Consider the following 72,089-nt stretch of genomic DNA (forward strand, 5'->3'; position numbering starts at 1 on the left):
TTTCGAAACAAGATCAGTACTCGTTACCGAAGGCTGATAACTTGTTTGCAACGCTAGCTGGAGGGAAGTCGTTCATAAAACTGGACTTGACGTCGACCTATATGACACAGGAGTTGGTCGAGACATCGAAGAGACTTACGTGCATTAACACGCACAAAGGATTGTTTATTTACCACAGGTGCCCTTTCGGAATTCGCTCAGCTGCAGCAATATTCCAGAGTAATATGGAAAGTCTACTGAAGTCCGTCCCCAGAACCGTCGTGTTCCAAGATGACATCCTGATCACCGGTTGTGACTCCAAGGAACAACTGAACAACCTGGAAGAGGTTCTACTGCGCTTGGATAGAGTGGGACTCAGATTGAAACGCTCGAAGTGAGTCTTCATGGCACCGGAGGTCGAATTCCTCGGGAAGAAAATCGCCGCTGATGGCATCAGACCTACTGATGTGCAAACTGTTGTGCGTCTGTAAAGCATGCACTGCCATGTTCCGCCACCAGGGAGCTCATCCCCTGAAGTCCCAAGGGATCCCAGCATCCCTTGGGAGCACTGTATATAAGCCAGCCCCTAAGGCCTGTTCCTCACTCTGGAGTGTCTTATTAAAGACAGAGATCACTGTTACTTTAACCTCCCTGTGTGCAGTCTCATCTGTGTTAGGAACACAATAACTGGCGACGAGAATACGAATCCAATGCAAAGATGCAGCAAACTGTGGGCATCCTGGAGAAGTTCTTGGAGGGTGAGGACTGGGAAGCCTATGTCGAATGGCTAGACCAGTACTTTGTAGCCAACGAGCTGGACGGAGAAGGAAGCGCTGCAAATAGCAGAGCGGTGCTCCTCACGGTCTGCGGGGCACCAACCTACAGCCTCATGAAGAATCTTCTGGCTCCGGTGAAACCCACAGATAAGTCATATGAGGAGCTGTGTACACTGGTTCGGGAGCATCTTAACCCGAGGGAGAGTGTGCTGATGGCGAGGTATCAGTTCTACACGTGCCAGCGATCTGAAGGTCAGGAAGTGGCGAGCTACATCGCCGAGCTAAGGAATTTCGAGCCTCAGAGAGAGGAGGCAGATGCTGAAGTACACGGGGTGCACACATTTTCGACAAAATGTCTACCTATAATGCTAAACATAAAATTGAATGGCTTACCCGTAGCCATGGAACTAGACACTGGCGCTAGCCAATCCATCATGAGTAAAAAGATGTTTGAGAGACTCTAGTGCAACAAGGCATTCAGACCAGTCCTGAGCCCCATCCACACGAAACTGAGAACGTACACCAAAGAGCTTATCACTGTCCTGGGCAGCGCCATGGTCAAGGTCACCTTCGAGGGCACGGTGCACGAACTGCTACTCTGGATTGTCCCGGGCGATGGCCCCACACTGCTTGGAAGGAGCAGGCTGGGCAAAATCCACCGGAAACTTTTCCGGGGCAAAGGTGCGAATCCACTTGGTCCCAGAGGCACGACCCATTCACCACAAGGCGCGAGTAGTACCTCACATGATGAGGGAGAGAGTGGAAATCGAGCTGGACAGGCTGCAACGCAAGGGCATCATCTCCCCAGTGGAATTCAGCGAGTGGGCCAGCCCGATTGTTCCAGTACTCAAAAGTGATGGCACGGTCAGGATTTGCGGTGATTATAAAGTAACTATTAATCGTTTCTTGCTATAGGACCAATACCCACTACCTAAGGCAGACGACCTATTTGCAACGCTGGCAGGAGCAAGACGTTCACAAAGCTCAACCTGACTTCGGCCTACATGACGCAGGAGCTGGAGGAGTCTTCGAAGGGCCTCACCTGCATCAACATGAACAAGGGACTGTTCATCTACAACAGATGCCCGTTTGGAATTCGGTCGGCTGCAGCGCTCTTCCAGAGAAACATGGAGAGCCTACTCAAGTCGGTACCACACACGGTGGTCTTTCAGGACGACAAATTGATCACGGGTTGGGACACCGCCGAGCACCTACAAAATCTGGAGGAGGTCCTCCAGCGGCTGAAGAGGTCGAAATGCGTCTTCATGGCAACAGAAGTGGAGTTTTTGGGGAGAAAGATTGCGGCGGACGGCATTCGGCCCACAGACGCCAAGACAGAGGCTATCAGGAACGCGCCCATGCCACAGAACGTCACGGAGCTGTGGTCTTTCCTGGGACTCCTCGACTATTTTGGTAACTTCCTACTGGGGATAAGCACCCTTTCAGAGCCCCTATATGTGTTGTTGCGCAAAGGTGAGAACTGGGTATGGGGAAAAAAAACAAGTAATCGCTTTTGAGAAAGCCAGATACATTTTATGCTCCAACAAGCTGCTTGTATTGTATAACCCGTGTAAAAGACTTGTGCTAGCATGTGAGGCATCGCCGTATGGAGTCGGGTGTGTATTACAACAAGCTTACGTTGCGGGGAAGTTGCAACCTGTCGCCTATGCTTCCAGGAGCTTGTCTAAGGCCGAGAGGGCCTACAGCATGATTGAGAAAGAGGCATTAGTGTGTGTGTTCGGGGTAAAGAAAATGCATCAGTACCTATTTGACCTCAAATTTGAGTTGGAAACCGATCACAAGCCCCTCACATCCCTGTTCGCTGAAAACAAGGGGATAAATACTAATGCCTCAGCCCACATACAAAGGTGGGCACTCGTGCTATCAGCGTATAACTATACCATCTGCCACAGGCCAGGCACCGAGAACTGTGCGGATGCTCTCAGTCGGCTACCATTGCCCACCATGGGGGTGGAAATGGCGCAGCCTGCAAACTTGTTGATGGTGGCGCAGCCCGCAGACTTGTTGATGGTCTTGGAAGTGTTTGAAAATGATAAATCACCTGTCACGGCCCGCCAGATTAGGACTTGGACCAGCCAAGATCCTCTGCTGTCCCAAGTAAAAAACTGTGTACTGCATGGGAGCTGGGCCAGCATCCCCGTTGAAATGCAAGAGCCAATCAAGCCGTTCCAGCGGCGAAAGGACGAGCTGTCCATTCAGACAGACTGCCTGTTGTGGGGTAACCGCGTAGTGCTACCAAAAAAGGGCAGGAAGACATTAATCTCGGATCTCCACAGCACACACCCGGGTATAGTAATGATGAAAGCGATAGCCAGATCCCACGGGTGGTGGCCCGGTATCGCCTCTGACTTAGAGTCCTATGTCTGGCAATGCAGCGTGTGTGCTCAGTTGAGCAACGCGCCCAGAGAGACACCACTAAGTTTGTGGTCCTGGCCCTCCAGACCATGGTCGAGGATCCATATCGACTATGCGGGCCCGTTTCTCGGTAAAATGTTCCTGGTGGTGGTGGATGCTTTTTCAAAATGGATTTGAATTTGAAATAATGTCAGGAAGCACCGCCACCGCCACCATTGAAAGCCTGAGGGCCATGTTTGCCACCCACGGCCTGCCTGACATACTGGTCAGTGACAACAGGCCATGTTTCACCAGTGCCGAATTTAAAGAATTCATGATCCGCAATGGGATCAAACATGTCACCTCGGCCCCGTTTAAACCAGCCTCCAATGGGCAGGCAGAGCGGGCAGTACAAACAATCAAACAGAGCCTTAAACGAGTCACAGAAGGCTCACTCCAAACCCGCCTGTCCGGAGTACTGCTCAGCTATAGCACGAGATCCCACTCACTCACAGGGGTGCCCCCGGCTGAGCTACTCATGAAAAGGACACTTAAACCAGACTCTCGCTGGTTCACCGCAACCTGCATGATCAGGTAGAGAGCAGGCGGCAGCAACAAAATGTAAACGATGGTCGCGCCACTGTGTCACGGGAAATTGATCTGAATATGTGCTAAACTATGGACATGGTCCCAAGTGGATCGCAGGCACGATGATAGCTAAAGAAGGGAATAGGGTGTTTGTAGTCAAACTAGACAATGGACAAATTTGTAGCAAGCACCTGGACCAAATGAGGCTGCGGTTTACAGACTGCCCTGAACAACCCACAGCAGACACCACCTTTTTCGAGCCCATAACACACACCCAAAGGATCAATGACACCACGCCGGACCAGGAAATCAAACCCATCACGCCCAACAGCCCAGCAAGGCCAGGCTCACCTAGCAGCCCTGCAGGGCCAACAACACGCCAGCCCAGCGAGGGCACAGCCAAAACACCAGAACAGACATTTGTACCGAGGCGGTCCACCAGGGAAAGAAAGGCTCCCGATCGCCTCACCTTGTAAATAGTTTTCACTTTGATTTTGCCGGGGGAGTGATGTTGTGTATCTGTAAAGCATGCACTCCCATGTTCCGCCACCAGGGAGTTCATCCCCTGAAGTCCCAAGGGATCCCAGCATCCCTTGGGAGCACTGTATATAAGCCGGCCCCTAAGGCCTGTTCCTCACTCTGGAGTGTCTTATTAAAGACTGAGGTCACTGTTACTTTAACCTCCCTGTGTGCAGCCTCATCTGTGTTAGGAAGACAATAAAAACCAAAGCCATCAAGAATGCACCCAAGCCGCAGAATGTGACGGAGCTGTGTTCATTCCTGGGTCTACTCAACTACTTTGGTAACTTCCTACCTAAATTGAGCACCTTACTAGAACCACTGCACATGCTATTGAGAAAAGGTGACACCTGAGTGTGGGGCCCATCGCAAAACAGAGCTTTCGAGAAAGCCACCAATCTGCTTTTCTTGAACAAGCTACTGGTACATTATAACCCATGTAAACGTTTAGTTTTGGCCTCTGACGCACTGTCATATGGAATTGGTTGCATACTCCAACAAGCCAATGAGTCGGGGAAACTTCAACCTGTCGCGTATGGATCCAAAAGTTTGTCTAAAACGGAAAGAGCCTACAGCTGGTAGAAAAAGAAGCTTTAGCGTGTGTGTATGGTGTTAAAAAGATGCATCAATACCTGTTTGGTCTGAGGTTCAAGCCGCTCATTCATTGATTTCCGAGAGCAAAGGTATCAATACCAACACTTCATCCCGCTTCCAAAGGTGGGCACTGACATTATCTGTCGATGATTATGTCATCCGCCACAGACCTGGCACAGAGAATTGTGCCGATGCTTTGAGCCAGTTGCCATTGCCCACACCGGAGGTGGAAACGCCACAACCAGTGGATCTAATGTTAACCATGGATGCTTTTGAGAATGAAGGAACCCCTGTAACGGCTCAACAAGTTAAGACCTGGACCAGTCAGGACCCAATTTTATTGGTGGTAAAGGGTTGGATCCTCAAAGGGGATTGGTCTGCTATACCTAAGCAAATGTGTGAGGAGGCTAAACTGTACATTTGTCGCAAGGACGAACTGTCTATTCGAGCAGATTGCTTATTGTGGGGCAATCGCTTTGTAATGTCCAAGAAGGGGAGAGTTACACAGCACATATCCAGGTATAGTGATGATGAAGGCTATTGCCAGGTCCCATGTATGGTGGCCAGGAATTGATTCTGAGCTGGAAGCATGCGTGTATCAGTGCAACACCTACATGCAGCTCAGCAAAGCACTAGCGGAATCGCCGCTGAGTCTGTGGTCGTGGCCATCCAAACCTTGGTCCAGGATCCATGTAGATTTTGCAGCTCCCTTCCTGGGCAAGATGTGTTTAGTGGTGGTGGACACTTATTCGAAGTGGATAGAATGCATAATCATGTCATCCAGCACGTAGACGGCAACCATAGAGAATCTCAATGTCATTTTCGCGACACATGGTCTGCCTGACATGGTGGTGAGCGACAATGGGTCGTGCTTCACCAGTCAGGAGTTTCAGGAGTTTCTGAAACTTAATAGCATAAAACATGTAAGGTCAGCACCATTCAAGCCTGCGTCCAACGGGCAAGCTGAACGTGCAGTAAAAATTATTAAGCAAAGCATGAGGAGAGTAACCCAAGGGTCACTGCAGACCCACTTGTCCTGCATACTGCTGAGTTACAGGACAAGACCCCACACACTCACAGGGGTCTCGCCTGCTGAACTCATGATGAAAAGAGGTCTTAAGACCAAACTATCTCTGGTACACCCGGATTTAAATAATCATGTTGAATAAGAAGAAGACAAAGTCAACAAGGGTACCACGATCACGCAACTGTGTCATGCGAGATTTCTGTTAATGATCCTGTATATGTGTTGAAGTATGGTCAGGGTCCCAAATGGATTGCTGGTATGACCATGGCCAAGGAGGGCAACAGAGTATTCGTTATTAAGCTCAAGAATGGGCAAACTTTCAGGAAATGCTGGACAAAGCTGAAGCACACAGATGAGCCAGAGCAGTAGGACGAAGAAACCATCGACGACCAACCAACCTACCAGCAGTCTTCAGAGGATTCAAGGGTCATCAGTGAACCTGGAATCTCCATCATGGACCTGTTCAATAAAAATGGACTTGCAATTCCTGACATGGCCCCTGCCACCCCCAACAAGTCAGTCATCCAACCATCAGCCACAACAGACCCCGCACACTCACCTACAGGTGGAATTGAACTGAGACGGTCAACCTGGGAGCGCAAAGCACCGGACCGTCTCAACCTGTGAAAGACTATGATAAGATCTCAGAGTGGGGTATTGTCATGTATGGATCTGTCTTCTCTAAGGAAGACACAAATAACCTTCCAGAAATACTTGGGGTTCGAGGATCTAGCAAAAAGGAGGAACTAAAGGAAATCCTTATTAGTCAGGAAATTGTATTAGGGAAATTGAGGGGATTGATGGCCGATAAATCCCCAGGGCCTAATAGGCTGCATCCCAGAGTACTTAGGAAGTGGCCCTAGAAATAGTGGATGCATCAGTGATCATTTTCCAACATTCCATTGACTCTGGATCAGTTCCTATGGACTGGAGGGTAGCTAATGTAATACCATTTTTAAAAAAAGGAGAGAGAAAACAGGGAATTATAGACTGGTTAGCCTAACATCAGTGGTGGGGAAAATGTTGGAATCAATAATTAATGATGAAATAGCAGCGCTTTTGGAAAGCAGTGACAGGATCGGTCCAAGTCAGCATGGGTTTATGAAAGGGAAATCATGCTTGACAAATCTCCTAGAATTTTTTGAGGATGTAACTAGTAGAGTGGACAAGGGAGAACCAGTGGATGTGGTGTATTTGGACTTTCAAAAGGTTTTTGACAAGGTCCCACACAAGAGATTAGTGTGCAAAATTAAAGCACATGGTATTGGAGGTAATGTACTGACGTGGATAGAGAACTGGTTGGCAGACAGGAAACAGAGAGTCGGAATAAATGGGTCCTTTTCAGAATGGTAGGCAGTGGCCAGTGAGGTGCCGCAGAGTTCAGTGCTGGGACCCCAGCTATTTACAATATACATCAATGATTTAGATGAAGGAATTGAATGTAATATCTCCAAGTTTGCAGATGACACTAAGCTGGGTGGTGGTGTGAGCTGTGAGGAGGCTGCTAAGAGGCTGCAGGGTGACTTGGACAGGTTAGGTGAGTGGGCAAATGCATGGCAGATGCAGTATAATGTGGATAAATGTGAGGTTATCCACTTTGGTGGCAAAAACAGGAAGACAGAATATTATTTGAATGGTGATAGATTAGGAAAAGGGGAGGTGCAACGAGACCTGGGTGTCATGGTTCATCAGTCATTGAAGTTTGACATGCAGCTACAGCAGGCGGTGAAGAAGGCAAATGGTATGTTGACCTTCATAACTAGAGGATTTGAGTATAGGAGCAGGGAGGTCTTAGTACAGTTGTACAGAGCCTTGGTGAGGCCACATCTGGAATATTGTGTTCAATTTTGGTCTCCTAATCTGAGGAAGGACGTTCTCACTATTGAGGGAGTACAGCGAAGGTTCACCAGGTTGATTCCCGGGATGGCAGGATTGACATATGAGGAGAGACTGGATCAACTGGGCTTGTATCCACTGGAGTTTCGAAGAATGAGAGGGGATCTCATAGAAACATATAAAATTCTGACGGGATTGGACAGGATAGAGGCAGGAAGAATGTTCCCATTGCTGAGGAGTTCAGAACCAGAGGTCACAGTCTAAGAATAAGAGGTAAGCCATTTAGGACCGAGATGAGGAGAAACTTCTTCACTCAGAGAGTGGTTAATGTTATATATGTGGACTTGTATTTACTCTGTACAACCACCAGAGGGCTCATTCCCTGGAGTCCCAAGGGTCCCATAATCCCTTGGGAGCACAGGTATTTAAGAAGGCTTCACAGGTTGGAGAGGCACTCTGGAGACCTACAATAAAAGACTACGGTCACACTTTACTTTGAGCTCACAGTGTTCAATCTGACTCTTTCTCCATACACAACTGGCAATGAGATACAGATAGCGAACCCAAAGATGCAGAGAACAGTGGGCATCCTGGAGAACTTTTTGGAGGGAGATCATTGGGAAGCTTTTGTGGAGCGACTCGACCAATACTTCGTGGCCAACGAGCTAGATGGGGAAGACAGCGCTGCCAAACGAAGGGCGATCCTCCTCACCGTCTGTGGGGCACCAACGTATGGCCTCATGAAGAATCTGCTCACTCCAGCGAAACCCACGGAGAAATCAAATGACGATTTGTGCACACTGGTCCGAGAGCATTTGAACAAAAAGGAAAGTGTTCTGATGGCGAGGTACCGGTTCTACACCTACAAAAGGTCTGAAGGCCAGGAAGTGGCGAGTTATGTCGCCAAGCTAAGACGCATTGCAGGACATTGCGAATTTGAAGGACATTTGGAGCACATGTTCAGAGACTTTTTCGTACTTGGCATTGGCCACGAAACCATAATTTGCAAGCTTTTGACTGTAGAGACCCCAACCTTGAGTAAGGCCATAGCGATAGCCCAGGTGTTCATTGCCGCCAGTGACAATGCTAAGCAAATCTCTCAGCACACAAGTGCTGCTACAAGTACTGTGAACACGTCCGCAGATGTCTCAGAGTCCACCATCAAGGGTGATGAATGCAAGGCCATTAACATCTTGTTGGCGCTGCGGGGGTGATCATTGTTTCCATTCATGCCGATTCAAAGGATACGTTTGCAACGGTTGTGGAACAATGGGACACCTCCAATGAGTGTGCAGGCGAACTGCTAAGCCTGTTAAACCTGCAAACCACCACGTTGGAAAGGAAGACAGATCCACGGAGAATCACTACGAACCAGAGCCTCAGATAGAGGAGGCAGAGGTACATGGTGTAGTGTATGGAGAAAGAGTCAGACTGAACACTGTGAGCTCGAAGTAATGTGTGACCTTAGTCTTTTATTGCAGGTCGCCAGAGTGCCCCTCCAACCTGTGAAGCCTCCTTAAATACCTGTGCTCCCAAGGGATTATGAGATCCATTGGGACTCCAGGGAATAAGCCCTCTGGTGGCTGTACAGAGTATATACAAGTCCAGATACATAACAACATTCCCCCCTAATGTCAATAGTGTAACTATTTACAATGTGAGCCGATCTGGGGCCCTTCTTGCCCTGGTTGATCATCTCGGTGTGAAGGCTGGTATTATTGAATCATTTGTTGAGCCCTCGTTGAGCTGCTGTACAGCTGGCCTTGCCTGGCTGCCTGGTGTGTTGGGCCCTGCTGGGCTGCTGTACAGCTGGCCTTGCTGGGCTGCCTGGTGTGTTGGGCCCTGCGGGGCTGCTGTGGATGATGGGTTCTGCTTCGTCGTCAACCGTGGTGCCGGTTGCCACTGTGTGTGTGTGTTGGGGGATCAAAAAAGGTAGGGGCCAAGGTGGGTTGCTCAGGGTAGTCCGTGAATCTGAGTTTGATTTGGTCCAAGTGTTTCCGGTGAATGAGTCCATTTGAAAGTTTGACCCGAAACACTTTGCTCCCCTCTTTGGCCACAATAGTGCCGGAAAACCTTTGTTACCTCTAGACTTGACTATTCCAATGCACTCCTGCCTGGCCTCCCACATTCTACCCAACATAAACTAGAGGTGATCCAAAACTCGGCAGCCCGTGTCCTAACTCACACCAAGTCCCGTTCACCCATCACCCCCTGTGCTCGCTGACCTACATTGGCTCCCTGTTAAGCAACACCTCAATTTCAAAATTTTCATCTTGTTTTCAAATCATAGAAACATAGAAAATAGGTGCAGGAGTAGGCCATTCGGTCCTTCGAGCCTGCACCACCATTCAATAAGATCAAGGCTGATCATTCACCTCAGTACCCCTTTCCTGCTTTCTCTCCATACCTCTTGATCCCTTTAGACATAAGGATCACATCTAACTCTCTCTTGAATATATCTAATGAACTGGCCTCAACAACTCACTGTGGTAGAGAATTCCACAGGTTAACAACTCTCTGAAGTGAAGAAGTTTCTCTTCATCTCAGTCCTAAATGGCTTACCCCTTATCCTTAGACTGTGTCCCCTGGTTCTGGACTTCCCCAACATTGGGAACATTCTTCCTGCATCTAGTTTGTCCAGTCCCGTCAGAATCTTGTAAATTTCTATGAGATGCCTCTCATCCTTCTAAACTCCAGTCTATAAAGGCCCAGTTGATCCAGTCTCTCCTCATATGTCAGTCCCGTCATCCCGGGAATCAGTCTGGTGAACCTTCGCTGCACTCCCTCAATAGCAAGAACGTCCTTCCTCAGATTAGGAGACCAAAACTGAACACAATATTCCAGGTGAGGCCTCACCAAGGCCCTGCACAACTGCAGCAAGACCTCCTTGCTCCTATACTCAAATCCCCTAGCTATGAAGGCCAACATACCATTTGCCTTCTTCGCCGCCTGCTGTACCTGCATGCCAACTTTCAATGACTGATGAACCATGACACCCAGGGCTCGTTGTACCTCCCCTTTTCCTAATCAGCCGCCATTCAGATAATATTCTGCCTTTGTGTTTTTACCCCCAAAGTGGATAACCTCACATTTATCCACATTATATACTGCATCCACATAATAATCACTCCATGGCCTCAACCCTCCCTATCTCTGTAATCTCCTCCAGCCCCACAACCTCCCGAGATGTCTGCGCTCCTCCAATTCTGGCCTCCTGAGCATCCCTGATTATAACTGCTCAACCATCGGTGGCCGTGCCTTCTGCTGCCTGGACCCCAAGCTCTGGAATTCCCTGCCAAAACCTCTCCGCCTCTCTACCTCTCTTTCCTCCTTCAAGACACTTCTTAAAACCTCCCTCTTTGACCAAGCTTTTGGTTACCTGCCCTAATTTCTCCTTATGCGGCTCAATGTCAATTTTTTTTTAGTCTCATAATGCGCCTGTGAAGCGCCTTGGGACGTTTCACTACGTTAAAGGCGCTATATAAATACAAGTTGTTGTTGTTGTAAACTCCAGGGAATATCAGCCAGACTGGGCAAGGACAGCAGATTTCCTTCCCCAAAGGTCATTAGTGAACCAGGTGGGTTTTGACGGCAATCCGATAGTTTCACGGTCACCATTACTGATACTAGCTTTTTAATTCCAGCTTTATTTCTAATTAACTGAATTTAAATTCTCCCAGCGGCCATGGATCTTGTCTCTGGGTCATTGGTCCGCGCCTCTGGGATTACTGGTCATGTAACGTTACTGCAATACTACCGCATCCCCCTGTTTAAATTGGAGTAACTATATGTACTAAGTCTCCCTTTTGTGCATGCATCTCCCAACTCCGCTTACCCCGCGACTCCGCCTCCCCCCCAACTGACGCCTGTACCAAAACTGGCTGGAACTAACTCCACACGTTGCCTCCATCGGCCAGGACCAGTTCGAGCGGCAGGTTAAATGAAGAGTGCAGTCGTGGGGGGAGAACGAGAGCGGGCGGAGGGGAGAGCGAGAGCAGGCGGCGAGAAGAGCGAGAAACGGGGAGAGTGGGCAGCGGTGGATGCAGAGAGGATATTTCCACTCATAGGGGAAACTAAAACGAGGGGACATAGTCTCAGAATAAGGGACAGCCCATTTAAGACTGAGATGAGGAGAAATTTCTTCTCTGAGGGTTGTAAATCTATGGAATTCTCTGCCCCAGAGAGCTGTGGAGGCTGGGTCATTGAATATATTTAAGGCGGAGATAGACAGAATTTTGAGTGATAAGAGAGTAAAGGGTTATGGGGAGTGGGCAGGGAAGTGGAGCTGAGTCCACGACCAGATCAGCCATGATCTTATTAAATGGTGCAGTCTCGAGGGGCCAAATGGGCTACTCCTGCTCCTATTTCTTATGTTCTTGTGAGGCAGCACATGTGCTGAGGTAAGAGTCTTCAGCTGGGGGAGGGATGCACTTACGCTAGGGTAAGGGGCTTCAGTTGGAACTTGGTGGCTTTTGGGGAGATCTATCCTCTGTGGCTTCTGAAGTCAAAATGGATTGAATTACAAATTGGAAAGTCACTTAGAACTTGGGCTGGGCGGTTCCAGTTACACATTCTAGAGGAACTTCAGGGTGTGGCTTATTCTCCAAGGCGACCAATCAGCAATAGGCTGGAGTGCCAATCAGAAAAATGGCTGCATTTCGGTTAGTACAAATAGACGCATCCTATTTAAAAGGTTGGCTTTTTTCTCAACCACTGCTTTCAAACCAATGTTTCTATATTGGATATATTCAAGAGGGAGTTAGATATGGCCCTTATGGCCAAAGGGATCAAGGGGTATGGAGAGAAAGCAGGAATGGGGTACTGAGGGAATGATCAGCCATGATCTTATTGAATGGTGGTGCAAGCTCGAAGGGCCGAATGGCCTACTCCTGCACCCATTTTCTATGTTTCTATATTAATTTACTATTTATTCCTCAATCAACATAACAAGGAAACAGATTATCTGGTCATTATCACATTGCTGTTTGTGGAATCTTGCAGTGCACATTATGGCTGCCATGTTTCCCACATTACAACAGTAACTACACTCCAAAAGTATTTCATTGCCCATAATGCGCTTTGAGACGTCCAGTGGTCGTGAAAGGCGCTATATAAATGCAAGTCTTTCTTTTATTGGTTCCATAGCAACCACAACTCTCAGAAAAAACTCAACCAAAATATAGCCCAACTACCAGAATGCATTGCGAAGGCAGGTCAACCGGCCTGACGTCATTGAAGCCCACGTGTGCTGCGAGGCCGCCTGTTGATTGGCCAGTATCCCCTTACCCCGCCACACGTGTGTTGATTGGCCAGTTTCCTCAGCCAGTCTATCGCATGTTTTCTATTGGTTAGAAATTCCCCTCAAAGGTTAGACGGCAAGTTATTGGACGGCAAAGAAATGAAATTAGTTTCCCGGGCAACAAAAAACAAATATATACGGTTCAATAAATGACAGAACAGGACTTTAAAAATTATTTTTCAATCTCAACCGGAAATGCTCAGCGCGGGCGGGCCTGGGGCGGAAGTGATAAGCTAAAGAGGACACGTGATGGAAAGGGTCGGTTTGCAATTGTTCCCTTCGGGCCCCGCCCCTAACCCGTCCAATGACAATAAAAGACAAAACAATAAAATAATCAATGGTTGTGGTTTTGTAGACCCGCAGCCGTCGGCGGAAGCGATTAACAATCGATAATGGTCGTCTTGGCGGGTAGGCCGAGGGCCGAGGGCAGAGGTCAGAGGTCGTGGCGGGATCAAGGAGGCAGCGGCGCGTTCTGATTGGCCAGCTGCCGCCAGTTCACCTGGAAACGGTTGTCAAGGCAGTGTGAGGCAACAGGAAGGACAACATCTGGAGGGAGCAGAGAGAGAGAGAGAGAGAGAGAGGTGAGATACGCACACTACATTATAGACACTGATTAATACACATATATACACACATTGCACAGAGAGCAAGATGTACTCCATAAATTCTATATACACACACTGCATCATATACTACGTAAGATATACACACTACATTTTAACTACATATTCGTGGCATAATTAAGACCGCCTATTTCCACCTCCGTAATATCGCCTGGCTCCGCACCGACCTCCGTTCATCCGCTGCCCTCGTCCATACCTTTGTTACCTCTAGACTTGACTATACCAACCCTCTCCTGGCTGGCCTCCCACATTCTACCCTACGTAAACTACAGGTGATCCAAAACGCGGCAGTCCGTGTCCTAACTCGCACTAAGTTCCGCTCACCCATCACCCTTTAATATCATCATCATTGGCAGTCCCCTGAACGAGGATGACTTGCTTCCACATTAGTTCACAGATGTTTCAATGAAGGACCCGATATTCCAGTCCTGAACTCCAGTTGAAGGGCGTGGATTTTTTTAACATGGGGTGGCCGTTGCACACCAGCCACCACACGGGCTTGACAGAGCTAGGCCTTGGTCCAGTGGCAAGGGTTAACCAGAACAACTGGAGATCTGCTCTGCTGCACGGACCGAGAGTGCACCCATATCGCAGTGTGGGCTGGCCCGTGCGGTCCCTGGGCCCCTGCCTCTTCGAGGCCCCGTACCCTCATTCACCGCACCTCTGCCACAAAACACTCGCACTTTTACCACGATATCCCTCCGCACCAAATATTTGCCAAACCTCCGCCACGATCACCTACCAAATCTCAGCCACGATCCCTTCCCACTCCTCTGCTTTACCAGGCCCCCGCCAATGCTCCTGCTCATGCTCCAAACAGCGACTTGGATCCTGATGACTTCACCCAGCCGCCTACCTTGAAGCCGTCGCACACTTGGAGCAGCTCGCGCTGGATGTTGTAGTGGTATGGTCCAACTCTTATACTTCCCGAGCCATGGAGCTGTTCTCTCTCAGGTCGGCGGGGGCCACGGTGTTCCAGGGCCCACCGCTCCAGCTCTTGTACTTCCTGACCTGTGGAATATATGTACACATTGTACCTTAGCTCCCAGTTAAACAACGCCTCGATTTCAAAATTCTTATCCTTGTTTACAAATCCCTCCAGGGCCTCGCCCCTCTCTATCTGTAATCTCCTCCAGCCCCACAACCCTGAGATATCTGCGCTCCTTTAATTCTGCCCTCTTGAGCATCCCTGATTATAATCGCTCAACCATCGGTGGCTGTGCCTTCTGTTGCCTGGGCCCCAAGCTCTGGAACTCCCTCCCTAAACCTCTCCACCTCTCTAACTCTCTTTCCTCCTTTAAGACGCTCCTTAAAACCTACCTCTTTGACCAAGCTTTTGGTCATCTGCCGTAATTTCTTCTTGTGTGATTCAATGTCGAATTAATTTTTTTTGACATAAACACTCCTGTGAAGTGTGAAGTGCCTTGGAATGTTTTTCAATGTTATAGGTGCTATATAAATGCAAATTATAAGAATATATATATATATATATATATATAACACACTGTACTTGGTATACACACATATGTACTACACAATATATGTACTAAATAATATGCACACATTTTTACATATATATGCTTCATAATATATATATATATATATATATATATATTCATTTTTATATATAAATGTCAGCTATGGCTCAGTGAATAGCACTCTTGCCTCTGAGTCAAAAGGTTGTGGGTTCAAGTCCGCCTCCAGAGATTTGAGCACAAAAATGTAGGCGGACACTCCAGCGCAGTGCTGGGGGAATGCTGCGCTGTCGGAGGGTCAGTACTGAGGGAGCGCTGCACTGTTGGAGGGGGCAGTATTGAGGAAGCACTGCACTTTTGATGGGGCACCGCTGAGGGAGCGCTGCCCTGACAGATAGGCAGTACTGAGAGAGCGCCGCACTGTCGGAGGGTTAGTCCTAAGTGAGCGCCGGACTGTCGGAGGGTCAGTACTGAGGGAGCGCTGCACGGTCGTTGGGACAGTACTGAGGGAGCGCTGCACGGTCGTTGGGACAGTACTGAGGGAGCACCGCACTGTTGGAGGGAACAGTACTGAGGTAGCACCGCATTGTTGGATAGGCAGTACTGAGGGAGCGCCGCACTGTCAGAGGGTTAGTCCTAAGGGAGCGCCGGACTGTCTGAGGGGCAATACTGAGGGAGCGCCGCACTGTCGGAGGGGGCAGCACTGGACACAGTATATACTTGTCCCCCCTCTCTCTTTCCCTAGGTCGTGACTGGGGGAGGAAATGGCGGAGGAGCAGAAGGATGAACAGCCGGTCACCAAGTTTGATCTGGAGAAGGAGACTGAGCTACGCTTCGAGGTGGAGGCCAATGAAACGGTGCAGCTGGAGCTGCTGTCGGGCATGGCCGAGATCTTTGCCACCGAGCTGACCCGCAACAAGCGGCTGCTCTTCGAGGGTGGGGCCAAGGTGGCGGTCTTCACGTGGCACGGCTGCGCGGTGCAGCTGCGGGGGCGGACCGAGGTGGCCTATGTGTCGCGCGAGACCCCCATGCTGCTATACCTCAACTGCCACGCGGCCCTGGAGCAGATGCGGCAGCAGGCGGATCGCGAGGATGAGCGGGGGCCCAGGGTGATGGTGGTGGGCCCCACCGATGTGGGCAAGACCACCGTCTGCCGCCTGCTGCTCAACTACGGGGTGCGGCTGGGCCGGCGCCCCACCCTGGTGGAGCTGGACGTGGGCCAGGGCTCCATCTCCATCCCCGGCACCATGGGGGCCCTCTACATCGAAAGGCCAGCCGATGTGGAGGAGGGATTCTCGGTGCAGGCCCCACTCATCTACCACTTTGGCTCCACCACCCCTGGCACCAACATCAAGCTCTACAATAAGGTAACAGTCCTTCCCCTTACAGCGCCGCCATTCAACCTTCTCCACCATAGCTAAAGTCCCTCATCCCTGGTAACATTCTAATAAATCTCCCCTTAACCTTCTCTGCTCTCAAGGAGAACAATCCCAGCTTTTCCAGTCTCCACATAATTTGTGTGTGTGTATGGGGGGGGAACAGATTAGAGTGAGGGACTTCAGTTACGTGGAGAAGCTGGGGTTGTTCTCCTTAGAGCCGAAAAGGTTAAGGGGAGATTTAATCGAGGCGTTCAAAATAATAAATGGTTTTGATAGAGTAAATAAGGAGAAACTATTTCCACTGGCAGGAGGGTCGGTAACCAGAGGACACCGATTTAAGATATTCGGTAAAAGAACCAGAGAGGGAGATGAGAATTTTTTTCACGCAGCGAGTTATTAGGACCCAGAACGCGCTGCCTGAAAGGGTGACAGTAACAGATTCAATAATAACTTTCAAAAAAGGGATTGGATAACTACTTGAAAATCCTCCTTATGGGCTTATTAAGTACCCCGGGATATGTTGTGACATAAATAGCCTTATTGTTCCTGCGTATTAAAGCTGCCGTTTTATTCTGCCAACTTCTGTCACTAATAGGATTGGCCTGAGCTGTGTGTGTGTGTGTGTGTGTGTGTGTGTGTTGTGTGTGTCGGAGAGAGTGAGATCGGGCAGGGCAAGGTTGGGTTGCTGGGGGTTTCACTGCCCTGGTCTATGTCTCAAGAGATAGCCTTGAATCGTACACTGTGTTAAAGAAAGACTTGCATTTATAAAGCGCTTTTCACAACCACCAGATGTCTCAAAGCGCTTTACAGCCAATTAAATACTTTTGGAGTGTAGTCACTGTTGTAATGTGGGAAGCGCGGCAACCAATTTGCACACAACAAGCTCCCATAAGCAGCAATGTGATAATGACCAGATTTTGTTACGTTGATTGAGGGATAAATATTGGCCCAGGACACCAGGGATAACTCCCCTGCTCTTCTTCGAAATAGTGGCCAAGGGATCTTTCACGTCCGCCTGAGAGCAGACTTGGTTTAACGTCTCATCCAAAAGACGGCACCTCCGGCAATGCAGCGCTGCCTCAGCCTAGATTTTAGTGCTCCAGTCCCTGGAGTGGGACTCGAACCCACGACCTTCTGACCCAGAGGCAAGTTTGCTCCCCACTGAACCAAGCTGACACGTACAAAGTAGTTACAGCACAGAATCGGGCCTAGTTAATAGAATGGTGTCAGAGGTTATACCCATCAGGAAAGATTGAACAGGCTGGGGCTCTTTTCTCTGTCAGGGTGACCTGACAAAGGTCTTTAAGATTATGAAAGAGTTTGATAGGGTAGAGGGAGTGACGATGTTTCCACTTGCAGGGAGACCAGAACTAGGGGGGGGGCAATCAATATAAAATAGTCACTAATAAACCCAGTAGGGAATTCAGGAGACACTTCTTTGCCCTGAGAATGTGGAACTTGCTACCACAGGGAGTGGTTGAGGTGACTAGCATTTAAGGAGAAGCTGGTTGAACACATGAGGATGAAAGAAATAGAGGACTAGCATACAAGAGGTAGAAGTTATGCTGCAGCTATATAAAGCCCTGGGGAATGAAAGGGAATGTAGTTGTGGTAGAGGACAGTAAAGTCAGAGGGAGTTCCAAAGGTTGTGTTGCCTGCCCGGTGACAGGATTAAAGACATCTCCTAGCGGCTGGAGAAAAACTTGGAGTGGGAGGGGGAGGATCCAGTTGTGTAGTGGTCCACATCGGAACCAACGATAGGTAGAACTAGGAATGATGTTCTGCTGAAAGAGTTTGAGTGTTGGGGTCAAAATTAAAAACCAGAACCTCAAAGGTAATAATCTCTGGATTGTCACCTGAGCCACGCGCCAATTGGTATAGGTACAAGCAGATTAGAAAGTTAAATGCTTGGCTCAGAGTGGTGTGGGAGGCAGGGCTTTTGCTTCATCAAGCACTGGCACCAGTACTGGGGAAAGAGGGAGCTGTTCCATTGGGGACCGGCACCACTTAAACTGGGCTGGAACCAGTGTCCTGGTGAATTGCATAACTAGGGCAGTAGACAGGGCTTTAAACTAATGAAGGGGGTGAGAGGGGGGAAGGATTCAGGAAAGAGTAAATTTAAAAGCAGCACGAGAAATGTCAAGACTCTCGAGCAGAGCAGAGTTTTGGGTACAAATAAGCAGAGCGGGTCAGGAAGGGACAGAGAGTAATCAGGCATCACTGACTGAGGTGCCATCAGGGAAAAATAGAAAAAAGCCAAAGCTAAAGGCACTATATCTGAGTGCGCGAAGCATTCACAATAAAGTAGATGAATCAGTAGCGCAGATAGAAATTAATAGGTTTGATCTAATAGCCATTACAGAGATGCGGTTGCAAAGTGGCCAAGGTTGGGAACTAAATATTCCAGGTTACTTAACTTTTAGAAGAAATAAGCAAAATGGAAAAGGGGAGGGGTATCCCTGATAAAGGATGGGATAAAGACAGTAGAGAGAAAGGATCTTAGTTTGAAAAATCAAGAAGTAGAATCAGTTTGGGTAGAGCTAAGAAACAGCAAGGGACAGGAAACATTGGTAGGAGTTGATCAAAGGAAGAGGCTTATAATGTTGCCAAAAAGAGTAGTAAGGCTGAGGATTGGGAGGATTTTAGAATTCAGCAAATGAGGACCAAGAAATTGATAAAGCGAAAATAGAATATGAGAGCAAACTTGCGAGAGACATAAAAACAGACGGTAAAAACTTCTGTAGGTCTGTAAAAAGGAAAAGATTAGCGAAAGTAAATGTGGGTTCCGTAAAGGCTGAGACAGGAGAAGTTATAATGGGGAAGAAGGAAATGACAGAAATTAAGCAAATACTTTGTCTGTCTTCACAGAAGAAGACACAAAAAAGCCTCTCGGAAATAGTGGAGAACCAATGGTCTAGCAAGAATGAGGAATTGATAGAAATTAGTATTAGTAAAAAAATAAAACTGGAGAAATGAATGGGACTGAAAGCCGATATAAATTCCATGGACCTGATGGCCTACATCCTAGGGTTTTGAAGGAGGTGGCAAGAGATAATGGATGCATTTGTTGTCAACTTGCAAAATTCCATAGATTCTAGAACGGTTCCCGCATATTGGAAGGTAGCAAATGTAACCCCGCTATTTAAGAAAGCAGGGAGAGAGAAAATGGGGAACTACAGACCAGTTAGCCTGACATCAGCCGTAGGGAAAATGCTAGAATCTATTATTGAGGTGGTAACAGGGCACTTAGAAAATAATAATAGGATTGGGCAGAGTCAACACGGATTTATGAAAGAGAAATCATGTTTGACAAATCTGTTAGTTTTTTGAGGCTGTAACTAGCAGAAGAGATAAGGGGGCCTGATAGTCTGCATCCCAGCGTACTTAAGCCCGAGAAATAGTGGATGCATTGGTGATCATTTTCCAACAGCCTATTGACTGGATCAGTTCTTATGGACTGGAGGGTAGCTAATGTAACACCACTTTTTTAAAAAAGGAGGGAGAGAGAAAACGGGTAATTATAGACCGGTTAGCCTGACATCAGTAGTGGGGAAAATGTTGGAATCAATTATTAAAGATGAAATAGCAGCACATTTGGAAAGCAGTGACGGGATCGGTCCAAGTCAGCATGGATTTATGAAAGGGAAATCCTACTTGACAAATCTTCTAGAATTTTTTGAGGATGTAACTGGTAGAGTGAACAAGGGAGAACCAGTGGATGTGGTGTATTTGGACTTTCAAAAAGCTTTTGACAAGGTCCCACATAAGAGATTGGTGTGAAAAATTAAAGCACATGGTATTGGGGGTGTTGTACTAATGTGGATAGAGAACTGGTTGGCAGACAGGGAGCAGAGAGTTGGGATAAATGGGTCCTTTTCAGAATGGCAGGCAGTGACTGGTGGAGTACCGCAGGGTTCAGTGCTGGAACCCCAGCTATTTACAATATACATTAATGATTTGGATGAGGGCATTGAGTGTAATATCTCCAAGTTTGCAGATGACTGATGCACCATGACACCCAGGTCTCGTTGCACCTCCCCTTTTACTAATCTGTCACCATTCAGATAATCTGCCTTCCTGTTTTTACCACCAAAGTGGATAACCTCACATTTATCTACATATACAGCATATGCCATGTATTTGCCCACTCACCTAACCTGTTCAAGTCACCCTGCAGCCTCTTAGCATCCTCCTCACAGCTCACACTGCCACCCAGCTTAGTGTCATCTGAAAACTTGGAAATATTACATTCCATTCCTTCGTCTAAATCATTAATGTATATTGTAAATAGCTGGGGTCCCAGCACTGAACCTTGCGGTACCCCACGAATCACTGCCTGCCATTCTAAAAAGGACCTGTTTATTCCTACACTTTGCTTTCTGTCTGCCAACCAGTTCTCTATCCACATCAGTATATTACCCCCAATACCATGTGCTTTAATTTTGCATACTAATCTCTTGTGTGGGACCTTGTCAAAAGCCTTTTGAAAGTCTAAATACAGCACATCCACTGGCTCCCCCTTGTCGACTCTACTAGTTACATCCTCAAAAAATTCTAGAAGATTTATCAGGCATGATTTCCCTTTCATAAATCCATGCTGTCTTGGACTGATCCTGTCACTGCTTTCCAAATGCGCTGCTATTACATCTTTATTAATGGATTCCAACATTTTCCCCACCACCGATGTCGGGCTGACTGGTCTACAATTCCGTTTTCTCTCTCCCTCCTTTTTTAAAAAGTGGGGTTACATTAGCTACCCTCCAGTCCATAGGAACTGATCCAGAGTCTGTGGAATGTTAGAAAATGATCACCAATGCATCCACTATTTCTAGGGCCACTTCCTTAAGTACTCAGTCTGCATCCCAGTCACGCCCTGGGGATTTATTGGCCTTCAATTCCATCAATTTTCCTAACACAATTTGCTGACTAATAAGGATTTCCTTTAGTTCCTCCTTCTTGCTAGACCCTCGGTCCCCTCGTATTTCCAGAAGGTTACATAGAAACATAGAAAATAGGTGCAGGAGTAGGCCATTCGGCCCTTCTAGCCTGCACCGCCATTCAATGAGTTCATGGCTGAACATGCAACTTCAGTACCCCCTTCCTGCTTTCTCGCCATACCCCTTGATCCCCCTAGTAGTAAGGACTTCATCTAACTCCCTTTTGAATATATTTAGTGAATTGGCCTCAACAACTTTCTGTGGTAGAGAATTCCACAGGTTCACCACTCTCTGGGTGAATAAGTTTCTCCTCATCTCGGTCCTAAATGGCTTACCCCTTATGCTTAGACTGTGACCCCTGGTTCTGGACTTCCCCAACATTGGGAACATTCTTCCTGCATCTAACCTGTCTAAACCCGTCAGAATTTTAAACGTTTCTATGAGGTCCCCTCTCATTCTTCTGAACTCCAGTGAATACAAGCCCAGTTGATCCAGTCTTTCTTGATATGTCAATCCCGCCATCCCGGGAATCAGTCTGGTGAACCTTCGCTGCACTCCCTCAATAGCAAGAATGTCCTTCCTCAGGTTAGGAGACCAAAACTGTACACAATATTTCAGGTGTGGCCTCACCAAGGCCCTGTACAACTGTAGCAACACCTCCCTGCCCCTGTACTCAAATCCCCTCACTATGAAGGCCAACATGCCATTTGCTTTCTTAACCACCTGCTGTACCTGCATACACAAAGGTTATTTGTGTATTCCTTAGTGAAGACAGAACCAAAGTATTTGTTCAATTGGTCTGCCATTTTTTTGTTCCCCTGATTCTCACTGTAAGGGACCCACATTTGTCTTCACGTATCTGTAGAAAATTTTGCAGTCAGTTTTTATGTTCCCTGCAAGCTTACTCTCATATTCTTTTTCCCCCCCCTCCTAATTAAACCCTTTGTCCTCCTCTGCTGAATTCTAAATTTCTCCCAGTCCTCTGGTTTGCTGCTTTTTTTTTGGCCACTTTATTTGCCTCTTCCTTGGATTTAACACTATCCCTAATTTCCCTTGTAAGCCACGGTTGAGCCACTTTCCCCATTTTATTTTTACGCCAGACAGGGATGTACAATTGTTGAAGTTCATCCATGTGATCTTTTAAATGTCTGCCATTGCCTATCCACCGTCAACCCTTCAAGTATCATTTGCCAGTCTATCCTAGGTAATTCATGTCTTATACTGTTGAAGTTACCTTTCTTTAAGTTCAGGACTCTAGTCTCTGAATTAACTGTGTCACACTCCATCTCAATGAAGAATTCTACCATATTATGGTCACTCTTTCCCAAGGGTACTCACACAACAAGATTGCTAATGAATCCTCTCTCATTACACAACACCCAGTCTAGGATGGCCAGCTCTCTAGTTGGTTCCTCGAGAAAATATTGGTCGAGAAAACCATCCCTTATACACGCCAGGAAATCCTCCTTCACCACATTGCTATCAGTTTGTTTAGCCCAATTTATATGTAGGTTAAAATCACCCATGATAACTGCTGTACCTTTATTGCACGCATCCCTAATTTCCTGTTTGATGCCATCCCCAACCTCACTATGACTCTGGTCTGTACACAACTCCCACTAGCGTTTTCTGCCCTTTGGTGTTCCGCAGCTCCACCCATACAGATTCCACATCATCCAGGCTAATGTCCTTCCTTACAATTGCGTTAATCTCTTCTTTAATCAGCAATGCTACCCCACCTCCTTTTCCTTTTAGTCTATCTTTCCTGAATATTGAATACCCTTGGATGTTTGAGTTCCCAGCAATTAGGAAAGCAAATAGTATGTTGGCCCTTATTACAGGAGGATTTGGAAATAAGAGTAAAGACGTCTTACTGCAATTATGTACGGCCCTGGTGAAACCACACCTGGAGTGTTGTGTACAGTGCGGGGGGAGGGGGTAGGTAGGTAGGTGCACTGGGGGGGGGGGGGAGGTGCATTGGGTGGGGGGTGCGGGGGAGGGGCAGGTGGACTGGGTGGGGGGTGCTGGGGGGGGCAGGTGGACTGGGGGGGGTGGTAGGTGCACTGGGTTTTGCGGGGGGTGGGTGCAGGTGCACCAGGTTGGGGGGGGGGGGGGTAGGCCTGGCGAGCTGACGGGTCTCTGGAGTCTCAGACAAGAATGGGGATGTTGGGCATGTGGGAGGTGGTAGAGGTCATGGATCGTGGTTAGGGGTGCGTGCCAGCATCCAATCTGAAAGGGCTTGGTTACTCTGGCATCGTTACCTCTGGTCTCTCTATTGTCAGACTGCTTGTCCGACATCCACTTCTGGATGAGCAGAAATTTTCTTCAGTTGAATATTGGGAAGACCAAAGCCATTGTTTTCGCTCCCCAGCACAAACTCCGTTCCCTAGACACTAATTCCATCCCTCTCCCCAACTCCTGTCTGTGGCTGAGCCAGACTTTTCGCAACCTTGGTGATCCTGCAGGATAAGTAAGATCGCCTATTTTCATCTCAATAACATCGCTCATCTCCGCCGTCGCCTTAGCTCATCCGCTGCTGAAGCCTTCATCCATGCCATTGTTACCTCTAGACTTGACTATTCCAAAGCACTCCTGATTGACCTCCCACATTCTACCCTACGTAAACTAGAGGTGATCCAAGGCTCGACTGCCCGTGTCCTAACTCGCACCAAGTCGCAATTACCCATCACATCTATGCTCGCTGACCTACATTGGCTCCCGGTTAAGCTCAAAATTCTTATCCTTGTTTTCAAATCCCACATGGCCTCACCCCTCCCTGACACTGTAATCTCCAGCCTCACAACCCCCTGAGATGTCTAATTCTAATTCTGCCCTCCTGAGCATCCCTGATTATAATCGTGCCACCATTGGTTGCCTAGGCCGTAAGCTCTGGAATTCCCTGCTTTAACCTCTCAGCCTCTCTACCTCTCTTTCCTTCTTCAAGACACTCCTTAAAACCTACCTCTTTGACCAAGCTTTTGGTCACCTGCCCTAATTTCTCTTTATGCGGCTCGGTGTCAAATTTTTATTATCTCATAATACTCCCGTGAAGCGCCTTGGGACGTTTCACTACGTTAAAGGCGCTAAATAAATACAAGTTGTTAACCGGCTGGCTGACTCGGATCATATGGCTCAGCCTTTGACTGCAACCGAGTATAGGAACAGGAGGAGGCCATTCAGCCCCTCCAACCTGTTCTGCTATTCAATGAGATCATGGCTGATCTGTATCCTAACTCCAAATCCCTTTATACCCTTGTCTAGCAAAAATCAGATTTAAAATTAACAATTGACCCAGCATCAACTGCTGTTTGCAGAAGAGAGTTCCAAACTTCAACCACCCTTTGCATGTAGAAGTGTTTCCTAACTTCACTCCTGAAAGACCTGGCTCTATTTTATAGGCTATGCCCCCTAGTCCTACACTCTCACAACCAGCAGAAATAGTTTCTCTCTATCTACCCTATCCGTTCCCTTAATATCTTGAAATTTTCTTTGATCAGCTCGCCCCTTAACCTTCTAAATTCCAGTGAATGCAACCTAGTTTCTGTAATCTCACCTTGTAGTTTAAGCCTTGGAGTCCAGGTATTATTACTTCACAGGGCTACTCCATCTGCTCAGTTGAGTGTATTCAAGACTGAGATCGATTAGATTTTTGGGCACCAAGGGAATAGAGGGGTATGGGGTGGGAAAGTGGAGTTGAGGTAGAAGATCAGCCATGATCTTACTGATGGGCTTGAAGGGCCATGTGTGACCTCCTCCTGCTCCTACTTCTTGTGTTCTTATCCCAGCTTCTCCAGTCTCTCCACACAACTGAAGTCCCTCATCCCTTGGTACCATTCTGGTCAATCTCCCCTCAGTCATCTCTGCTCCAAGGAGAGCAACCCCATCACCTCCAGTCTCTCCACACAAGTCTTTCATCCCTTGGTACAATTCTGGTCTCTAGCCTCCTCCAGCCCTACAAGCCTCCGAGATCTCTGCACTCCTCCAATTCTGTCCTCTTGCCCATCCCCTGATTTCCATTGCTCCATTGGCAGCCGTGCCTTCAGCTGCCTGGGGCCCGAAGCTCTGGAATTCCCTCCCTAAACCCTTCTACCTCCCTCTCCTTTTTAAGATGCTTCTTAAAACCTACCTCTTTGACCAAGATTTGGGTCACCTGTCCTAATATTTCCTTATGCGGCTCAGTGTCAAATTTTGTTTTATAATCATTCCTGTGAAGCGCCTTGGGATGTTTCACTGCATTCAAGGCACTATATAAATGCAGGTTGGTGTTTTATCCACACAAGTTGCTGTTGGTCAATCTGCCATCTAACTTTTCTCTGCTTTCCCAGATCACCTCCCGTCTCGCCGAGGTCTTCAACCAGCGCTGCGAGGTCAACCGGCGAGCGGCGACTAGCGGCTGCATCATCAACACGTGCGGCTGGGTCAAGGGTTCGGGTTACCAGGCGCTGATCCACGCTGCCTCCGCCTTCGAGGTGGACGCGGCCATCGTGCTGGACCAGGAACGGCTGTACAACGAGCTGAAGCGTGACCTGCCCCACTTCGTCAAGACGGCCCTGCTGCCCAAGTCAGGCGGGGCGGTGGAGCGGTCCAAGGACTTCCGGCGGGAGAGCCGGGACGAGAAGATCCGCGAGTACTTCTACGGCTTCCGGGGCGGCTTCTTCCCCCATGCCTTTGACGTGCGCTTCGGCGACGTGAAGATCTTCAAGGTGGGTGCCCCCACCATCCCCGACTCCTGCCTGCCCCTGGGCATGTCGCAGGAGGACAACCAGCTCAAGCTGGTGCCCGTGCAGCCGGGCCGGGACCTGGTGCACCACCTGCTGAGCGTCAGCACGGCCGAGGGGCCCGAGGAGAACCTGATCGAGACCAGCGTGGCCGGCTTCATCGTGGTGACCAGTGTGGACGTTGAGCGGCAGGTCTTCACTGTCCTCTCGCCCGCCCCCCGGCCCCTACCCAAGAGCATCCTGCTCATCATGGACATCCGCTTCATGGACCTCAAGTAGGCGGAAGGATTGGATGGGGGAGACTAGGAGGGGATGTGCGGAAATTGGGGCCCTTCCTCCAGAGTGTCCTCCTTATCATGGACATCCGCTTCACGGAGCTCGAGTGGGGGATTGGGGGAAAAGTGCATGAAGCTCTGGAGAACGGGCTGAAATTGGGGTTCAAGACAAACATTTGATCTGAATTTGTACCACTTGCAGAATGTTATAAGTAGAATTGTGCACGCACTGACTGGTATCTCTCAGTCCCCTTCTCACTCGGGAGCTATCTGTACAGTCTGCTACCCAATAGATCAGCATTTAGCAGAACCGGATACAATGACCAATACATAAAGATGCCCACAGTTTATCGGAGAGTTGGGTGACGACGCTGCGATTCATAGGGCCTGTCCAAGTCCTGTACAGGACTGTCAGGCTGCCTATTGAAGTGGGGGGGGGTCATGTGCCCCCATGCTAACTCTGTTTTTATTGACAGCTTTACTTCTCTGCGGTTTGTATGCCACTTTATCCTGTTGAGCAATAAATCCATATCTATTTTAAAATAAATTAGCCGCCTTGATGCTGTCTTTTCAAACTTCATCCACACCCTCCGAGAATCATAGCATCCTGCAAAAGCAAAGACTCTCATTTCTCCAGCACTTTGCCTCACCTCGGGACTCCCTGAAACCTTGTCTGGCAAATGAAGCAATGATCCCCTTGATGGTTTGTTTGGGTGCCATTAAGGGGCAACGCAGCCCATTCAGTGTTTGGTGGAGCACAAAGCTTAACATTGGAAAAATCAGGCACAGCAGGGAGATGCGTGGCCACGCAGCTTAGAGGGAACGTTGTAAGGATGTACTGTTTTTGGAGTGTAGTCACTGTTGTAATGTAGGAAACGCGGCAGCCAATTTGCGCACAGCAAGCTCCCACAAACAGCAATGTGATAATGACCAAATCATCCACTTTTGTTTCGTGATGTTGAATGAGGAATAAATATTGGACCCCAGGACACCGGGGAGAACACCTCGGTGCTCTTCTTGAAATAGAGCCGTGTGATCTTTTGCATCCATCTGAGATGGCAGATGGTTTAACATCTCATCCGAAAGACAGCACTTTCAACGATGCAGCACTCCCTTAATACTGCCCCTCCGACAGTTTAGTGCTCGCTCAGTACTGCCCCTCCGACAGTGCAGCGCTCCCTCAGTACTGCCCCTCCGACAGTGCAGCGCTCCCTCAGTACTGCCCCTCCGACAGTGCAGCACTCCCTCAGTACTGCCCCTCCGACAGTGCAGCGCTCCCTCAGTACTGCCCCTCCGACAGTGCGGCACTCCCTCAGTACTGCCCCTCCGACAGTGCGGCACTCCCTCAGTACTGCCCCTCAGACAGTGCAGCGCGCCCTTGGTATTGACCCTCCCACAGTGCAGCACTCCCACAGTGCAGCCCCTCCAACAGTGCTGCCCTGCCCCTCCGACAGTGCAGCGCTCCCTCAATACTGCACGAGTGTCAGTCTAGATTTTGTTCTCAAGCCTCTGGAGTGGGACTTCAATCAACAACCTTCTGACTCGGGTGTGTGTGTTACCCACTGAGCCACAGCTGACAGTGGCGAAGGAGGCCCAGACAACAGAATGCTCCCAGATCCCACCTTGCCTGACTGTGATTTTCCTGGCTTTCTACGCACTTAATGCATCGCTGCAACCAACAGTGCTCTACTTTTTAAAGAGGGAATCTCCATCAGGGACCCCTTTTAAAGAGGGAGTCACTCCCCATCTCTGAGGGAATGGTAGCATAGTGGCTAGTAACCCAGTTCAGATCCATCCAGGGTAGCTGAGGAGTTTAAATTCAGTTAAAGAAATCTGGAGTAGAAAGCTAGTATCAGTAGTATATTGTCCCATCTGGTTCACTGATGTGCTTCCGGGAAGGATATCTGCCATACATACCACCTTTGGCCTATATGCGACAAGACCCACAGCTATGTGGTTGACTCCTAACTGCTCTCTGAAATATCCTAGCATAACACTCGAGGACAAGGGATGGGCAATAATTGCTGGCCAGTGAGGCCCACATCGTTTGAATGAATAAAATATCGAAGCGACACCTATTAAACGGAGTCCCTCCATCAGGGACTCTTTAAAGTGGGAGGCTCAACCCATCAGGGACCCTTTTTAAAGAGAAAGTCTATTTCCAAATTTGCTGATGATACAAAGATAGGTAGGAAAGCAAGTTGTGAGGAGGATACAAAGAATCTGCAAAGGGATATAAGATAGAGTGGGCAAAAATTTGGCAGAAGGAGTATAATGTGTGAAAATGTGAGGTTATCCACTTTGATAGGAAGAATAAAAAAGCAAAATATTATTTAAATGGAGGGAGACTACAAAATGCTGCAGTACAGAGGGATCTGTGGGTCCTTGTACATGAAACACAAAAAGTTAGCATGCAGGTACAGCAAGTAATTAGGAAGGCAATGGAATGTTGGCCTTTATTGCAAGGGGGATAGAATATAAAAGTAGGGAAGTCCTGCTACAACTGTGTATAAGGGCATTGGTGAGGCCACACCTGGAGAACTGCATACAGTTTTGGTCTCTATTTAGAAACATAGAAAATAGGTGCAGGAGTAGGCCATTCGGCCCTTCTAGCCTGCACCGCCATTCAATGAGTTCATGGCTGAACATTCAACTTCAGTACCCCATTCCTGCTTTCTCGCCATACCCCTTGATCCCCCTAGTAGTAAGGACCTCATCTAACTCCTTTTTGAATATATTTAGTGAATTGGCCTCAACAACTTTCTGTGGTAGAGAATTCCACAGGTTCACCACTCTCTGGGTGAAGAAGTTCCTCCGCATCTCGGTCCTAAATGGCTTACCCCTTATCCTTAGACTGTGACCTCTGGTTCTGGACTTCCCCAACATTGGGAACATTCTTCCTGCATCTAACCTGTCTAACCCCGTCAGAATTTTAAATGTTTCTATGAGGTCCCCTCTCATTCTTCTGAACTCCAGTGAATACAAGCCCAGTTGATCCAGTCTTTCTTGATAGGTCAGTCCCGCCATCCCGGGAATCAGTCTGGTGAACCTTCGCTGCACTCCCTCAATAGCAAGAATGTCCTTCCTCAGGTTAGGAGACCAAAACTGTACACAATACTCCAGGTGTGGCCTCACCAAGGCACTGTACAACTGTAGCAACACCTCCCTGCCCCTGTACTCAAATCCCCTCGCTATGAAAGCCAACATGCCATTTGCTTTCTTAACCGCCTGCTGCACCTGCATGCCAACCTTCAATGACTGATGTACCACGACACCCAGGTCTCTTTGCACCTCCCCTTTTCCTAATCTGTCACCATTCAGATAATAGTCTGTCTCTCTGTTTTTACCACCAAAGTGGATAACCTCACATTTATCCACATTATACTTCATCTGCCATGCATTTGCCCACTCACCTAACCTATCCAAGTCGCTCTGCAGCCTCACAGCATCCTCCTCGCAGCTCACACTGCCACCCAACTTAGTGTCATCTGCAAATTTGGAGATACTACATTTAATCCCCTCATCTAAATCATTAATGTACAGTGTAAACAGCTGGGGCCCCAGCACAGAACCTTGCGGTACCCCACTAGTCACTGCCTGCCATTCTGAAAAGTACCCATTTACTCCTGCTCTTTGCTTCCTGTCTGACAACCAGTTCTCAATCCATGTCAGCACACTACCCCCAATCCCATGTGCTCTAACTTTGCACATCAATCTCTTGTGTGGGACCTTGTCGAACGCCTTCTGAAAGTCCAAATATACCACATCAACTGGTTCTCCCTTGTCCACTCTACTGGAAACATCCTCAAAAAATTCCAGAAGATTTGTCAAGCATGATTTCCCTTTCACAAATCCATGCTGACTTGGACCTATCATGTCACCTCTTTCCAAATGCACTGCTATGACATCCTTAATAATTGATTCCATCATTTTACCCACTACCGATGTCAGGCTGACCGGTCTATAATTCCCTGTTTTCTCTCCCTCCTTTTTTAAAAAGTGGGGTTACATTGGCTACCCTCCACTCTATAGGAACTGATCCAGAGTCAATGGAATGTTGGAAAATGACTGTCAATGCATCCACTATTTCCAAGGCCACCTCCTTAAGTACTCTGGGATGCAGTCCATCAGGCCCTGGGGATTTATCGGAAGAGATATAGTTGCATTGAGGGAGTATTACCATCTGAGAAAACCTTTAATGGGAGACTCTCTCCTCATCAAGGACTCCTTTTAAAGTGGGGTTCTCTTCATCAGGGACCCCTTTTAAAGAGAGTCATTCTCCCTCGGTGACGCCTTTTAAAAAGGGAATCTCTTGATCAGGGACCCCTTTTAAAGAGAAGTTAAGAACATAAGAAATAGGAGCAGGAGTAGGTCATTTGGTCCCTCAAGACTGCTCCGCCATTCAATAAGATCATGGCTGATCTGATCATGAACTCGGTTCCACTTCCCCGCCTGCTCCCCATAACTCTCTCCTCCCTTATTGCTCAAAAATCTGTCTATCTCTGCCTTAAATATATTCAAATGACCCAAGATCCACAGTTCTCTGGGGCAGAGAATTCCACAGATTTACAACCCTCAGAGAAGAAATTTCTCCTCGTCTCAGTTTTAAATGGACGGCCCCTTATTCTGAGATTTTGTCCCCTAGTTTTAGTTTCTCTGATGAGTGGAAATATCCTCTCTCTATCCACCCTGTTGAGCCCCCTCATTATCTTACATGTTTCAATAAGATCACCTCTCATTCTTCTGAACTCGTGTGTGTGTGTGTAGACTCAACCTATCTTCATATGCCAACCCCATCTCTGGAATCAACCTAGTGAACTTTCTCTGAACAGCCTCCAATGCAGTATATCCTTCGTTAAATACAGAGACCAAAACTGTCGCAGTACTCCAGGTGTGGCCTCACCAATACCCTGTACAGTTGTAGCAGGACTTCTCTGCTTTTATACTCTATCCCCCTTGCAATAAAGGCCAACATTCCATTGGCCTTCCTGATTACTTACTGTACCTGCATACTAACTTTTTGTGTTTCATGCACAAGGATCTCCAGGTCCCGCTGTACTGCAGCACTTTGCAATTTTTCTCCATTTAAATTATAATTTGCATTTCTATTCTGCCAAAGTGGATAACTTCATATTTTCCCACATTACACTCCATCTGCCAAATTTTTGCCCGCTCACTTAGCCTGTCTGTATCCCTTTGCAGATTTGTTGCATCCTCACAATTTGTTTTCCCATCCATCCTTGTATCATTAGAAAACTTGGCTACATTACACTCGGTCCCTTCATCCAAGTCATGTAAATAGTTGAGGACCCAGCACCGATCCCTGCGGCACCCTACTAGTTACTGATTGCCAACCAGCAAATGACCCATTTATCCCGACTCTCTGTTTTCTGTTAGCCAATCCTCTATCCATGCTAATATATTACACCCAACCCTGTGAACTTTTATCGTGTGCAGTAATCTTTTATGTGGCACCTTATCGAATGCCTTCTGGAAATCCAAATGCACCACATCCACTGTTTCCCCTTTATCCACCCTGCTCATTACATCCTCAAAGAACTCCAGCAAATTTGTCAAACATGATTTCCCTTTCATAAAACTGTGCTGACTCTGCTTGATTGAATCATGCTTTTCCAAATGTCTTGCTACTGCTTAATGGATTCCAGCATTTTCCCAATGACAGATGTACGGCTAATTGGTCTATAGTTTCCTGCTTTTTGTCTGCCTCCTTTTTTAAATAGGGGCATTACAGTTGCAGTTTTCCAATCCACTGGGACCGCACCAGAATCCAGGGAATTTTGGTAGATTGATATCTCTGCAGCCACTTCTTTTAAGAATGTAAGACAGCAGGTCCAGGGGACTTGTCCACCTTTAGTCCCATTATTTTACCAATACTACTACTTTAATTCCTCCCTCCCTATCGCCCATTATTGGGATGTTTTTCGTGTCTTCTACCGTAAAGACCGATACAAAATATTTGTTAAAGAGGGAGTATTTCCATCATTGAGTCTCTGCATCGGGGACCTCTTTAAAAGAGGGAGTCACTCCATCACGTAAACCTTTTAAGGAGGACTGTCTACATCGGGGACCCCTTTTAAAGAGGGAGTCTCTTCCCATTAGCAACCACTTCTTTGGAGGTATTATCTCTATCAGGCATCCCTTTTAAATAGGGGGTCTCTCATCAGGGATCCCTTTTAAAGACGGAGTCTCTCCATCTGGGGCCGCTTTTAAAGAGGGAGTCTCTCACCGACACACCCCTTTTCAAGAGGCAGTCTCTTAATGAAGGACCTCTTTTAAAGAGTCATTCTCCACCAGGGATCCCTTTCAAAGAGGGAGTCTCTCCATTAGGGACCCGTTTTCAAGAGCGTGTCTCTCCCCATCAGTGACCTTTTAAAGAGGGAGTCTCTTCCCATCTGGATACACTTTTAATGAGGGATTCTTTCCCCATTAGGAACCACTTTTTAAGATAATATCCCACAGGCACCCCTTTTAAAGAGGGAGTCTTTCCATCAAGGATCTATTTTAAAGTCTCTCTCCACATCAGGGGCGCCTTTTCAAAGAGGAAGTCTTGTAATATAGAGCTCTACCTAATGGTAATGCAACCATTGCTGTTTATACAGTAAAAAGATCATGTGACTAGGTCACCTGACAAGGTCCTGTGTAATGGAGCCATGTGTATGTGTGTCTTTGTGATGTCGTAATGAAGATAGTACATTGGTGATGAAGGATACGATAATCGGATTCCCTAGCTGACTTTTTTGTTGGTGGATCATTCAGCCAACTGACAGAGACTTTGAGAGCTTCTTTGTTTTGCTGAACAGCTTAAAATTCAAGGTAAATTACAAGCACACTTGGCTGAACTGAAGAGTCCAGATTGCTGTACCTACGGGAATAATAGGGCGCTTAGGTGCGTTCCATCGCGACCGAGAGACTTTTGGAGCGTAAGTGGAGCAGCTAGAAATGTTTTTCATTGCAAATAGTATTGTCCACGATGATTAAAGAGGGAGTCTTTCCCCATCTGGAAACACTTTTAATGGGGGATTCTCTCCCCATTTGGAACCACTTCTTTAGAGCTATTATCTCCCTCAGGGACTCCTTTTTAAAGAGCGAGTCTCCCATGAGGGACACCGTTTGAAAAGGCAGTATCTCCATCAGAGATCCCTTTTAAAGAGGGGGTCTCTCTATCAGAGACCAGTTTTCAAGAGCATGTCTCTCTTCTCATCAGGGACCCTTTTAAAGAGGGGGTTTCACCATCAGGTGCTCGTTTTAAATAGCAAGTCTCTCTCTGCATTAGTGACCTCTTTTTAAAGAAGGAGTCTCTCCCCATCCGGAAACACTTTTAATGAGGGATTCTCTCCCCATTAGGAACCACTTCTTTAGAGGGATTATCTCCATTAGGGACCCCTTTTAAAGAGATAGTCATTCTCCATCAGTAATCCCTTTTCAAGAGGGAGTCTCTCCATCGGGGGCCCCTTTTAAAGAGCAAGTCTCTCTCCACATCAGAGATGCCTTTTAAAGAGGAGGTCTTGTAATATATAGCTCCACCTAGTGCACTACTGTACCACCTAGTGGACTACGGTGGTACTGCAACCACTGCTGTTTATACAATAAAAAGATCATGTGACTCGCTCACCCTTACAAGGTCCAGTGTAATGGAGCCATGTGTATGTGTGTCTTTGTGATATCATAAAGAAGATATTACAATGGCGACGTAAGATACGATAATTGGATTCCCTAGCTGACATTTTTGTTGGTGGATCATTCAGCCAACTGACAGACTTTGAGAGCTGCTTTGTTTTGCTGAACAGCTAAAAATCCAAGGTAAATTACATGCACGCTTGGCTGAACTGAAGATTCCAGATGGCTGTACCTACGGGAATAATAGGGCGCTTGGGTGAGTTCCATCATGACCGAGAGACTTTTGGAACATATGTGTTATGACTAGAAAAGTTTTTCACCTGACATAGTATCGTCGAAGTCCCCGACGATTAAAACCGTCACCGGGTGGTCTTAGAAAGAAAATGGATAGGGAGTCTCCCTCCATCAGGGACACTTCGAGAGGGAGTCTCTCCATCAGGGATACCTTTTAGAGAGAGAGTCTCTCTCCAACAGGGACCCCTTTTAAAGAGAGAGTCTACCATCAAGGACCCCCTTTAAAGGGGGAGTTTCACCAGGGACCCCTTTCAAAGAGTGAGTCTCTCCATCAGGGACCCGTTTTCAAGAGTGTGCCGCTCTCCCAATCAGGGACCCCTTTCAAAGAGGGGGTCTCCCCATCAGATACTCGTTTTAATTAGCAAATCTCTCTCCATCTTTGACCCCTTTTAAAGACAGTTTCTCTCCCCACCAAGGACCCCTTTTAAAGAAGGAGTCCCCACATCAGGGCACTCTTTTAAAGAGGTAGTCTATACACAAAGGGCCCCTTTTAAAGAGGGAGCCTCCCAATCACAGACCTGTTTTAAAGAGAGAGAGACTCTCCCCATCAGGGATCCCATTTAAATAAGGAAGTATCTCCATCTGAGACCCCCTTTAATGGGGGACTCTCTCCCCATCAGGGACCCCTTTTAAAGAAGGAATCACTATCAGAGGTCCCTTTTCAAGAGCAACTGCCTCCATCAGTGACACCTTTTCGAGAGGGAGTCACTATCAGGGACCCCTTTTAACGAAGGAGTCTCTCCATCACATATGCCTTTTAAGGAGGGACTGTCTACATCAGGGATCCTTTTGTAAGACCAAGTCTCTCCCCATCAAGGAACCCTTTTAAACTGAGAGTTTCCCCATCAGTGACCCCTTTAAAAGAGATAGTCCCTCCCGCAGGGACCGCTTTTAAAGAGAGAGACTCACCCCATCGAGGACCCCTTTTAAAGGCGGAATGTCTCCATCCGGAAACATTTTTAAGGAGGGATTCTTTCCCCATTTGGAACCACTTTAAAGTTATTATCTCCATCAGGGACCCCTTTTGAAGAGGGAGTCTCTCCATCAGGGACCAATTTAAAAGAGAATATTACTCCATCTGAGAAAACCTTTAATGGGAGACTCTCTCCCCATCAAGGACCCCTTTCAAAGAAGGAGTCTCTCTATCAGGGACCACTTTTAAAGAGGGAGGCTCTCTATCGGGGACCCATTTTAAAGAGCAAGTCTCTCTCCACATCAGGGATGCCTTTTAAAGAGGAAGTCTTGTAAGATATAGCTCCACCTAGTGCACTACTGCACCACCTAGTGGACTACAGTGGTAATGCAACCTCTGCTGTTTATACAATAAAAAGATCATGTGACTAGGTTACCTGACAAGGTCCTGTGTTATGGAGCCATGTGTATGTGTGTCTTTGTGATGTCGTAAAGAAGATATTACATTGGCGATGTAGGATAGGATAATCGGATTCCCTAGCTGACAATTTTGTTGGTGGATCATTCAGCCAACTAACAGAGACTTTGAGAGCTTTGTTTTGCTGAACAGCTAAAAATCCAAGGATAATTACAAGCACACTCGGCTGAACTGAAGAGTCCAGGTGGCTGTACCTATGGGAATAATAGGGCGCTTGGGTGAGTTCCATCGCGACCGAGAGACTTTTGGAGCATATGTGGAGCGGCTAGAAATGTTTTTCACTGCAAATACTATCGTCGAAGTCCCCGACTATTAAAACCGTCACCGGGTGGTCTTAGAAAGAAAATGGATAGGGAGTCTCCCTCCATCAGGGACACTTCGAGAGGGAGTGACTCCATAAGGGATACCTTTTAAGAGAGAGAGTCTCTCCTTCAACGAACACTCCCCTTTTAAAGAGCGTCTCTCCATCAGTGATGCATTTTTAAGTGGGAGTCACTATATCAGGGACCCCTTTAAAAGAGGGACTCTCTCCCCATCAGGGACCCCTTTTAAAGAGAGAGTCATTCTCCATCAGGGACCCCTTTTAAAGAGGGATTTTCTACATCAGGTATCTCTTTTAAAGAGGGACTCTCTCCCATCACTTGTGACTGAAAGATTGTTTCCAGTGGAGTTCTGCAGGGCTCAGTACTAGGTCCCTTGCCTTTTGTGGTATACATCAATGATCTAGACTTGAATTATAGGGCGTATGATTAAGAAGTTTGCAGATGATACTAAAATCGGCTGTGTGGTTGATAAGAAGAAAGCCATAGACGGAATAAAGGCATACGGAATGCTTGCCTTTATTCAGAGACCCCTTTTAAAGAGAGAGTCATTTGCCATCAGGGATCCTTTTTAATGAGGGAGTATCCCCATCAGGGACCCCTTTTAAAGAGGGTCCCCTATTTAAGACGTTGACTCTCCATGAGGGACCCCTTTTAAAGAGGGAGTTACTCTCAGGGACACCTGTTAAAAAGGGAATCTTTCCATCAGGGACCCATCTTAGAGGGAGGACTAAAAATTTGCCAAGCTTGTGCCTGTTTTTTTGCGATATTTCACCATTTTTGGTAAAGAACCACCTAGCAGGAAATTCAGAGAAATCTTGCGGCGGCTGTTTTTATGTACCACTGGGGAGAGGACCGACGCTGTGCAAAACTTGAAATAGCGCTTTCGCCAAAAATTTGGTTCAGCTCGCACCCGTATTTATTGTAAAAAAAAAAACACCAGGTAAAAAGCTGTGTTGCAGGCCTTGGAGCAGCAGTAGGTAGGAAGACCTGCAAAAAATGTACGTTAAAATTTTTATTTTTTATTCTTTTTCAGCGATTCAATAGTTAAGTGTCTTGTAAATGATTTGTGATTTTTTGCAATTTCTTTGGAGGTGTTTTCCCCCCTCTCAAGGCCTCTCTCGCAGCGGTATCGATCTCGGAGCAAAGTTGCAGAAATTTTGCAGTTAGCATCATGAATCCTCGTGCAACGCCGATTTTTACTGCTGCGCAAATTGAAGCTTGACTTTTAGGCCACGTAGCTTTACCGGAGTGAAAGCAGTATTTTTGGCGCAAAATACCGATTTCGACAAAAAACGAATTTCTAGCCCGGAGTCTTGTAATATATAGCTCCACCTATTGGACTACTGCTCTACCTAGTGGACTACTGCGATAATGGAACCACTGCATTTTATACAATAAAAGGATCATGTAACTAGGTCACCTAACAAGTGCCTGTGTAATGGAGCCATCTTGTATGTGTGTCTTTGTGATGTCGTAAAGAAAATATTCATCATCATCGGCAGTCCCTCGGAATCGGGGAAGACTTGCTTCCACTCTTAGCATGAGTTCTTAGGTGGCTGAACAGTCCAATATGGGAACCACAGTCTCTGTCACAGGTGTGACAGATGAGAGAAGGGGTGGGTGGGACTGATTTGCCACGCGTTCTTTCCGCTGCCTGCTCTTGATTTCTGCATGCTCTAGACGACGAGCCTCGAGGCGCTCAGTGCCCTTCTGGATGCACTTCCTCCAATTAGAAACATAGAAAATAGGTGCAGGAGCAGGCCATTCGGCCCTTCAAGCCTGCACCACCATTCAATATGATCATGGCTGATCATGCAATTTCAGTACCCCACTCCTGCCTTCTCTCCATACCCCCTGATCCCTTTACCCGTAAAGGCCACATCTAGTTCCCTTTCGAATATATCCAATGAACTGGACTCAACAACTTTCTGTGGTAGAGAATTCCATAAGTTCACAATTCCCTGGGTGAAAAGGTTTCTCCTCATCTCGGTCCTATATGGCTTACCCCTTACCCTTAGATTGTGATCCCTGGTTCTGGACATCCCCAACATCGGGAACATACTTCCTGCATCTAACCTGTCCAATCCTGTCAGAATTTTATATGTTTCTATGAGATCCCCTCTCATTCTTCTAAATTCCAGTGAATATAAGGCTAGTTGATCCAGTCTTTCTTCATATGTCAGTCCTGCCATCCCGGGAATCAGTCTTGTGAACCTTCGCTGCACTCCCTCAATAACAAGAATGTCCTTCCTCAGATTAGGAGACCAAAACTGCACACAATACTCAAGGTGTGGCCTCACCAAGGCCCTATACAACTGCAGCAAGACCTCCCTGCTCCTATACTCAAATCCTCTCGCTATGAAGGCCAACATGCCATTTGCTTTCTTAACTGCCTGCTGTACCTGCATGCCTACTTTCAATGACGGATATACCATGACACCCAGGTCTCGTTGCACCCCCCCATTTTACTAATCTGTCACCATTCAGATAATAATCTGCCTTCCTGTTTTTGCCACCAAAGTGGATAACCTCACACTTATCCACATTATACTGCATCTGCCATGCATTTGCCCACTCATCTAACCTGCCCAAGTCACCCTGCAGCCTCTTAGCATCCTCCTCACAGCTCACACTGCCATCCAGCTTAGTGTCATCTGCAAACTTGGAGATATTACATTCAATTCCTTCATCTAAATCATTAACATATATTGTATATAGCTGGGGTCCCAGCACTGAATGTTGCGGTACCCCACTAGTCACTGCCTGCCATTCTGAAAAGGACCCGTTTATTCCCACTCTTTGCTTCCTGTCTGCCAACCAGTTCTCTATCCACGTCAATACATTGCCCCCAATCCCATGTGCCTTAATTTTGCACACTAATCTCTAGTGTGGGACCTTGTCAAAAGCCTTTTGAAAGTCCAAATACACCCTTATCCACTCTACTAGTTACATCCTCAAAAAATTCTAGAAGATTTCCCTTTCATAAACCCATGCTGACTTGGACCGATCCTGTCACTGCTTTCCAAATGCGCTGCTATTACATCTTCAATAATTGATTCCAGCATTTTCCCCACTACTGATGTCAGACTAACCGGTCTATAATTCCCTGTTTTCTCTCTTCCTCCTTTTTTTAAAATGTGGGGTTACATTAGCCACCCTCCAATCCATAGGAACTGATCCAGAGTCCATTGAATGTTGGAAAATGACCACCAATGCATCTACTATTTCTAGGGCCACTTTAAGTACTCTGGGATGCAGACTATCAGGCCCTGGGGATTTATCGGCTTTCATTCCCATCAATTTCCCTATCACTATTTCCTGACTAATAAGGATTTCCCTCAGTTCCTCCTTCTTGCTAGACCCTCAGTCCCCTAGTATTTTCGGGAGGTTATTTGTGTCTTCCTTAGTGAAGACAGAACCAAAGTATTTGTTCAATTGGTCTGCCATTTCCTTGTTCCCCATTATGAATTCACCTGATTCTGACTGTAAGGGACCTACATTAGTCTTCACTAATCTTTTTCTCTTCACATATCTATAGAAGCTTTTGCAGTCAGTTTTTATGTTCCCTGCAAGCTTACTCTTATACTCTTATTTTCCCCCTCCTAAATAAACCCTTAGTCCTCCTCTGCTGAATTCTAGGTCTCGTAGTAGTATTTATCCCAGTCCTCAGGTTTGCTGCTTTTTCTGGCCAATTTATATACCTCTTCCTTGGATTTAACACTATCCTTAATTTCCCTTGTTAGCCACGGTTGAGCCACCTTCCTCGTTTTATTTTTACACCAGACAGGGATGTACAATTGTTGAAGTTCATCCATGTGATCTTTAAATGTCTGCCATTGCCTATCTACCATCCACCCTTTAGGTATCATTCGCCAGTCTATCCTAGCCAATTCACGTCTCATACCATCGAAGTTACCTTTCTTTAAGTTCAGGACTCTAGTCTCTGAATTAACTGTCACTCTCCATCTTAATGAAGAATTCTACCATATTATGATCACTCTTCCCCAAGGGGCCTCTCACAACAAGATTGCTAATTAATCCTCTCTCATTACACAAGACCCAGTATAGGGCGGTCGTTGGCCAGGGATTCCCAGGTGTCAGTGGGGATGTTGCACTTTATCAGGGAGGCTTTGAGGGTATCCTCGTAACATTTCCGTTGCCCACCTTTGGCTCGTTTGCCGTGAAGGAGTTCCGAGTAGAGCGCTTGCTTTGGGAGAGTCGTGTCTGGCATGCGAACGACGTGGCCTGCCCAGCGGAGCTGATCAAGTGTGGTCAGTGTTTAAATGCTGGGGATGTTGGCCTGGACGAGGACGCTAATGTTGGTATGACTGTCCTCCCAGGGGATTTGTAGGATCTTGCGGAGACATCGTTGGTGGTATTTTTCCAACGACTTGAGGTGTCTGCTGTACATGGTCCATGTTTCTGAGCCATACAGGAGGGCGGGTATTACTACAGCCTTGTAGACCATGAGCCTGGTGACAGTTTTGAGGGCCTGGTCTTCAAACACTCTTTTTCTCAGGCGGCCGAAGGCTGCACTGGCGCACTGGAGGCAGTGTTGGATCTCGTCGTCAATGCCTGCTCTTGTTGATAGGAGGCTCCCGAGATAAGGGAAGTGGTCCACGTTGTCCAGGGCCGCACCGTGGATCTTGATGACTGGGGGGCAGTGCTGTGCGGCGAGGACAGGCTGATGGAGGACCTTTGTCTTATGGATGTTTAGCGTAAGGCCCATGCTTTCGTATGCCTCAGTAAATACGTTGACTATGTTCTGGAGTTCAGCCTCTGTGTGTGCGCAGACGCAGGCGTTGTCCACGTACTGGAGCTCGACGACAGAGATTGGGGTGGTCTTGGATCTGGCCTGGAGACGGTGAAGGTTGAACAGGTTCCCACTGGTTCTGTAGTTTAGTTCCACACCAGCAGGAAGCATGTCAACTGTGAGGTGGAGCATGGCAGCGAGGAAGATTGAGAAGAGGGTTGGGGCGATGATGCAGCCCTGCTTGACCCCGGTCCGGATGAGAATGGGGTCTGTGATGGATCCGTTGGTAAAGATCACGGCCTGCATGTCGTCGTGGAGCAGGCGGAGGATGGTGACGTACTTTTGGGAGCATCCGAAATGGAGAAGGACGCTCCATAGACCCTCGTGGTTGACAGTGTCAAAGGCCTTTGTAAGGTCGAAGAAGGCCATGTATAAGGGCTGGCGCTGCTCCCTGCATTTTTCCTGCAACTGTCGCGCTGCAAAGATCATGTCCGTTGTGCCCCGTAGGGGACGAAATCCGCACTGCGACTCCGGGAGGAGCTCCTCGGTCACAGGGAGAAGACGGTTGAGGAGGACTCTTGTTGATAGGATTAGGCGGTAACAGTGGGCCCTGACGGTTGAGCGATGACTTTCCTAGTGGCTGATAGCAGGGAGATTCCTCTGTAGTTGCCACAGTCGGACTTGTCCCCTTTTTTAAAGATGGTCAGTTACTGCATCTCTAAGATCTCCCAGCATGCTCTCCTCCCTCCAGATGAGAGAGATGAGGTCATGTATTTGCGCCAACAGTGCCTCTCAGCCATACTTCAGTGGCTCAGCAGGGATTCCGTCCGCTCCCATAGCCTTGTTTTTTGGCTGTCTTATGGCTTTTTCTACCTCGTGCAGTGTTGGGGTCTCACTGAGGTGGTGGCGGGTTGCATGCTGCAGGATGGAGTCGAGAACACTCGAGTCAAAGGCAGAGTCTCAACTGAGGAGATCTTCAAAGTGCTCCTTCCAGCGGGCCCTCACTGCCTCGGTGTCCTTGATGAGTGTTTCCCCGTTCTTGGCCAGCAGTGGGGTGGGGCCTTGGGTGTTTGGGCTGTAGGTGGCTTTGACTGCGATGAAGAATCCTCGCACATCATGGCTGTCGGCCAGGTGCTGTATCTCCTGTGCTTTCTCCATCCACCACCTGTTCTTTAGGTCCTGGGTTTTTTGTTGGACCTCAGCCTTGAGCCATCTGTAATGCTGCTTTGCTGCTCCCAAGTTGGGTTGTTGTTTAAGGCTCAGAAATGCCCTGCGCTTGCGATCTATTAGCTCTTGAATCTCCTGATCATTCTCATCAAACCAGTCCTGGTGTTTCCTGATTGAGTGACCGAGCGTCTCTTTGCAGGCATTGGTTATGGAGGCCTGGTGGGCAGAACAAGCACTGTGAGCATTCTGCGTCTCGGGGTCATCAAGGCACGCCAGGTTAGCTGTGAGGCGCTGACTGTATAGGGCTCTCTTAGCTGGGTCCTTAAGTGCCCCGGCATTGACGTTTTGCGGCACTGCTTCTGCTGCCCCCTCCGCTTTGGGGCTACGTTGATGTCAATGATGGATCGGATTAGGCGGTGGTCCGTCCAGCAGTTGTCAGCTCCTGTCATGGCGTGGGTGATGCGCACATCCTTGTGATCCCTGGCTTGGACAATGACATAGTCGAGCAGGTGCCAGTGCTTGGAGCGAGGGTTTGCCACGATGCCTTGTATTTGTCCCTCTGGTGGAACAAGGTGTTGGTAATGACAAGTTCATGCTCTAGACATTTTTTCAGGAGTAGGGTACCACTGGAGTTGGCTTTTCCTACCCCCTCTCTTCCAATCATGCCTCCCCAGAGGTCTGTGTCCTTGCCAACCCTGGCGTTGAAGTTGCCAAGGAGGATCAGTTTGTCGCCCGCGGGGACGCAGGACAGGGATTTTTCGAGGTTGCAGTAAAAACCCTCTTTGGCCTCATCTGTTGCATCGAGTGTTGGGCATATGCACTGATGACTGTGGCACACTGGTTCCGGGATAGGGTGAGTCAAAGAGTCACGAGGTGTTCGTTAACCCCGCAGGGGGGTCTTTGAGGTGGTCGACCAGCTCGTTTTTGATGGCGAAGTCGACTCCGTGGAGGCTGCATTCTTCCTCTGGTTTCCCTTTTCAAAAGGTGTAACCTCCACCTTATTCCTTGAGCTGGTCTTCCCCTGCCTGCCGGGTCTCGCTTAGGGCAGCGATGTCAATATCAAAGCGTCTAAGTTCCCGGGCAACTATGGCGGTGCGGCGTTCCAGTCTGTCGCTGTTGGGGTTGTCCATGAGGATCCTGACGTTGCAGGTCCTGAACTTCATGTTCGAGGAATGGAAGATGCCTGTGCATGAGTTCTTTTAACGTGGGGTGGTCATTGCACACCGGCCACCACACAGGCTTAGCTGAGCAAGGTCTTGGTCCAGTGGCAAGGGGGTCCAAGATGACTGGAGACCAGGCACTGCTGTATGGGCCTAGTTGCTTACGACGAGATATTGGCCGCAGGCTCGGCACTGAGTAGCATCCTTGATGGTAAGTGGTCCAAGGCTTGGTTGGGGGCAGGCATTGGGAGGGTCAGTGGCCCACTGGGGCTCAGAGTGGGAGGGCAGGGGGGTCACAGCCTTGGTACTCACCACGTGCTGGAGGAGGAGAGGAGGCCAGGTCATCAGTGGAGAAGGAGAGGTCCAGTTGTCACTGAAGGAGTGGGGAGAGGCCAGCCGGCCCGGTCACTGTTGAGGATGAGGTTGCCTGTCGCCACAGGAGGTCCAGCCGTCTGTCGTGGAGGAGAGGTCCATCTGCCACCGCTGGCGGTGTTCCAATCGCTGCTGGAGGAGGGTTGGGTGCGGGGTGGAGGACCAATAGCCAGGCCCAGCTGCCCAATCGCTGCAGGAGGCCCAGCCAGGAAGCTCAACTCGCGTCGAGTCACCTGATATCTAGCTTGCTGGGCGCCGTCGAGGGTCAGGGATCGGGTGGAGCAACTGGAACCGGGAGAGGGGGGAGGTTGTGGGAAAGGTCCAGGTTGATGCTGCAGGAGGTACGGACGTCTGAGTAGCCGATGGGTGGTTTGGGGTGAAGCCTGAGGTAGGCCTGGGTTTTGGGATTTGAAGATATTACATTGGCGACGTAGGATAGAATAATCAGACTCCCCAGCTGATATTTTTGTTGGTGGATGATTCAGCCAACCGACAGAGAGACTTTGAGAGAGGGAGTCTCTCCTTCAGGGAGCCCTTTTCAACAGCATGTCTCTCTCCCCATCAGGGACCCTTTTAAAATTAGAGTCTCTCCATCAGGGATCTTTTAAAGAGGAAGTCTCTCCATCAGTGACCCCTTTTTAAGAGGGAATCTCTCCGTAATATATTCTCTACGACATCACAATACACAGACTACAAGGTGGCTCCATTCCTTTCATTATTATATATGAGCAGTTGCATTACTACAGTAATCCACTATGTGGAGCAGTAGTCCACTAGGCGGAGCTATATATTACACTCCTCCCTCCTTAATGAAGATGTAATCATAACAAAATAATCATCATACATAACTTTCATGGTTATACATAACAAAAGATATGTTCTTATTTTGCCATATTTACAAATCAAACTTAACCATTGGTTTTCTGCTTCGAAGAGGAAACCTTCGCTCTTGAGCAGAACTTTCCAAACATGGTGTCGAGCTTAGACTTATTCTAGGCTGAGCCTGAGGAGAGTTATCCTCCGAGGGATGGCCTTGATCTACATTTGAACTCTCTGCAACTTCAGACTGTTTGTCTGCCTGACTTAGATTCAGACTTAAATTCTGACTTTCTCTTCTATTGTGTGAAGTTTGGCTTCAACAACGAGAATCTGGTTGTTGGCTGTTGTTTGCGAAACAACTCTGCTGGTGTTCTACCAGTAGTTTTGTGAGGAGTATTACGATAAGTAATCAGAAAATTAGCCAATTTGTGGTCCAATGACAACTGCCGTTTCTTTGGAATTGGGTCCAAGATTTGCTTGATGACCACGTTTTACAATTTGTACTGTGCGCTCTGCTGCACCATTTGAAACAGGGTGGTTCGGTGGAACACAATTGTGGCCCATTATCAGACAAAATTTCTACTGGGAGGCCATATTAAGAAAATAATCATCGCAAATTGTCTAATGTTTCACTTGTTATTTTCCGCATTGGAAACACCTCTACCCATTTCGAATGGCTATCAATAACAATGAACAATTGCTGTCCTTCTAGCTCAGCAAAATCTGTATGTAACCTTTTCACACCCTGGGAGGCCATTTCCATGGCTGTAATGATACCGATGGTGGTTTCTTGCTTACCGATTGACATGTTGTACATTGACTAATGATGTACTCTATGGGCTAGATTTTCCACTTCACATGGCCCATCTATGGCCCATATATCGCCCAAAATGGACCACTATCGTCAATTTTGAGGAAAAAGTGGAAACTAGGCCAGAAAGATCGGCGGAAAAATAAGCCCCCAAGTTTCAGCTCACTTCGCCGAGCTGATCGCCGAGCTGATCGGCTACACATGGCCCATCCCAATTTTCGGCACATCACAATCACAAGGCCGGGCTGATCGCTCGCCAAGAACAAGGCTGGGTAATAGTTGCTTTTCCCGGGCTTTACTGAAGGAAATCGGCATTACGGACGTAATTTTGAAGATTGGAGGAAGGATGGAGGCAGCTAAAAAAATTGTGCTTAGATAGTTGTGAGTTATTTAAGGGCCCTGTATAGATAGATCTACTCAGATTATTAATTTAATTTAATTTTAATAATAGTAGCCTAGCGGATTAGGAATTTTTTAGTGAAAAGTGCATTTATAGCAATTGAAAATAATTATTGATAGTGATAGGCCTATGTTTTCTGCGCCATTATTGGTAACTGCTCACAAGCTGGTTTCTGAAAGGATCAATCGAAGAGATGGCAGAGTAATGTGGAGACATAGGAGGCGAGCGTACATCCAACGAAGGTACTTGGAAAAGCAATCTTACCTCAACTTGTCTGAAAATGCGTGTCTTAGGAGGCTGCGCTTTCAGAAGGAGGTCATCGATGAGATTTGCCAGCTCATCAAAGGGGGATCTGCAGCCTTCCAGCACCATCAGAACCGCACTGTCCATTGAGGTGAAGGTTACTGCAGCCCTAGCCTCCACGCATCGGGATCTTTTCAGGCTTCAGTTGGCAACATCTATCATATCTCTCAGCACGCCACACACTGCTGCATTCAGCAGGTGACTGAAGCCCTTTACACTCACAGGATGAACTTTATAAGCTTCCCTATGACCAGGGAGGCACAGACCGGGAGGGCTTTGGGCTTTTCGAAAATAGCAGACTTCCCCAAGTGCAGGGTGCAATAGACTGCACGTACATTGCCCTGAAAGCCCCTTTAACGAACACAGAGGTGTTTCGTAACAGAAAGGGATTCCACTCTCTGAATGTGCAGCTTGTTGTCAACCACAAGGTCAATTTTTTTTTTTTTTTTAAATTTTTCGTAGCCAATCTTTCCAATTCTTTGTCAGATCACAAACGCCAGAGGTCACCTTGCACACATCAAGGATCACCCTGCGCTAATGCTCTTAGCAAAGGCCTAGAGCCCAAGCACCGTTCCTGGAAGTACTGCAATACCAGGTTCGTGCCATGAAGGTGGATGGGTCAGGCCCCCCACACACCTCCGTGGAGGTGGATGGGTCAATCCACCCCACCCACAAGGTAAATGCTACATTTCCTGGCAGCATCCATGACGTGCACATTCTACGTGAGAGTGTTATCCCTGACCTGTTTGTCAATCAGCCAGTAGGTCACGGTTGGATGCTGGGGAATAAGGGATATGGGGCTAGGACCTCCACTTTTGAGCTTATCGCCCAAAAATGGGCGTTATTTCCGGCGTGTGCGGTAAAAAAAGGTTTTCAGATCGCCGGCTTCTCACCCATTCTCAAAACACCTAGTTTACATTTTTGAAAATGGCCGTTACCGTGAGCGATATCAAATGGGCGGTAACATTACATTTTTTTGACCTACTGCCATAAAGTATGCCTGTTCTTAGCAACGGCATGGCAACGCTCGATTCCTGCAATTCTGGAGGTCAAGGGTCACCATGACATGCGCAGAAGAGGAAACAGAGAGAGAGAGCTCAGAGGGACTGAAGGCGTGTCTGGGTGTGGCTGCTTTGAGAGGAAGGAGGGAGACTTTAGAGTTTCACAGTAAGTAGCAAACAAAAATTAGCTGTTACCAGCCACACATTTGACCGAATTTGCCCGACAATGGAGAAAGAGGAGGAGGCATCACAGCACGCTGTGGAGACTGATGCTGGAGAGAGCAGTGAGGTGGGAGAGGAGCACACTGGAGTCCGCAAAAGAGCCAGGAGGTTCTCGAATGAGGCAAATGCCTCCCTCCTGCAGGAGGTTGAGTCACGCTGGGGTGATTTGACACAGGGAGGGTGTGGGAAGCCCACCCCAAAGGCCTACCAGAGGATATGGACCGAGATAGCAGAGGTGGTCTCGTCGGCGACCAACGAGGTGCGTGAGGGCAACCAATGCCGCAAACGATGGAATGACCTTGTGGGATCCGCATTACATTGATTTACATGTACTTATGTATTTATATAATTTGATTTATAACAGTCATGAGTGACTATCAGCAAATGTGAGGTCTTGCACTTTTACCAGCAATATTTTACTCAAAGCCTGCTGTCACGGTGTACGTCTTTATGTAAAGAATAATAATCATAATAATCATGATTACATCTGTCAGTTATGCGTTGTACCAGTGTCTGTGACAGTACCTAGCAATGATATCATGCAATGATCTCATGCCATGTCGTTCTGTCACCTTTTACAGAAGCTATCGACGATGAGGTCCGTGCAGAGGCGAACGGGTGGGGGGGTCACCAGTCCCCAGCAACATCACTGAGATGGAGGAGCAAGTGCTAGCACTCGTGGGGAAGCACACCCGGACAGCCACGGACACATCTGCAGACTCTGAAGTGATGCCACATGAGTAAAGTTTACACCATGCGTGATGTAAAGTCAATAGATGCCACACCACTCATATCCGACCAATCATATATGATAAATGATTTCTAAAAGTGTCATAGAAATAATGCTGGCCTCATGAAAATCATTGCAATCCACAATGTGTTGATGGTCATGAAATGTGGTGTCTGCGATGATTTTGAGAGCGGTGGTGCTTTTGTCGTGCATATGCTGTGTGTAGCGCTGGACTTACCTTGTCACCCTAGAACCCTCTTCTCCTCTAACAACCTCATTTGTGTCTTGCAGCTCAGCCAGCAGCATGGCCCCAGGCAGGACCACAGAGGCCAGACGGTGGGGGCACGGGGCAGGAGTCGGCAGACGATCCTACATCTGGTGCTGAGGAGCTCCGATTCTCGCCAGTCAATCCGTTGAGTCTGTTCTCCATGGATGAGAGCGCGGACTTCGAAGAACCTGCATCGCCATGCTCCAGAAGCCATTCCACTAAAAGGCCCTGTTGGTCCTCTGGTCATTCCCGCCTCCACTCTGCAGGTGCCGGCCCCAAGCACCTCTCCACAGGTCACCCTATTTGTCCCCAGGATGCTGCCAACCCCGCAGAGGCCTCGTGGACATAGTAGGTCTGATCCACGAGCGTGACTTGACAGCAGAGAGATGGTTCAGTTGTCCAGGAGGACTGTAGACATTGGTGACCAGCTCATAGAAGCTTTGGGGGGCATATCCCGACACCTGGCCACCATATCCGTGTACATTCCGCGCATGGCTGAGTCCCTGGATGTGATAGCCAGGAACATTGCTGCCACAGAGCGCGGCACTCCACCCCTAGGTTCTGCACCACCACTGCGAACGACAGACGCGAGCAAGGACCAGGATCCTGCTTCTGCATCAGAGAATGTTGCCCCCTCGGCACCCCCTGCTCCCGTACCCATCCAACCAACGCATCTGCCTTCATCTCTCCCAATGAGGCACTGCCTGAGGAGCTCCTCGGCTAGGCGCTGTGGAGCGAGGAGGGGAAGGGATAGAGGTGGGGAGAAGGAAGAGAGGGGGGAAGGAAAGTGAGGTGCATTTCCGCAGGTGATGACTCTGTTATATCTCCATCTGGGTGTATGAAATTTGTTGCAACGTATGAGGGCTGGGAACCACGCTCCTGCTTTGCCTTTGTATTCTGTGTTGCTGGACATGTTGACCAAGTGATTATGTCAATGGTGGAAAAAGTAGGATGTGGGCGGGGGTTGGGTGTTATTGGCTGTTACTTATGATTTCAGACCAATGTTGGTATTAAACTTTTGTTATTGAACATAACCTTGTTGCGCATTGTCTCAGATAGCTGGGCCATTACACACTGGTGATTCCTTACCGTGAAAGGTTTAATACAACTTAACATCAATCAACGTAAACTTTAACTGGCACCAAGGTGATGGGCACCATTGATGTCTGAGCTGCACACACACAGCAGTGTGTCAACGTTGTCACTCACATCAGTGCTCTTTCAGGCAAATCTTTCAGATATCAGCTCCTCACGTAAGAGTGGGATTTAACAAATGCCAGCCACACCACTGGGGTCCATCCCGGTTAGTTCCACTTTTTGTGGGCATTTTTTTGAGTGAGTGATATTCTGGGCGATATGTGCGCGAGGTGGTGAAATTGACGGTGGGCGATCTCCATGGCCGCTAGTTTGGGTAAATATGCTCTTTACGACGAAAAACAGTCGGCGGGCGTTATTATTGAATCTCGGCATTAAGTCCATGAGGAAAGTAACGCTGGGCGATAATATGGGCGCTGATTCCGCTCAAAAAAAGTGGGCGGGCGGTAATATTTTTTCTCGCCGTTAAGCACATGGGGAAAATAATGCTCGGCGATAAGTCTCCTAAAAAAGCCCGTCAGTTTCCATTTTGGGCCAAAATGGGCGCTATCTGGGCGTTATACATAATTTCAGTGGTTAAATGGGCGTTAAGTGGGCATCAAGCAGGCAAAAAAAGTGGAGGTCCTAGCCCATGGCGTTGCCAGTTGGCTGATGACCCCACTGCGTAATCCCGTCACTGAAGCAGGGAAACATTACAATGAAAGCCACATAGCGACACGCAACATCGTCGAAAAGACAATTGGAGTCCTAAAGCAGCACTTCAGATGCCTGGACCATTCTGGGGGGAGCCTACAGTACCACCCTGACCAGGTCGCTGAGTTTATTGTGGTACGTTGCATGCTGCATAACCTAGCTATAAAGAGAGGACAACTAATGCCAGATGGGGCTGCAGGTCCACCTCCAGAAGGGGAGCCAGAACAGCCAGCCGGCGAGGAGGAAGAGGCGGAAGAGGAGGCTGGTGAGGATCTAGGGGAGGCCAATCAGCCTGGCGATCGAGCCATGGTCCACCCCCACCCCCCGCGAAGACCAGTACCCAGTGGTAGTTACGCAGCTGCTAAGCTGTTGCGTCAGCAGCTCATTTATGAATGCTTTGCCTGAACTTACATTGTGGATAGTCACATTTACATTTACAATTAAGGTTCAGCAAAAGTTGCATTTGCGTTGAGTTACGTTTTTGCCTTGCCTGCACAGGTCTGGCATTTGCATTAATGCTTAACTTAAGTAAACCTTTGTTATAATAATAGAATGCACAACAAATGCAGAACAATTGTTAAATGTTATGCTTAATGTAACTATAAGAATGCACAACAATTGTTAAACAATACAAAATGTTATTTAACACAACGAATTTAGAAAATTTTTCTTTCAACGCCCTGGGCTGACTTGACACGAGATGTGCATAGGAAACCTCCACCCCGTGTCCCACCTGTGACAGAGACTGTGGTTCTTGTATTGGACATATAAAGCCACCTAAGAACTCATGTTAAGAGTGGAAGCAAGTCTTCCTCGATTCAGAGGGACTGCCTATGATAAATCATACACCTCTGACGTAACGGGGTCATGTTTGGTTGCTCTACCAATTTCTTCAGCAGTGACTGGCAATTCATCAATGTATGAAAAATAGAACACTTCTTCTCTATTGGGTGTAACTTGTGATGGGGATGGCAACCTAGACATAGCATCAGCATTACTGTGATCAGCTGATCGTCAGTAGTCAATGTCATACGGAAATGCTGACAAAATCAAAGCCCATCGCTGCAGGGCTGCAACTAAAGTTGGAACTGGAGACTTTGGATGAAGGAATTTGGATGGAGGATTGTTGTCAGGAGTTTATGGACCATTATGGTCCATAACGATGGTAAACTTATGACCATATGAGTATTTGTGGAACTTCTTGACCCCAAAAGTTAATGCCAAAGCTTCTCTTTCGATTTACGCATAATTACGCTCACTGGTACTGAGAGTGCATGAAGCAAAAGCAATTGGTTTCTCCTCCCCACTATGTAGTACATGAGAGATCACCGCCCCAACTCCATATGGAGAGGCATCACATGCTAGCTTGATCTCCTTAGATACATCATAGTGAACTAACATGGTGCTCTCTAACAATTTGCTTTTACTCTCCTTCAATGCTGTGTCGTATTCTTCTGACCACTTCCACTTGACCTGTTTTTTCAACAGCTCATTCAGTGGATATAACACTGTAGCCAAATTTGGCAGGAACTTCCCATAATAGTTCAAAAGACCCCAAAATATTCGAAATTCAGTGACATTCTTGGTAGTGGGTGCATTTCTGATTGCATCCAGCTTTCCCTTGGTTGGATGTAAACCATCTTTGTCTACTCTGTGCCCTAAGTACTCCACTGAGTTTTGAAATAACTCACACTTGCGAGCAGTCACTCGTACTTTTTGCTTCTCTAACCATTTGAGCAGTTCATTCAATACGTTATTATGGATTTGCCTGTTTGGCGCTGAAATGTATGTCAGCTAAATAACATACTACCCCTCTAATGCCATGGAAAATCTGGTTCATCACCCCTTGGAATATGGTGGGGGCGGAAGATACTCCAAATGGTAGCCTATTAAATTGATACAGACCAAGTTGAGTATTTATAGTCAAGTATGACTTGGAGTCCTCATCTAATTCAAGTTATAAGTAGGCATTTATGAGATCTAACTTTGAGAAGATCTGACCACCTGTCAGTGTTGTGAACAAATCTTCTACATTTGGCAATGTATTGAGTAAATTACTGTCTCGAACCTGGCTTATGGTTACTTTATAATCACCACACAACCTTACCTTAGCTTCTGACTTAGGCACAACAACAATGGGTGTAGCTCAATTACATACATCTATCTTAGAGATAATGTTCTCAATCTCTAGTCTTTTGAGTACTTGCTCAACTTTCTCCTTGAGTGCGTATGGTATGGGACGTGGCTTGCAATAAACCGGTTTAGCATCCTTCTGTACTCTGACACTCACCTTGAAATCTTGGATCAGACTGCCTGTTTCACAGAACACCTTCAGATATGTCTTGATGACATCATCCTTCAATGCAAATCTCATTTTAACACAAAAAATCTCATTCCAATCCAGCTTCAGTGATCCCAACCAATTTTTACCTATCTAGGCAGGCTTGTCTCCTGCCAATACTCAGAGAGGCAAACTCTGAAATTGATCCTTGTATTTCACCGGTACGGTGATGCATCCTACCAGAGGGATTTGCTCTTCTGAGTAGCCTCGCATCTTTGACTTCTCCATTGGGAAATCACTCAACTTGTCGAGATATAGCAATTCCAGTACTATGTTCACAGATGCACCAGTGTTGATTTCCATGTGTATCTTGGTTCCTGCAACAGCTACTTGGATGACAATACTTTGTGAATCGCTGGTAGATACCCTTGTGCTCCTGATAAGGTGTATCTCCTCATCCTGTTGCTTTTCTTTCATGCTATGTAGTCTCTGGGGATTTCTACCTCGAACATTCAAAATTGGTTTACTCTTCATTCAGCATGCCTTTGCAAGATGCCCAGTTTGTTTGCAGAAGAAACACTCTGCCTTCACATATGGACAGCTTTGAGCAATGTGTTGTCCCAGACACCGATAGCACAACTTTAATATGTTGTTACCTTGGCCAGTTGCTGAGGCCTTGGGGCCCAACTGCCCTTTGCTTTTAATCTGCAGGCGATTCACGTCGGTTGTCTGATGACTGGAAATGTTACGAAATTCTCGGGAGTATTAGTCGGCTATATCCATCGACATAGCTGTATGATAAGCTAAATCAAAAGTCAAGTTAGGGGCTGTCAACAACTTTCTTCTGATTGCTTCAGTTTTCATCCAACAAAGTGGTCACGCAATGCTCGATCCTGAAAGTTTCCAAAACGACAGTGAATGGATAGTGTTATATATGTAAACCTGTAAATACCATGTTTAGCCACCAGAGGGCTCATCCCCTGGAGTCCCAAGGGATACCACAATCCCTTTGGAGCACTTGTACATAAAGAGGCCTCACAGGCTGGAGAGGTACTCTGGAGACCTGAAATAAAGGATTACGGTCACTCGTTACTTTGAGCTTACAGTATCTGGTCAGATTCTTTATTCGAGACATAACAACTGGCGATGAGATACAGATAATGAACCCTACCGCAACAATGCAGAGAACCGTGGGCATCCTGGAGAAATTTTCAGAGGGAGATGATTGGGAAACCTTCATGGAGTGACTCGACCAATACTTCATGGCCAACGAGTTGGAAGGAGAAGCGAACGCTGCCAAACAAAGGGCGATCCTCCTCACCATTTGCGGGGCACCAACGTATGGCCTCATGTGAAATCTGCTTGCTTCAGTGAAACCCACAGAAAAGTCGTAGGATGATTTGTGCACACTGGTCCAGGAGCATCTAAATCCAAAGGAACGTGTTCTGAGGTACCGGTTTTACACAAACAAGAGGTCTGAAGGCCAGAAAGTGGTGAGCTATTTCGCCGAGCTAAGGCGCCTTGCAGGACATTGCGAATTTGAAGGACACTTGGAGCACATGCTCAGGGACTTCTTTGTACTTGGCATTGGCCATGAAGTAATACTTCGCAAAATTTTGACTGTAGAGATCCCAACCTTGAGTAAAGTCATAGCGATAGCCAGGCATTCATTGGTGACAATACCAAACAAATCTCTCAGCGCACGAGTGCCATTGTAAGTACTGTTGCAAGTAATGTTGTTTTCGAATCATAACGAACAGGGCAGGACTCACATGCCTGCAGCTGCACATCCGCAGATGTCTCAGAGTCCACCATCAAGGGTGGTGAATGCAAGGCCATTAACACCTTGTTGGCGCTGCAGAGGTGATCATCGCTTCCATTCATGCCGCTTCAAAGGATACATTTGCAAGGGCTGTGGAGCAATGGGACACCTCCAACGTATGTGCAGGCGAGCTGCAAACTCTGCTGTTCTGCAAACCATCATGTTGCAGAGGAGGACAGATCCACGGTGAACCAGAGCCTCAGGCTGAGGAGGCAGAGCTACATGGGCTGCACACATTTACCACAAAGTGTCCCCCGATAATGCTGAAGGTTGAATTAAATGGACTCCCGGTGTCAATGGAGCTGGACATGGGTGCGAGCCAGTCCATAATGAGCAAAATGACTTTTGATAAATTGTGGTGCAGCAAGGCCTCAAGGCCAGTCCTGACTCATATGCATACTAAACTGAGAACGTACACAAAGAAACTGATTCCCATAATCGGCAGTGCTGCCGTAAAGGTCTCCTACGATGGAGCGGTGCACAAATTACCACTTTGGGTGGTACCAGGCGATGGCCCCACATTGTTCAGCAGGAACTGGCTGGGAAAGATACACTGGAACTGGGACAACATCCGAGGGCTCTTGTCCGTCAATGACACTTCGTGTGCCTAGGTCTTAAACAAGTTCCCCTCGCTGTTCGAACCGGGTATCGGGAAGTTCCAAGGAGCAAAAGTGCAGATCCATTTGATTCCGGGGGCGTGACCCATCCATCACAAGGCGAGAGCGGTACCGTACATAATGAGAGAGGGTGGAGATCGAGCTGGACAGGCTGCAATGAGAGGGCATCATTTTGGCAATCGAATTCAACGAGTGGACCAGTCCGATTGTTCCAGTCCTCAAGGAAGATGGCACCGTCAGAATCTGCGGTGATTACAAAGTAACTATCAATCGTTTCTCCCTGCAGGATCAATACCTGCTACCAAAGGCAGATGACTTATTTGCGACGCTGGAGGAAAAACGTTCACGAAGCTGGACTTGACCATGGCCTACATAACGCAGGAGCTGGAGGAATCATCAAAGGGCCTCACCTGCATCAACACACACAAAGGCCTCTTCATTTACAACAGATGCCCGTTTGGGATTTGATCAGCCACGACGATATTCCAGAGGAACATGGAAAGCTTGCTGAAGTCGGTCCCGTGCACCATGGTCTTCCAGGACGACATCTTGGTCACAGGTCGGAACACAGTCGAGCATCTGCAGAAGCTGGAGGAGGTTCTTGGTCGACTCAACCGCGTGGGGCTCAGGTTAAAACGCTCGAAGTGCGTTTTCCTGGTGCCCAAAGTGGAGTTCCTGGGGAGAATGCGACGGATGGCATCAGGCCCACCGACTCGAAGACGGAGGCAATCAAGAACGCACCAAGATCACAGAACGTGATGGAGCTGCGGTCATTTCTAGGATGCCTGAACTTTTTGGTAACTTTTTACTGGGCCTTAGCACACTGTTAGAACCACTGCGCTCTTTACTGCGTAAAGGAGCTGAATGGGTATGGGGTAAAAGTCAAGAAAATGCCTTTGAGAAAGCTAGGAAACTGTTATGCTCAAACAAATTGCTTGTGTTGTATGATCCATGTAAATGTTTGGTACTAGCATGTGATGCGTCGTCGTATGGGGTCGGGTGTGTATTGCAACAAGCTAATGAATCTGGGAAATTGCAACTGGTAGCTTATGCATCCAGAAGTCTGTCTAAGGCTGAGAGGGCCTACAGCATGATTGAAAAAGAAGCGTTAGCGTGTGTTTATGGAGTAAAGAAAATGCATCAATATCTGTTTGGGCTCAAATTTGAATTGGAAACTGACCATAAGCCACTTATATCCCTCTTTTCTGAAAGTAAGGGGATAAATACGAATTCATCAGCCCGCATCCAGAGATGGGCGCTCATGTTGTCCGCATACAACTACGCCATCCGCTGCAGGCCAGGCACAGAAAACTGTGCCGATGCTCTCAGTAGGGGTAGAGATGGTACAGACTGCAGATTTAGTTATGGTAATGGAAGCATTCGAGAGTGAGCAATCACCTGTTACCGCCCAACAGATTAGAACCTGGATGAACCAGGACCCCTTACTGTCCTTAGTAAAAAAAACTGTGTGCTCCACGGGAGTTGGTCTAGTGTCCCGTTAGAGATGCAGGAAGAAATAAAGCCGTACCAGCGGTGCAGAGATAAAGTACAGGCAGACTGCCTCCTATGGGGTAATCGGATAGTAGTGCCAAAAAAGGGCAGAGACATTTTCATTAGTGACCTCCACAGTACCCACCCAAGCATTGTAATGATGAAAGCGATAGCCAGATGCAGACTTAGAGTCCTGCGTGCACAAATGTAATACATGTTCCCAGTTAAGCAATGCACCCAGGGAGGCGCTACTAAGTTTATGGTCCTGGCGCTTCATACCGTGGTCCAGGGTCCATGTCGACTATGCAGGCCCATTCTTGGGAAAAATGTTCCTTGTGGTTGTAGATGCGTACTCCAAATAGATTGAATGTGAGATAATGTCGGCAAGCACATCTGCTGTCACCATTGAAAGCCTGCGGGCCATGTTTGCCACGCACGGCCTACCTGATGTCCTTGTGAGTGACAATGGGCCGTGCTTCACCAGTGCCAAGTTCAAAGAGTTCATGACCCACAATGGGATCAAACATATCACATCTGCCCCGTTCAAACCAGCGTCCAATGGTCAGGCTGAGCGAGCAGTGCAAACAATCAAGCAGAGCTTGAAGAGGGTAACTGAGTCTTGCTTGGTTACCGCACGAGACCCCACTCGCTCACTGGGGTTCCCCCGCTGAATTGCTCATGAAAAGGGCACTTAAGACAAGGCTCTCGTTAGTCCACCCTGATCTACATGAACAGATAGAGAGCAGGCGGCTTCAATAGAATACATATGATCGTGCAAATGTGTCAAGCAAAATCGAGATTAATAATCCTGTATTTGTGTTAAACTATGGACAAGAACCCAAGTAGCTTCCCAGCACTGTTGTGGCCAAAGAGGGGAGTAGGGTGTTTCAGGTCAAACTTTTAAATGGACTCACCTGCAGGAAATACTTGGACCAAATAAAACTCAGATTCACGAACTATCCAGAACAACCCACAATAGACTTTACCTTTTTCGACCCTCCCAACATACACAAGTGGCAACTGACCCAGCGGTTGACCACGAAGCAGAACTCACCACGCCCAGCAGCCCAGCAAGGCCAGCTGCGCAACAGCCCAGCGAGGACCCAACAAACGACTCACCAAAACCAGCATTTGCACCGAGATGATCAACCAGATCGACTCACATTGTAAATAGTTACACTATTGACTTTGGAGGGGAGTGCTGTTATATATGTAAACCTGTAAATACCATGTTTAACCACCAGAGGGCTCATCTCCTGGAGTCCCAAGGGATCCCACAATCCATTGGGAGCACCTGTACATAAGGAGGCCTCACAGGCTGGAGAGGCACTCTGGACACCTGTAATAAAGGATTGCGGTCACATGCTACTTTGAGCTTACAGTATCTGGTCAGATTCTTTATTCGAGACATAACAGATAGCTTCTTTAAAACTACAATGTACTCACTGATACTTTTGTCAATTAATTGATCTCGTTTTCAGCAATTTCCAATGTCTCAGGACTGTTCAAACTTAGTTAGAATCTACTTCAGTGGCATGTCCTTTGGCTTGACGGGAGCAAGCACATTTTTCAGGGTTTCATACACCTCGGGGCCTGCCGACATTGAGGAGGTGTTCGAAAGGGGGCAGTGCTGGCAGGCCAGCGCCTCCTGCACATTGTGCGTGCCGCTGAGGCACGCAGGAGAAGGCGACGCCGGGTCCAACAGCTGCAGAGACAGCAGGCAGGGGGCGCAGCAATCATAGCAGCCCAGCATGGAGTGGGCTAAGGAAATGGCGAGAAAGGGGAGGCCAGACAGCTGCCATAGGAAGGCCCTCAGCAAGGGCATCCCCTAAGGAGAGTGAAGTACGCGGACCCCGAGCACCAGATACTGGACCAGCAGAATAGCAGGCAGCCTGCAGCGGAGGCAGCTGCTGGGCAGCAGCAACCTGCAGAGGTAGAGGACCCAGCAGACCAGCAGCCACGATTCATTCATACTGCGGCAGATCGGTGTGCCTGGCCTCTTCACTGGTCCCATTTTGATTGCGGCTGGCTCCTCGTTGACACTGAGCATTTGGCTCATGACTCCTCTGTGCAACCCTAGAACTGCTGTGCAGCACGTCTATAATGACAGTCTCTCGGCCACCAGGGCCATCATCAAGCACACAATTGGGATTCTGAAGCAGAGATTCTGTTGTCTGGACAACTCACGGGGTGTGCTGCAGTACTCGCCTGAACATGTCTCCATATTCGTGGTGGTCTGCTGCATGCTCTACAACCTGGCCATCATGAGGGCACAGCCATCAGAGGACAAGGCAGCAGTGCCACTTGTGGAGGAGGAGGAGCAGGATGCGTATGGGCAGCCACGCAGGAGATGGCATCGTCATCGTGACCCTGCAAAGGAAGCACAAAGCTGTCTCATAGCTACACGTTTCACATAACTGAATGCCCAGTTGAGTCTGCATCTGGCCATGTCCATGGGCCAACCCGTGAGCCCTCTCATTCCCGCAAATAAGAGACCTATTCAGAAATTTCCCAAAAAACAATTTATTACACCTTAAACAATGGGTATGCAATACGTCACCATAATCAATTATCACCCTTGTTCAACTCATTATCCCTCTTACGCAGACCTATCCTTACACTAGGCCGCAGTATCTCCCCTGTGGCTGCCTCATGGTTTTGGGAAGGCTGCTGTGTTTCTGTAGAGGAAGCTACAGATGTCCTTCTCGGACGCCCTCAACCAGCTATGGCCCTGGAAAGGCTGTCTGCAGACTGGGCCGTATCCTCCTCTGTGCCTTCAATCGGAAGTGGCTGGGGCGATTCCATGGTTGGCAGCAATGGAGGAGTTATATATGTAAACTTGTATTTACCTTGGGAGCACAGGTATTTAAGGAGGCTTCACAGGTTGGAGAGGGATTCTGGAGACCTGCAATAAAAGACTAGGATCACACTTTACTTTGAGCTCACAGTGTTCAGTCTGACTCTTTCTCCATACACAACAACTGGCGACGAGATACAGACAGCGAACCCAAAGATGCAGAGAACTGTGGGCATCCTGGAGAAATTCTCGGAGGGAGATGATTAGGAAACTTTTGTGGAGCAACACGACCAATACTTCGTGGCCAACGAGCTAGATGGGGAAGAAAGCGCTGCCAAACGAAGGGCGATCCTCCTCACCGTCTGTGGGGTACCAACGTATGGCCTCATGAAGAATCTGCTCACTCCAGCGAAACCCACGGAGAAATCGTATGATGATTTGTGCACACTGGTCCGAGAGCATTTGAACCCGAAGGAAAGCGTTCTAATGGCAAGGTACCGGTTCTACACCTACAAAAGGTCTGAAGGCCAGGAAGTGGCGAGTTATGTCACCGAGCTAAGATGCCTTGCAGGACATTGCGAATTTGAAGGACATTTGGAGCACGTGCTCAGAGACGTTTTCGTACTTGACATTGGCCACGAAACCATACTTCACAAACTTTTGACTGTAGAGACCCCAGCCTTAAGTAAGGCCATAGCGATAGCTCAGGTGTTCATTGCCAATGACCAGTGACAATACGAAGCAAATCTCTCAGCACACAAGTACTGTGAACAAAGTGATGTTGTTTTCGAATCGTAACGTACAGGGCAGGTCACACATACCTGCAGCTACACGTCCGCAGATGTCTCAGAGTCCACCATCAAGGGTAATGAATGCAAGGCCATTAACACCTTGTTGGCGCTGCGGGGGTGATCATCGTTTCCATTCATGCCGATTCAAAGAATACGTTTGCAAGGGCTGTGGAACAATGAGACACCTCCAACGAGTGTGCAGGCAAGCTGCAAAGCTGCAAACCAACATGTTGCATAGGAGGACAGATCCATGGAGGATCACGACGAACCAGAGCCTCAGATCAAGGAGGCAGAGGTACATGGGGTGCACATATTCACCACGAATTGTCCCCCGATAATGCTGAATGTTGAACTAAATGGACTCCCAGTGTCAATGGAGCTGGACACGGGCACAAGCCAGTCCATTATGGGCAAAAAGACTTTCGAAAGGTTGTGGTGCAACAAGGCCTCAAGGCCAGTCTTAACTTAGCATCGTAATGATGAAAGCGATAGCTAGATCCCACGTGTGGTGGTCCGGTATCGATGCGGACTTAGAGTCCTGCATTCACAGATGTAATACATGCTCGCAGTTAAGCAATGTACCCAGGGAGGCGCCGCTAAGTTTATGGTCGTGGCCTCCAAACCGTGGTCTAGGGTACACGTCGACTATGCAGGCCTGTTCTTGGGTAAAATGTTCCTTGTGGTTGTAGACGCGTTCTCCAAGTGGATTGAATGTGAGATAATGTCGGCTAGCCCGTCCACTGCCACCACTCAAAGCTTGCGGGCCATGTTTGCCACTCACGGCTTACCCGATGTCCTGGTGAGCGACAACGGGCCATGTTTTATCAGTGCTGAGTTCAAAGAATTCATGACCCGTAACGGGATCAAACATGTCACATCTGCCCCGTTTAAACCAGTGTCCAATGGTCAGGCAGAGAGAGCAGTGCAAACCATCAAGCAAGGCTTGAAGAGGGTAACTGAAGGCTCACTGCAGACTCACCTATCCCGAGTCCTGCTTGGCTACCGCACGAGATCCCACTCACTCACTGGGATCCCACCTGCTTTCGCGGGAGGAGCGCGGGTACGGAATGGTGGAGAAGGAGGCGCTCGCCTGCGTGTACGGTGTCAAAAAGATGCACCAATACCTTTTCGGGGCCAAGTTCGCGTTAGAAACCGACCTCAAGCCCCTCACGTCCCTACTATTCAAGAGCAAGGCAATAAACGCCAACGCCTCAGCGCGCATTCAACGGTGGGCACTCATGCTGGCCTCTTACGATTACACCATAAGGCACAGACCAGGCACAGACAACTGTGCCGACGCACTTAGCAGGCTACCCCTGGCGACCACGGAAGGGTCTGACAAACAGGATTGTGAGATAGTCATGGCAATCAATGCCTTTGAGTCCACAGGTTCGCCCATGACGGCTCACTAAATCAGAGCCTGGACGACCAGCGACCCCACGTTATCCCTCGTAAAAAGATGTGTCTTAACTGGTGACTGGGCAGAGAATCATGATGCCTGCCCAGAGGAGATCAAACCTTTCCATAGGCGCATACATGAGCTGTCACTACAAGCAGACTGCCTGATGTGGGGCAGCCAAATAGTTATGCCTCTGCGAGGCAGAGAGGTATTTGTCCGGGAGCTCCACCGCGAGCACCCTGGGATCGTTCTCATGAAGGCCGAAGCCAGATCCCATGTCTGGTGACCTGGCATTGATGCGGACTTGGAGCTCTGCGTCCGATGGTGCACCATCTGTGCCCAACTCAGTAATGCCCCCAGGGAGGCCCCCCTGAGCCCCTGGCCCACCAAACCGTGGTCGCAGGTGCACGTAGACTATGCAGGCCCATTCATGGGCAAAATGTTCCTCGTAGTTGTAGATGCATTTTCAAAGTGGATTGAATGCACCATTTTAAACTCGAGCACCACCTCCACCATTGTGGAGAGCCTTGGAACCATGTTCGCAATGCACGGCATTCCTGACATATTGGTCAGTGATAATGGTCCGTGCTTCACCAGCGCAGAATTCCAAGATTTTATGAGTGACCATGGCATAAATCACGTTAGGACGGCACCGTTCAAGCCGGCCTCCAATGGCCAGGCGGAGCGAGCAGTGCAGATCATTAAACAAGGCATGCTCAAAATCCAAGGTCCTACGCTGCAGGGCCGCCTGTCATGACTGCTACTGGCATACAGATCTCGTCCGCATTCATTGACTGGAGTTCCCCCCGCGCAACTATTGATGAAACGGACCTTAAAGACAAGGCTCTCATTAATCTTCCCAGACATGCATGAAATCGTTGAGGCAAAGCGCCGTAAGCTAACCGAGTACCATGACCGCAATTCGAGGGGGAGGTGGAATGAGATAGGGGACAAAGTGTTTGTGCTAAACTATGGCAGGGGTCCCAAATGGCTCACAGGGACAGTAACAGGCAAGGAAGGAAACAGGCTACTGGTGGTACAAATGGACAATGGCCAAACCTGCCGGAGAATGTAGACCAAGTCAAAAGTAGATTTACCAACAACACTACTGAACCAGAAGCAGACTACAATGTGGAACTCATACCACACCTGGTGGACAGACAGAGGGAACAACCTGAGGAAAGGGCAATCCCAACAAACAGCCCAGGCGAGACACCAACAATCATACTGAACGAAACAGACAGCCCAGGTGAGATACCAGCAATCACACCGACAGAAAAACAGGCACCAAGGCAAACAATTGAACCACAACTAAGACGCTCCACGCGAGAGCGTAGACCACCTGAGAGACTGAACCTATAAAGACAATAAGACCTTGGGGGAGGATGATGTCATGTATCTCACACTACTGTACATGACTGTATCTTACCATGCTATACATGACTGTAACTAGAGATGACCTGTAACCACTAGCTTACCTTACCACCAGGGATGCACTTGCAGGAGACACTGGATACCTGTCCCAGACAGGTATATAAGGACAGGTCTCAGGCAAGTGTGGCCTTCGAGAGCTGTATAATAAAGGTGCAGGTCCTGAGTGACCTTGACTTCAGTATGTGCCTCGTGTGAATCTGTATTGCAGGGACAGGACTTTACAAGCCCATTACATGCAGTTGTGATTCTCACATGCAAGGGAGCCTCCATTGAGTGTGCACACATACAAGCCTCACCAATCAACAGACACTTCATTTAATCTAGTATTGGTGATGACCGGCGGGCAGTGCTGTGTGGCGGGGTCAGGTTGGTGAAGGACCTTTGTAAGGCCCATGCTTTCGTACGCCTTGGTGAAGACGTTGATGGCTTGGAGATCAGCCTCTGAATGTGCGCAGACACAAGCGTCGTCCGCGTACTGTAGTTCGATGACAGAGGATGGGACGACTTTGGATCTAACCTGGAGGCGGCGAAGGTTGAACAGGTTCCCATTGTTTCTATAGTTCAGTTCCACTCCAGCGGGGAGCTTGTTGAGAGTGAGATGGAGCATTGCAGCAAGCGCTCTCTAAGCAAGTGTTCCACTCAGAGCTCCGACACGGCAAGCGAGCCCCAGGTGGGCAAAGAAAACCTTTCAGGGACACCCTCAAAGCATCCTTGATAAAGTGCAACATCCCACCGACATCTGGTGTTATATATGTAAACTTGTATATACCTTGTACAGCCACCAGAGGGTTCATCCACTGGAGTCCCAAGGGATCTTACAATCCCTTGGGAGCACTTAAGGAGGCCTCACAGGTTGGAGAGGCACTCTGGAGACCTGCAATAAAGGACTACGGTCACACTTTACTTTGAGCTCATAGTATCCAGTCAGGCTCTTTGTTCATACATAACAACTGGCAACGAGATACAGATGACGAACCCAACGATGCAGAGAACAGTGGGCAGAAGGAAAAGAACTTGTAGGAAGATGACTGGAAAATCTTCGTGGAGCAACTCTGTCATGTATCTTACATTATTATATATAACTGTATCCTAACATGCTATACATGACTGTAATAAGATATGACCTGTAACCACCAGCATACCTTACCACCAGGGGTGCACTTGCAAGAGACAGGTATATAAGGGCAGGTCTCAGGCAAGTGCAGCATTCCAGAGCTGTGAAATAAAGGTGCAGGTCCAGAGTGACCTTGACTTCACTAAATGTCTCGTGTGACTCTGTACTGAGGGGACAGGACTTTACAGTGGCGACGGTTACGGGATTACAGGATCCACAGAATGGCGAACAACGGATCAGATGAAAAGTACAATGCGGGAGATAATTGGGAGGACTTTATAGAAAGGCTCAAGCAAAGCTTTGTAACCAAAGATTGGTTAGGCGACGATAAGGCAGACAAGAGAAGAGCCCATCTCTTGACCAGCTGTGGCTCGAAAACATACGCTTTAATGAAGGATCTGTTGGCACCCGAGAAACCAGCAAGCAAGTCGTTTGAAGAATTGAGCACACTGGTAAGAGACCACCTGAAGCCAGCGAGCAGCCTACACATGGCCAGACACAGGTTCTACAACTACAGACGCTGTGTGGGCCAGAGCATACCCGACTTCATGGCGGAACTTCGGAGGTTGGCTAGTTTATGTGAGTTCTCCGATGAACTGAGGAGAGAAATGCTGAGAGACTTTTTCATTGAAGGAATAGGCCACGCAGGCATATTCCGAAAGCTCATAGAGACCAAGAACCTGACCTTAGAGGCAGCAGCACTGGCTGCACAGACATTCTTGGTAGGGGAAGAAGAAACGAGGTTGATTTACAATGCAGGTACAACAACTAACGAAATATTGGAACAAGAAGTTCACAGCACTAAACAAGCTGCTACCCCCACACACAGACAAAACCGGGAGAACAGGTTCTCGACAGCAGGCAGAAGCCATCAAGGGCCACAGAAACGGCCGTTCACACCTCATCAACCCACAATGCGAGCAATCAACTACAAACTGAGAGAAGCTCAAGAGAGATCAGCCAGACGCAGCTCATTCTTTGGAAACTCTTTGAACAATGGAACAGATCTGTGCTGGAGGTGTGGGGGTGGGCACTCGGCAAGGAGATGTCGATTTCAGCAGGCTGTTTGCAGAAATTGTGAATATACAGGACATATGGCCCGCATGTGCAAAAAAACGGCAGCTCGGCTGGTATACGAATCAGATGGGTCGGAAAACGGACCAGAAGATGGTGGGGACAGTACCTGGGACACCGATGTACAGTGGGTCAACATGATCAATAGCCGCTGCTCCTACAACAGGATGCCTCCTATAATGATGAGGGTCCTACTCAACGGGATATCTATCAACATGGAGCTGGATACGGGAGCGAGTCAATCTCTCATGGGCGCTCAACAATTTGAACAACTGTGGCCGCATAAAAGAGACAGACCAAAACTCACAAGAGTCGACACCAAACTAAGGACCTATACCAAAGAAATCGTTCCAGTCCTCGGCAGCGCCATGCTCTCTGTCACACACAAAGGGACAGTGAACCGACTTCCCCTGTGGATTGTCCCCGGAGACCCCCCAGCACTGCTTGGGAGAAGCTGGCTGGCAAAACTAAACTGGAAATGGGATGATGTCCATGCCATGTCATTAGAGGAATGGACCTCCTGCTCAACAGTTATAAAGCACTTTGAACATCTCTTTCAGCCAGGTGTGGGCACTTTCAAAGGGGCCAAAGTCAAAATCTACATCACACAGGATGCTAGACCGGTCCATCACAAGGCCAGAGCTGTACCCTATGTGATGAGGGAAAAGATTGAACACGAACTAGACAGGCTTCTGCGGGAAGGCATTATATCACCTGTGGAATTTAGCGACTGGGCAAGTCCCATCGTCCCAGTCATGAAGCCTGATGGATCCGTACGAATCTGTGGGGACTACAAATCTACCATAAACAGAGTCTCCCTACAGGACCAGTACCCGCTGCCCAGAGCGGAGGACTTATTTGCCACATTGACTGGAGGTAAACTTTTCTCAAAATTAGACCTCACATCTGTGTATATGACGCAAGAATTGACCGAGGAATCCAAGCTACTCACCACCATCAACACACATCGAGGCATTTTCATGTACAATCGATGCCCATTTGGCATCAGGTCGGCAGCTGCCATATTCCAGCGGAACATGGAGAGTCTGCTCAAGTCCATCCCGGGGATGGTTGTATTTCAAGACGACATATTTATCACGGGCAGGGACATCGACTCCCATCTCCGTAATTTGGAGGAAGTACTAAAGCGGTTGGATCGGGTAGGCCTACGAGTCAAGAAATCCAAGTGCCTGTTTCTCGCACCCAAGGTTGAATTTTTGGGCAGAAGGATTGCCGCTGATGGAATCCGCCCAACAGAGTCCAAAACCGAAGCAATTCACCTGGCACCCAGGCCTCGGAATGTCTCAGAACTGCACGCCTTTCTCAGGCTACTCAATTACTTTGGGAACTTTATGCAGAACTAAAGCACGCTGCTGGAGCCTCTCCACGTGCTACTCAGGAAGGGGTGCGATTGGTTTTGGGGGGACGCCCAGGAACACGCCTTCAATAAGGCACGCAACCTTCTGTGTTCCAACAGTGTTTTGACTTTCTTTGACCCATGTAAAAAGCTAGTTCTCACATATGATGCGTCAGTGTATGGGGTCGGGTGCGTTTTGCAACATGTCAATAGTGCGGGCAAATTACAACCCATAGCTTATGCCTCCAGGTCACTTTCGCGGGCAGAGCGCTGGTACAGAATGGTAGAGAAGGAGGCGCTCACGTGCGTGTACGGTGTCAAAAAGATGCACCAATACTTTTTCTGGGCCAAGTTCACGTTAGAAACCGACCACAAACCCCTCACATCCCTCCTCTCCGAGAGCAAGGCAATAAACGCCAACGCCTCGGCACAAAGTCAACGTTGGGCACTCATGCTGGCGTCCTACAACTATACCATAAGGCACAGACCAGGCACAGACAACTGTGCCGACGCTCTCAGCAGGCTACCCCTGGCAACTACGGAAGGGTCTGACGAACAGGACTGTGAGATAGTCATGGCAATCAATGCTTTTGAGTCCACAGGTTCGCCCATGACGGCTCGCCAAATCAGAGCCTGGATGGCCAGCGACCCCACGTTATCCTTAGTAAAAAGATGTGTCCTAACTGGTGACTGGGCAGAGGCTCGTGATGCCTGCCCCGAGGAATTAAAACCCTTTCACAGGCGCATGCATGAGCTATCACTACAAGCAGACCGCCTGATGTGGGGCAGACGAGTAGACATGCCTCTGCGAGGCAGAGAGGCAATTGTCCGGGAGCTCCACCGCGAGCACCCGGGGATCGTTCTCATGAAGGCCAAAGCCAGATCCAACGTCTGGTGGCCTGGTATTGACGCGGACCTGGAGCTCTGCGTCCGAAGGTGCACCATTTGTGCCCAACTCAGCAATGCCCCCAGGGAGGCTCCACTGAGCCCCTGGCCCTGGCCTACCAAACCGTGATCGCGGGTGCACGTAGACTATGCGGGCCCATTCATGGGCAAAATGTTCCTCGTAGTTGTAGATGCATTTTCAAAGTGGATCGAATGCACCATTTTAAACTCGAGCACAACCTCCACCACTGTGGAGAGCCTCGCAACCATGTTTGCAACGCACGGAATCCCTGACATATTGGTCAGTGACAATGGTCCGTGCTTCACCAGCGCAGAATTCCAAGACTTTATAATTGACCACGGCATAAATCACGTCAAGACGGCACCGTTCAAGCCGGCCTCCAACGGCCAGGTGGAGAGAGCAGTGCAAATCATTAAACAAGGCATGCTTAAAACCCAAGTCCCACGCTGCAGGGTCGCCTGTCACGACTGCTGCTGGCATACAGATCTCGCCCGCACTCATTGACTGGGATCCCCCCCTGCGCAACTGTTGTTGAAAAGGACTTTAAAAACAAGGCTCTCATTAATCCTCCCAGACATGCACGAAATCGTTGAGGCAAAGTGCCGTAAGCTGACTGAGTACCATGACAGAAATTCAAGGGGGAGATGGAATGAGATAGGGGACAAAGTGTTTGTACTAAACTATGGCAGGGGTCCCAAATGGCTTGCAGGGACAATAAAGGGCAAGGAAGGAAACAGGCTACTGGTAGTACAAATGGACAATGGCAAAACCTGCCGGAGGCATGTAGACCAAGTCAAAAGCAGATTTACCAACAACACTGCGGAACCAGAGGCAGACTACAATGTGGAACTCGCACCACACCTGGTGGACAGACAGAGGGAACAACCTGAGGAAAGGGCAACCCCAACAGACAGCCCAGGCGAGTCAACAACAATCACACCAATCGAAACAGACGAGATACCAGCAACCACACCCAAAGAAAAACAGACACCAAGGCAAACAACTGAACCACAACTCAAGACGCTCCACGCGATAGCGTAGACCACCTGAGAGACTGAACCTATATAAAGACAATAAGACCTTGGGGGAGAGTGATGTCATGTATCTTACATTATTATATATAACTGTATCCTAACATGCTATACATGACTGTAATAAGATATGACCTGTAACCACCAGCATACCTTACCACCAGGGGTGCACTTGCAAGAGACAGGTATATAAGGGCAGGTCTCAGGCAAGTGCAGCATTCCAGAGCTGTGAAATAAAGGTGCAGGTCCAGAGTGACCTTGACTTCACTACATGCCTCATGTGAATCTGTACTGAGGGGACAGGACTTTACAAACTCGATCAATACTTCGTGGCCAACGGGCTGGAAGGAAAAGCGAACGCTGCCAAACGAAGGGCGATTTTCCTCACCATCTGTGGGGCACCAATGCATGGCGTCATGAAAAATATGCTTGCTCCAGCGAAACCCACAGAGAAATTGTACACTGGTCCAGGAGCATCTAAACCCGAAGGATGGCGAGGTACCAGTTCTACACCCACTAAAGTTCTGAAGGCCAGGAAGTGGCGAGTTATGTCGCCGAGCTAAGATGCCTTGCAGGACATTGCGAATTTGAAGGACATTTGGAGCACATGCTCAGAGACTTTTTTGTACTTGACATTGGCCATGAAGTGATACTTCGCAATTTGACTGTAGAGACCCTAACCTTGAGTAAGGCCATAGCGATAGCCCAGGCGTTCATTGTCACCAGTGACAATACTAAGCAAATCTCTCAGCACACGAGTGCTGCTATAAGTACTGTGAACAAAGTGATGTTGTTTTCAAATCGCTACGTACAGGGCAGGCCCCATATGCCCCGCAGACGGTGAGGAGAATCGCCCTTCATTTGGCAGTGTTCGCTTCTCCTTCCAGCTCGTTGGCCACAAAGTATTGGTCGAGTCACTCCACGAAGGTTTCCCAATCATCTCCCTCCGAGAATTTCTCCAGGATGCCCACTGTTCTCAGCATCGTTGGGTTCGTCATCTGTATCTCGTCGCCAGTTGTTATGTATGAACAAAGAGGCTGAGTGGGTACTGGGAGCTCAAAGTAAAGTGTGACCTTAGTCCTTTATTACAGGTCTCCAGAGTGCCTCTCCAGCCTGTGAGGCCTCCTCAAGTTCCTGTAGAGCCATCTTGTAGTCTTGTGTATTTGTGATGTCATAAAGAATATATCACACTCTCTCCATCAAGGACCTTTTTTAAAGAGAGAGGACACGAAATTGGTGGACTTACCCTGGTTTCTGTTCGGTCTCCCCGCCAAGCGAGTTTGGTGGAGTCCTCCCGCCAGCGGGGAGAAGACCGCTGGGTACTGTCCGCTGACGTGCGCCAACGTGCAACGCCCACAAGAGTCCTCCTGCCTGCTACGTTGCCAGTTGGGTCCGGGCAGTCCTCCGCTCCACCAGGGGAAAAGACTGCCAACCTCAACGGTATGTATGAAGTCCTGCAAAAAAAGGTTAGTCCACTTTAGTTCTTTATTTTTTTTGCAGGGATTTAGGTGAATGGGGTTCCCTGAAGGATTTCTGGTGTGTTTCTTTTATGTTTTGAAAATGTTTTATTTTATCAGTTCCCCCCTCCCTCGTCCCGACTCAATCCTCGGCGGTACTTTGCCGAGGACCGCATTTGCCACCGAGAATGGGAGCTATCGCCTGCTGCCGCCCAGAATCAGCGTGCAAGGCCCATTTTTGCCGCGGGGTGGTCGTTCCCAGATTTTTTCATGCGGCCCAAAGTACCGTCAGGATCTTAGCAATCCTTTGTATGGAACTTAGCTTCCACCAAGTTCATCTGGGACCCCTTTTAATGATGGAGTCTCTCCACCAGGGATCCCTTTTCAAGATGGAGTCTCCCATCAGGCACCCATTTTAAAGGAGGAATTCTCTACATCTGGAACCCCTTTTAAAGAGGGAATCCCTCCATCTGGGACACCTTTAAAGAGGGGGTCTCTCCAGCAGGGCCCTCTTTTAAAATGCCGTCTCTCCCAATCTGGAACCCATTTTAAAGAAGGAGTTGTTCCATCTGGGACCCCTTATAAAGCAGGATTCTCTATACAGGTGCAGCGTCCAGAATCCGGAACCCTCAGGATCAAGGCTGTTCCAGATTCTGCATTTTTCCGGTCTTTGGATCGTCTTTCTGATGTCACAAATCCAGAAACACCCGAGCCCAGGTTCGGGTATTTCCGGATTTCGGAACATCAGAAAGGGAGTGGGTGCTCGCTGAGCAACTGTTCAGGCCGCCGGCCCCGTCGATGAGGTCATCAGGTGGGGCCCAGCCGCAGTGAAGCTCTTTGGGCAGGCCCCGTCTGGAGAAGGTGTTGGGGCAGGCCGGTGAGGAGGCCCTGAGGTAAGGGCAGCGGTGGGACCTCGAGGTCGGCAGGGTCGGCGGGTCCAGATTCCAGAACAGTTTACGGATTCCAGATGATCCTGCCACCAATCGGTCTGGAGACCGGAACATTCCGGATTCCGGAACTCCGGATTTTGTACGCTGCACCTGTATCAGGGATCCCTTTTAAAGAGCGAGACACCCATCAGGGACCCCTTTTAAAAAGGGAGTATCTCAATCAGGAACCCCTTTTAAAGAGGGTGTCTCTTCCTATCAGGGATCCCTCTTAAAGAGAGAATCCCTCCCCACCAGGGACCCCTTTTAAAGAGGCATTCTCTCCCCATCTAGGACCCTTTTAATGAGGGAGTCTCTCCCCATCTGGGACTCCTTTTAATGAGGGAATCTCTCCTCATTGTAATATACTCTTATATCATCACAAACAAACACACTCTACAAGATGGCTCCAATACAGAAACCTGTCATCATGTGACTTTGCCACATGACCCTTTTATTATTGACATCAGTAGTTGCAGTACATTAGTAGTCCACTAGGTGGAGCAGTAGTCCACTAGGTGAGCTCTATTACACTTCTCCCTCCTTAATGAAGATGTAATCATAGCAAAATAATCATTATACCTAATTTGCATGGTATACACAACACAAGATATAGACTTGATTTGCCATATTTACAAATCAAACTTAACCACTGTTGCTCTGTTTCGAAGACGATACCTTTGTTTTCAAACAGGACTTTCCAAACTTGGTGTCGAACTTAGACTCATTCTAGGCTGAGCCTGAGGAGAGTTTTTCTCCAAGGGCAAGCCTTGATGTACATTTGAACTCTCTACAACTTCAGACTGTGTGTCTGCCTGACTCGGACTCAGACTTAAATTCTGACTTTCTCTTGGACTTGTTTCTAGTATATTGGATGTAAGATTTGCTACTGGTACTCTACTTATAACAAGACTATCTGACTCATCAGAAATAGAAACATAGAAATTTACAGCACAGAAGGAGGCCCTTAATCAGCAGCCCTAAAGGTTACATATAAACCTATGAACAAAGACGGAAAGGCAAAGAGCACCCAGTCCGCCTCACACAACTGCGACACCCCTTATACTGAAACATTCTACACTCCACCCCAACCGGAGTCATGTGATCTCCTGGGAGAGGCAAAAACCAGATAAAAACCCAGGCCAATTTAGGGAGAAAAAAATCTGGGAAAATTCCTCTCTGACCCATCCAGGCGATTGAAACTAGTCCAGGAGATCACCCTGGCCATATTCTATTCCCTGCAGTGCTTACCATTATATCTGTGCCGAGCAACAAAAGGTCATCCAGTTGAATCCCAATTACCAGCTCTAGGTCCGTAACCCAGCAGGTTACTGCACTTCAAGTGCCCATCCAACCATCTCTTAAAAGTGGTGAGGGTTTATAATTGAATCATTCCAACTTTCAACTTCTTTCACATCTGTAGGTAAAATATATGATCAATGTGAACAAACTTAACCTTTCCATGATCAAACATCTTGACCAAATATGTACGAGGACCACATACCTTCACTACTCTTCCTGGTAACCACTTTCTTCACTCTCACCTTCTGATTCAATTTCACACTTCTCTCTCTTACTCTACCTCTATCATGATTCTCTTTCTGTCTTAATTCTTTCTCTTCTACTGACTGTGCCAAGTTTGGCTGTAACAACGAGAACCTGGTTCGCGGCTGTCGTTTGAGAAACAACTCTGCTGGTGTTCTACCAGTAGTTGTATGAGGAGTATTACGATAAGTAATTAGAAAATTTGCTAGTTTGTGGTCCAACGCCAA

At 48.0% G+C, this 72,089-nt stretch overlaps 1 protein-coding gene across 2 annotated transcripts; it reads left to right on the forward strand.

Annotated features, from left to right (window-relative positions):
• The first annotated feature begins 13,407 nt into the window (after positions 1-13,407).
• clp1 (cleavage factor polyribonucleotide kinase subunit 1) lies at positions 13,408-26,927 on the forward strand. Of its 2 annotated transcripts, none has more exons than XM_070886264.1 (3): positions 13,408-13,554; positions 15,817-16,438; positions 25,713-26,927. In XM_070886264.1, exons 2-3 carry the CDS (start codon positions 15,836-15,838, stop codon positions 26,382-26,384), a joined length of 1,275 nt encoding a protein of 424 aa, XP_070742365.1. In that variant the 5' UTR covers positions 13,408-13,554; positions 15,817-15,835; the 3' UTR covers positions 26,385-26,927. The 2 variants fall into 2 exon arrangements, with proteins under 2 accessions (XP_070742365.1, XP_070742366.1); XM_070886265.1 differs by lacking the exon at positions 13,408-13,554 and adding an exon at positions 13,565-14,500.
• Positions 26,928-72,089: the final 45,162 nt, after the last annotated feature.

This window comes from Pristiophorus japonicus, chromosome 8 (genome assembly GCF_044704955.1).
Source record: "Pristiophorus japonicus isolate sPriJap1 chromosome 8, sPriJap1.hap1, whole genome shotgun sequence".
NCBI classification, from domain to species: Eukaryota; Metazoa; Chordata; class Chondrichthyes; family Pristiophoridae; genus Pristiophorus; species Pristiophorus japonicus.

Excerpts from the sequence above, each read along its gene's own strand:
- clp1 (XM_070886264.1), top strand. The coding sequence starts at position 15,836 with ATGGCGGAGGAGCAGAAGGATGAACAGCCGGTCACCAAGTTTGATCTG. Across the intron at positions 16,439-25,712 it reads ACATCAAGCTCTACAATAAG|ATCACCTCCCGTCTCGCCGA; the intron begins GTAACAGTCCTT and ends CTGCTTTCCCAG.